We start from the raw sequence: 65,602 nt of genomic DNA, 5'->3' as shown, positions 1-65,602 counted from the left end.
TGGCCGGCAGGTGGCGCAGGGAAGAGGCCTGCCTGGCGCGCTGGGCACACTGGCTCTTCTCAGCTTCCACAGGTGACCTCGGAGTCGCTCGCTACGGCTCCAAATTAAAAGTGGCTCTCTTGGAAGCAACCTGGCCTCCCGGGAAAAACGCCAAGGGCGATGCCACTGAACGAAGCAAGGAAGCCACAGACGCTGGGCGACCTGAGAGCCACGTCCCACCTCCAGAACCAACCTTCCCTCTGTAGCTGCTCTCGGCCCACCCGACCTATCCACCTTCACAAAGCCCTTGTTCCCTCGAGGGCGGCCGAGGCAGGGGATGGAGGTGCTGCGAGGGGCAGGGATTCCTCTAGACTTCCGGGGCTGAGGAGCCTGCAAACCTCTTCTGAAACAAGGTCCCCTCAAACCCTCTCTTTGACAGCAGGCCCCAAACTGCTTCTAGAAAACCAGGCCTTGGTAGGCCTCGGGCTCCTCCCAGAGCTGGGAGGGGCTGCCAGTCTCTCAGCTACTGGTCCCCACAGCGACACGCTCAGACGCCAAGGACGCCTCTGGATGCAGTCACACGCGAGTGTGCAAACAACACTCACACGCACCCTCCCTCCATTACACACACACAGGACACTGGAAAGGGCCAGGCCAGGGCGGGCTTCCTGAATACTTGTTGATCGAGAACACTCTATGAATAAATTACTAATTCATGCTGGAAACAAAAACATGAGAACTGTCTTCTGGCCCCGCTGGGAGCAGGGTGGTCTTCCTGCATCAGTTATGTATCCTTGTAAGTAGTAAACTTCGTGTTTAAGTTGACATACACGTCTTTGGTTAAAGCTAGTAAGAGAACATAAAGGAAAGTGACTTATATAAACCCCACAGCTCTGGTCTAACTTGTCGTTCATCATCATCTTGTCTTTCATCCTCATAAAGATCTGGGTCATTACGGTCCCTTCCAGCTGGTCATGTCCATCCCTTTACGACAATTTCCCCAAACGCCCCCCACCCCTCCCTGCTCCGTGGAGCAGACACGTAGGACTTAGCAGACGGTCCTGGCTGACCTGGGCAGCCTGTGAGAATCACAGCCCTGTCACATGTCACCTGGTAAAACGCCAACTTCCTCCAGCCCCTGAGGAGTGAAGAGTTGTTATCCCCACACTGACCAGCCCTGGCTGCTCTGCTCGGGCTGTGTGGCGTGTCTGCCACGAGTCCTGTCTTCTCCCTCCCGGCCAGCTGTGTCCCCTGGCTCCCCTCTCACCCGGGAGGGACTGCCAGTCACCGAGGCAGCACCACAGGCAGCTGACGGCATCCGTCGCCAGGTCCCAGCGCGGAAAGGCAGCAACTCCCACCTCACCTCCCTCCCAAACCCTCACACTCGGCTCTGTCCAACTTCACGCCACAGGTGAGGCCACAGGACTACTCACTTGTGGGACATAAAAAGGTAGCCCCTTGAGACCACAGCTCAACAGAAATGAAGTTTATTCAGATGTAGCAAGAGTCCGAAAGACAAACCCTAGGCGTGTCAGCAGCCAGCCCAAGGCACCTCCTCTCACCCTTCTGAGTCGGTCTCCTGGTCTGCAAAGTGCGGGTGCTGGGCCTGCTGGGACCTATTTTCATCCTATTGGGTTGGCTAAAAAGTTTGCTCAGGCTTTTCCATAAGATGCTACGGAAAATCCCGACCGACCTTTTCGGCCAACGCGATATTTACTGGGTGACACTGTGATTGTGGACTGCCTGGCCCTGTGGAGAGCAGAGAGAACTAAAGGCCATAATCCATCCTTAAGGAAACATTCAATATAAAACCACCGTACAAACCAGGAGGAAACAGGGGACCCCCGGTCACTTGCGAGGGACTTACTCTAAGCACAAAAGGAAGGAGGAAGGGCCGGACGCGGCACCGGGAGGAGGTTCAGCGCCAGACACGGGCCCACTGCGGACGCTTCCTCACGGCTGAGCCTGATACAAGGGAGATGGAAACACCGGTCCCGCTGGAGACACAAAAACTTCCTTTAAAAGTGAAATTCAGATATTACTTCTGAGACAATTTCTTAAACCAAAAGGAAACAACACGGCCAAAAAATTAAGACGGTTTACAGCCTTGCCACTGATACCCTCTTGGGCCATAGGGGACGGTAGGAGGGGGCAGAGTTGGGGCAGGAGAGAGAAGAGTGGGGCACCACCTGCATTCTGCCCCTTCCTGCAGGCGGGGAGATGCTCGTCCTTAGAGGAGAGCCTGAGGAATTTAGGAGGAGAATGTGAGAAACCACGTTTCCTCGGCAGTAGCCAGTAGCGCGCAAGGGCGTGTGTGGGGAGCGGGGCGACTATCAGGAAAAATACTCCAGACATAAGTGTTCCGGCCCGAGGAAGGGCTGGATTAAGTCTTGAGGGGCAAGAGGGACTGGGGAGGGGTCCTGGGTCAGGGGCGGACATGGGGGTGCGCACCCTGCAGAGAGGGGAGGCGGACAGTTAGTTACCCACGCAGACCCCTCCTTCGTGGGCGCAGGTGCGGGGCCGTGGGCAGCCCGAAGCAGGGGGGCGGCTCGGGTTAGGGGAGAGGCTTGTTTTGATAGCGTTTCTAACGCCGGGGACCACGTTTGGGGCAGAAAAGCAAAAACCAAAAAGAAAAGAAAGCGGCCAGGTCTCAGGCCGGCTCCTTCCTGGCGAAGGGACCTCGGGGGCTGGTCCTTCCTCGGGGGGAAGCACCGGCCAGGCTCGGAGGGAGGCTGCGGAGAGACCAGCTCGGTTTCGGGGGCCCCGGGGAGGCTCCGCACCAGCAGCTCGGCCCCGAGCCCCAGCGGCCCGCCCGGCACCCCCGCAGGCCTGGACCCCACTCACCTGCAGACCCCGAGCCGCCACCGCCGGCCGGAAGCGCCCCGCCCCCCGCCGGTCCGCGCCGGTCCGCGCCTCTCCGCCTTCCCCCAGCCACTTCCGGGACGCTCTAGGCGGCCCGGGGGACTCGGCGTTTCTGTGGCTCCGCGGGTGGCGGCGGGCGCGCGGTGACCGTAGGCTCGGGTTCGGAGATGGGTGCATCTCTGGGCCGAAAAGGCGGGGGCTCTTGTCCTGGGCAAGGGTGGCAGCAGGGCAGGGTGGGCCTGGCTCCCCCGGCCGGGAGGCCTCGGGTGGGGACGTTCCTGATGGAGGAAGGCAGTGCTTGAGCCCCTCCCTTTGCGAAGTCCACCGGCAACGCTGTTTTCCTCCTCCCTGGCCTCATCCACCCCTAATTTAGATGATTTGGATGATGAGATTTGAAACTTCTGAGCTGGGGAGACTTGGATGAGATTCAGACTTGAGTTGATGCTGTAATGAGTTGAGATTTGGGGGACCTTCGGATGGGGTGAATGTATTTTGCATGAGGGGCAGAGGATGTCCAAGCTCGAATCCCCAGAACCTGTGACTGGGTCACCTCACATGGCATCAGGGACTTTGCAGATGCAATTGAGTTACGATTTTTGAGATGGGAGATTATCCCCATTATGAGGATGGGCCCGGTGTCATCACAGGGTCCTCATAAGAGGGAGGAAGGAGGCACGGAGCCGGAGAAGGATGTGAGGATGCAGGCAGAGGGAGAAAAGGAGATGTGACAGCAGACGCAGGATGGAGTGTGCGCCTAGAAGATGGAGGAAGGGGCCACCAGCCAAGGAATGCAGGGCCTGCAGGAGCCGGAAAAGAGCCTGCAGAAGGAACCAGCTCTGTGGACACCTTGATTTTTAGCTCCGTAAGGCTCGTGTCAGACTTCTGACCTCCAGAACTGTAAGATGATAAATGTGTGTTGTTTTAAGCCCAGTTTATGGTCATCTGTTGCAGCAGCAACAGGGAACTAGGATAGATTTTCATAGTTCTCTCCCTCTTTGTTCACCTTCTTCCCTTGGCTCCCAGGACACGACCACCCCTGGCCCTTCTTCCTCACCTTCCCCTAATGATTCCCAACGGGCCAGCTTCACCCCTCCGCTCTCTCCTCTCTGTCCACGCCCCCTCCTGGGATCTCCTCCAGTCTCGTGCTGTGCCTACCAGCAAAGGCAGGCAGCTCCCAAGTTTATGCCTCCTGCCAGGACCCTGCCCGCAAACTCTAGCCGCCTGTGCCCTACCCAGCGTCCCGACGTACGACGTACGTAGCCTTCTAACCCTCGAGCCGGCATTTCTACACCTGGGCTCGCACTCCTCCCCCGGCCGGGCTCCAGCTTCACACCACCCACCGCAGTGAGTTGCAGCTCCACGTCTCCATCGCTCCGGCCAAAAACACGGAGTCATCCCTGACTCTTTGTCCCCCCACCCCCACGCTCTGCCCTCCACATCCAGGCAGCGTCTGGCCTCTGCTCACTACCCCCAGGCCGCCCTAAACCCGCTGTTGCCTCCCCTGGCCCTGGCTTCTGCCCTTGCCCCCAGCGGACTGGAGGGCCCTTAGCCAGCGGGATCTCCGGGATTGGTGAGGTTGACCCCAGGGAGGCCGGCTTCATCCCCGCATGGCACTCTGCTGCCACCTTGTGGGCACCGGATCTCTTGCGCCCCCCCCAGAACCTGCTGGGGCCGATGCTCCCACCATCACGCTGGGAGCCTCGGGCCTCGTCTCCAGGACTGAGTCCACTCTGGCAGAGAGGAAGGGGTCGGAAGAAGGAAGACCATCCCCTGGTGTCACATAAAGCCTGGCATGGAGGGCCCCCTCCCCCAAGTATCCCCCCAGTGCACAGGGTCAGGCCCCCGACCAGGCCAGACTGTCCACAGCCCGAAGGCCTTGGAGAGGGTCTGGCTGAGCGGACGCCCCTCCCCGCCCCCTCCCGTGGCATCCCAGAAAGGTCCTCCTGGGCCACCAGGCCTGGCGAGGTCCTGCTCTCACTGTCTTCCAAGCCCACGGGGCTCCTGAGTGCTGTGGTCCCTCTGCCCATGGCCCGTGGCCTGGGCCACGCTGGGCACCCAGCCCAGGTTCCAGACCCTCGGGTGGAGAGATGTCCGGTCCCCCCAGAGCCAGGGCGAGGGTTTCTCACAGCAGAGGGGACTTTACTTGGGGGTTGGGGGTGTGGCCGGAGCTCCTGGCTCCCCGACTTCACTCGGGGAGGGAGGAGTGGACAGGAGAAGGGGGGCCGGCTAGGGGCTCAGTCCTGAGAGGCACCGAGGCCCTGAGGACTTGGGAACACACAGGAGGGGCACCTCTGCGATCAGGGCTCTCTGGGGACTGAGACCCCTGAGCCCAGGACGGACAGTGTGGGGCTGGTGCGCCGATCAGGTGGACGGGGTCTCAGTGCCCTGCACGCACACTCAGCTGTGGGACACGCATTTACACACGCCCTCCACATGCACTGTTCACCCAGGAACACACCCTCACACATGCATTCCACACGGTCGCTCCCACATGCAGTTTTCACACACACAGACAGCTCACAGAGTCGGAGCTTGCAAGACATGGCTTTAATTTTGAGAACCTATAATGGGGAGCCCGGCGCCATGGACGCTGTCCCCAGTCTGTCAGGGATCTGGCAGTGCACCAATTACCCTCCTGGTGATACATGCACTTTTCTAAAGGAAAATGTCTACAAATGTGGAAGAGAATTCAGTTGCGGTTTTGCAGTAATACCCCATCTCTATTTTTCTTAATTAATTCTGCATAAAATAATGAATTCATTCAAAACTGATGTCCATTAAAGTGTGGAGCCATGTGGCAGCCCTAGGAGGCGGCAGTGGTCTGTTGGCAAGGAACCCCTGTGAGGTGGGTCTGCCCCACACAGCCTGCCTCTCCCCCAGTGCCCAGCCCCACCACCAGTCCTAGCAGCCCCGGCTGCACACTGGCAAGATGAGGGAAGTCCCTGAGCTATGTGAACAGGCAGGATCTCCAGGGAACCCAACCGGTTTGGGCCCATGGGCGGGCAGGCGGAGGGCCAAGAGAACAGGAAAATCTGGAGTCCCAGGAGGTGGCTGCAGAGCGGAGGAGAGGAGGGGCTAAGGGCGAGTCACATGGAAGCCACCCCTCGACCCCATTCACTGTACAGAGGAACTGCAGGGAGCCACGCCCCTACAGGCCTTCCCGGGAAGGTGGATCCCACCAAAGGATCCAGGCTCAATTCAGGCTCCCTGCGTGCCCAGCGCACGAGTGACGGGATGGGGCTCAGCATGGGACCAGGGTCGGGGCTTAGACTTTGACCCCAGTGAGAGCTCAGTTTGGGGCCCAGGTCAGAGCTCAAACTGTGATTAGGAGTGGAGTTTAATAACTGTCCACAGGGCATGACAGCCGTGGTCTTCTATATTTGAGTCATGTCCATTAGGTCATCTATCTCGGTCAGCTTGGGCTGCCATAACAAAATACCAGAGTCTGGGTGACATAAACAAGAGAATTTGTTTCTCTCCCAGTTCTGGAGCCCGGCAGTCTGAGATCAGGGTTCCTGGGTGGGCAGGTTCTGGTGGGGACTCTCTTCCTGGTTTGCAGGTGGTTCCCTCGCACTGTATCCTCGCGTGGCAGAGAGAGAGCTGGTGCCACATCTTCTCAGGTCACCGAATCCCATCGTGAGGGCCCCAACCTCATGACCTCATCCGACCCTGAGGCCCCCTCTCTGAAAACCATCAGGTTGGGGGTTAGGGCTTCAACATATGAATTAGGGGAGGACACAGTTCAGCCTATAGCACTGCGCCCTTGGCCCTCAAAATTCATGTCCTTCTCACATGCACGGTGCATTCCCGTCATCCCAATAAGCCCAGGAGTCTTAACTCATTACAGGGTCCACACGAACCCCTAAAGCCCAAAGTGTCCTCCAGACCCTCTCTACATCAGACATGGCCGAGTCCAGGTATGATTCATCCTGGCAAATTCCCCTCTGGCTGTGAATCTGTGCAACCAGACAAATTACGTGCCTCCAAAATACAGCCGTGGGACAGGCCGAGGACAGAGATTCCCACCGCAAAGGGAAAAATCGGAAGGGAGAGTGGCGGGTCCCAACCCCAGCAAAGCAGCGCCATCGCCGGGGCTCCGGGCGGCCCTGCCTGACGGCAGCCGAGGACCCTGCGGTGCTGTGCTGTGCACGGCGGGGTGTGGAGTAGCATCCTCGGCCTGCACCCCTGGACGCCAGGAGCACCCCCATTAGGGCAACTGAAAATGGCTTCAGGCCCCGCCAAACGTCCCCTGGGCCACGGAGACGCCCCCATCTGAGAACCAATGCCTTACGGTAACCACTTCATATCAAATCACATCAACGAACACACGGGCAACTGTCAATATTTGAAGAATGAGTGCTCCAGGCTGGTGCTAGGTGCTGGGTGCCTTGAACACAAAACAGATAAGAAAGGCCCCGGCCCAGGGCACCGCAGCTCCCCGTGAACTGGGGTGGGGGCGGGGCGCAGACGGGCAGCCCCACAAGGGAACAGTGAAGGCACAAACATTTTACTTCCCACGTGAGGCAGCTGAGCTGAGGGGGCGGGGGGGCGGCGGGGGCGTGTTCAGAGAGAAAGTACCAGGCGGGCAGCGTGGGCAAGGAAGGTGCCGGTGCAGGGGCCACGCTCACCTCTGTGTGACCTTGAGCAAGTTCCTCCCTCTCTGGGCCCCAGGCTCCAAGGGACAGAGCCCGGCCTGGGGGGAGCCGGGGCGCTGGGGTCGGGGTAGACCCCAGGAGTGCCGTGAATCCCGGGAGGGCTGGGTCTCAGGGCACCCCTGCACCCAGGCGTCCCCCCACTGCGGGGCACTCACCTGCCGCCCGGCCTTCCCTACGGCCCAGGGAGCCCCTTCCCCTGGTGCCCCTGCTCCTGGCAACGTCCTTTCCACCCCTGACGTGCCCTGGGCCCTTTTCTGGGGGGTAAATCAAGGAGGGGAGTGAGATATGCTCCACGAGGCCATCCACAGGGCCAGGAAGATCTGAGGAAATGAAAGGCCCTCTCCCCCTGTGGGAGGAGCTCCTCGCCCCCAGACACACCCTGGGGCCAGCAGGCGGTGGGTGCAGCCTGTGCCTGCCACCACCTGGCCGACACTCCAAGGGGTCCCAGGGAAACTGGGCACAAAGGGAGGGTCAGGTTGAGAGGGCCACAGGGACCACTCATGGCCCCCAGAGCAACAGCAGCCGGGAGCCACTGGCCCTCCTGGTGCAGAGGAATGAGGGGAAGGGCCAGTCCCAGAGGCTGGCTGGAGCCGCTGTGATGGGAGAAGGCTGGTGACATGGATGCAGCTGCTGCCATGGTGGCCCAGGCGTCAGGTGTGGCAGAACAGGTGGCCTGGCTGCTGAACCTCTCACCCTCAGGTCTTGGCCAGTGGAAGCCTTTATAGGATCCTTACGGGACCCAGGACACAAACAGGGTGGAGAGGGGGCCTGGGTCTGGATGGAGAATGTCTGGCCCAGTGCCAAGCTCTTGTCACCTCCTCGTCCCGCAGAGGCCACTGACACGGCATTTCCCGGAATCCCCTGCAGCTAAAGTGCCACGGTGTTGGTGGGGTATTGAGTAAGGTCATGAGGGTGAGGCCCGCAGCTCCGGCCCGTACGCTGTGCGCCACACCCTCGCGCCCTGGCAGCCTCCCCAGGAGGTCCCCACCAGGCCCCCTCTCTGCAGCCCACGTTTCCTTCCTGCTGATCGTCTGTGCCGTCTGTGCCGTCTGATCGAGGCCTGTCAGCCCAGTGGGACTCAGCCACAGGGGTCAGCATGGCTCCTGCACAGAGCACAGTGGGGCCGAGGGAGGGGCCCTCAACCTGGGCTCAAAGACGGAAGGAGTGAGTGAATCTGGGGAATGCGGTCTCCTTTCTCTGGCCTCGCCGCCCCTCTGAGGTGGTGGAGAAGCGGTCTGGGGCCTCGTCCTGGGGTGGCTGAGACATGGCCCCTGCCCCGGGCAGCCTCTGCCTTCCCGAAGCAGAAAGAAGGCCAAAGGGAGCGGGAGGGTGCAGCCGGGCGGGGGCTGGAGATTGGGACCTGCCCCGCCCTGGAGCCCTGCGGCCAGGAAGCTAGTGGTGTTGACCGTGGGCGGCCACCCCCCTACCCCAGCCAGCAGAGCCATATAAAGCCGCCCAAGGTCTGCTCCCCGCTGCCCGCCCGCCACCATGAAGGCTGTCCTCCTTGCCCTGCTAGCCGCTGTCTTGGCCCTGCGGCCAGGTGAGACCACAGGGGGCCAAGGGGCAGGGGTGGGGGGAGTAGGGCCGGGGCGGGGGGCGGATGATCGAGGAAGGCCAGAGAGGCAGAGAGGAAGGAGGTGGTGGGGGCAGGCTGGGCGGAAGGACGGGAGGCAGAGGCGGGGAGAAGGGGCTTTGACCCCACCCAGGTCCCCCTGGGGCAGCTCTTGGTGCAGCCAGGATACCGGGTCATCTCCTAGCTGTCCCCCGAGGCGGGAGCAGGCGGGTCAGAGCAGGGGTCTCTCTTCTAGCGCCGTGGGGCCGGCCTGGCTGCTGGAGGGGTGACGGATGGAGGGATGCGCAGAGAGCCTGTGGGGTGGGCGGGGGGCACAGGTGCAAAGAGCCTCAAGTGAAGAAGGGCCACAGAGGGACGGAGGGAAGAGTGACCGGGCCCTTCTCCCCAGGCCCAGCCCCGGCTTCCGATGGGGGCAGCAGGGGTAGGCTGTGGGCCTGCACTGCTCCAGGACTCTCCTGGCCCAGGGTCCCCGGGTGATCAGTAAAGCTCTCAGAGCCTCAGCTCCCTCTCCTGGAAAGCAGGATCATGGTGGTGCCCGAGAACACACGGGTCGGCCGGCGTGTGCGGTGCCCGAGCACAGGCCACCCGCGGGGAACCTGTTGGCACTGAGGTGACATGGATGCCAGCTTCGTCATCGTTTTACCCAGAGGAGACCTAATCGTCACGACAGCTGGGGCCACTGCCCCCAGGGACAGGGCAGGGCCGGGCCAGGGGCGCACCTACGGGCTCACAGCTCCGGCTCGGGGGGGAGGGGGATGCTGAGAGGCAGTGTGAAGGGTCCTGTGCATCCTGCCCCCACCTGCCTAGCGTGCGTCCCTCTCAGGAGCGTGGGCATCGTAACAGGGCCTGGCAAGCAGGGGGTGGGCGTGGCGCCCTCCCTGTGAGGGGCCCCCGCTTTGTGGCTCTTGTGCACCAGACAATGCTCCCTACTCTGTGTGACCGCTGAGAAAACGAGGTTCCCCCCATCCCCCCGCAGCGTGGGAGGGCAGGCTGGGCAGCCTCTGAGCTCCACCCCACCCCCACCTTGCAGGCACCGCCCTGCAGTGTTACTCCTGCAAGGCCAACGTCAGCAACGAGGACTGCCAGCACGTGCAGAACTGCAGCCGCTCTGAGACCCAATGCCGGACCGAGTTCATCCGTAAGTGGCCCTGCTGTCCCCGCAGGCCTCCCTGCGCCCCTGCCCTGCCCCCTGCACCATCCCCTAGAAGCCCTGCACCTTCCCTCCACTGGCAGGGATTCAAAGGGCCTGGGATTAGGCGTCTGCGCTGAACTGTCCATCCTTCTGTCCACCTGTCCCCCTGCCCACTTGTTCTCCTGTCCACACATAAATATTGATGCTCAGCTTCCCATCTGTATTTGGCGGGTGAGTATCCAGGGCCCGGCCCTCGCCCAGTGGTCCCCGTGCCTCCCCCAGGTGCTGTTGATCTCCTGACCCTCATCAGCAAGGGCTGCAGCTCGCACTGCGTGGAGGACTCAGAGGACTACTACCTGGGCAAGAAAAACGTCACATGCTGCTCTACTGACCTGTGCAACGCCAGCGGGGCCCACGCCCTGCAGCCGGCCACTGTCACCCTGACGTCGCTCACCGTTCTTGGCGTGCTGCTGTTCTGGGGCCCCGGGCAGCTGTAGGATCCAGGAGAACCCTGTTGTGTCCCATGCTGGGCAGCGGTGCCCAGGGGCCCGGGGGGCACTCCTCACACACACCTGGTCCAGTCACAGCCCTTTCTGAACCCTAACTCAGGTCGGGCGATGCCCCTCTGCCCTTTCCAGCCCTCCCTGGCTCCCTCCAGGACTCCTGCCCAGCTCCCACCGCCCGGCAGGCTGCGCTCTGTGATGTGGAACAGCGTGCAGATGGCCCAGCAGACCCCTTCCCAATATTCCGACCCACCCCTTAACCTTCACTCAGGCACCTCTTCCTCCAGGAAGCCTTCCCTGCCTGCCCCCTCCACGAGCTGAGCCAGGTCCTGCCTGTGGTGTCCCCCGCACCCAGCATGAAGCAGGCTCTCAGGAGGGCCCCGAAAAGGCTGAGAGGAAACATTCCGAGTAGAATTAGGGTCAGGGGTGTGAGGTCCTGGGAGCCCCAAGAGACGAAGCTTGGAGGGGGGACTAGCTCCCCATGTTCATGGGGGTCCTGGGGCAGCAACCCCAGCACACAGTAGGCCCTTAATAAAGGTCCATGGGCTTGGTTGCAGTGAGTCTGTCCTTGCATGCCCGCAGGCTGAGGTCAAGGTTGGGGTCCAGGGCTGTGAAGCGTTGCCACCTGGGGCCACGTCTGTGGCTGTGGCCGTGCCCTTGGCTCCAGCCAGGGCAGGAGCAAATGTCTGACTCCTGGAAGGGAGGACATCGCTGCAAGGCCGCGTCCCTGGGGCCTCCCGGCTCTTGCTGTGTGGCCTCACACATGTTGCTCAACCTCTCTGAGCCTCAGATGCTCACTGGGACCCATCTCTGCTGTGAGGACTGACCCAGAGACTTCAAGGCATGGAGACATTTCTGGGTGGCAGGGGCTGCTGCTGCATGAGGCCGCCAGACCCCTGCCCTGTCCTCCCCCTTCAGCTTGAGGACAGCACCTCTGTCTGTTTCTTCAATTTCTTATTTTGTTTGTTGTAAGGGCTTCACACCCAGAGCAAAAAATTCAAACTGTACAAGAGGGTCTCCAGTGCTGAGCCAGTTCCCCAACCCCGAGCGCGGGACCCTCCCCTCTCTAGGATGCTCCCATCGCATGCTTGGGGCTCCTTCCGGGGTAACTAACTGTGAGGCCTGGGGGAGCCACAGGGGACACGGCCCCTGCCTGGCCTCTTTCATACGTGGGAAAGTCCTTCTGAAAACCCAGCTGGCCCCTGCCCTTGGGCGCCAGGGCTCAGGAGGGCCGGGGCCTGGGTGAGACCTGCCTGCACAGGACGGTACTTCCAGCCCACACCAGGCGCTGGGCGGTGGATGAGGCAGGATTAGAACCCGGGTCCTGGAGGGACCCTCCAGGTTGGCACAGCAGCAGGTGGGGTGGGGTCACGCTCACCAGAGTCCAGGCCAGGGCACAGGGAGCCCCAGGCAGCCCAGTGTTCCGGGTGGTGACGTCGGGAGGGCAGAGGAGACCAGAGGTCTCCACACTCAGAGCCCATGGCAACCCACACCTTAGCGCCTCCCTGTGGAGGGGTGCGCTGCCCTGGGGCCAAGGCTCATGGAGGTGAGGTGCCCTGGGCCCCAGTGGTTTGAATTCTTTGGGTCAACATGAAAGGAGAGAGACGGCAGGTGGGAGGCCTGACCGCGCTCCCCAGGCCCTGTAACCCGGGGCCTCCCCTCGCCTCCTGAGCCATCCCTGAGGTCACGCAGCCTTGAGCCTCCAGAACAGGGACAGGCCCCGGGCGGCCCAGGAGCCTGCTCTGCTCCCAACCCAGCACCTCGGGGCAGAGGTCTCCCCCTCCTGCAGGACGGAGGGCTGACGGGGGCTCTGCCTCTCCAAGGGTGAGGACAGCACGGGGGCCACCTGCAGGGGCAGACCAGGGTCCCTCAGCCGGCCCAACGCAGGGTCTGGACTGGGATCCCCACCGCTCCACCCCACACCATTTCATCGTCAGAAACTATGCGAAAGCAAGAAAGAGCAAGTGCAGAACCCTCTCCCCGAGCCCTAGGATGGTATCCGGCCCCATTTTCACCCTCATGCTGATGCTTCCTGTGCAAGAATAAGGAGCATCCTGTGAGTTTACACACCTGGTCACACTCTCTTCAGGAAGCGGCTTTTTTTTTTCTAAACCTCTATCTCTCCTTGGTAAGGACTAGACACCCCGTGGTGGTTGAGATGATCCTCCGGACAGACCGACGTGTCTTTGTTTTTAAGATGCCACTTGCTGAGCATCTTCCGTGGGAGAGATACTGTCCTGGTCTGTCTGCATCTATAGTAATCGGTGATGACAAGAGCAGACATGGCGTAGCGCTCACCACGGGCCGGGCACTCCTCTGCCGCCTCCCATGCAGTCATTCATTCATTCCTCCCCCCTTGGGGGCAGGGCTGTGCAGAGGAGGAACCCGAGGCAGAGAGAGGTGAAGCAACTTGCCCAAGATCACACAGTTAGTTAGAACTGGTGAGGCTGCATTCCAACCCCGGTTGAAAGAGGCTCAGAGAGGTGAAGGAGCTGACCTGGGGTCACACAGAAGGCTCCTGCCCACCCCAAATCAGGCCCCTGAGTGGTTATCTCCCGCCCTGGCCCCAGCTCCCAGCCACACCCAGCCCTGGGCTTTCCTCCCCTGAGGACTCTGGCTCGGCCGGACCATCTCTCCGGCCCCTCGGGGGCTGAGGTTGATGACTGGTCCGGCTCCCTGGGGATGTCCCCACCCTCCCCACTGGACTCCAGCTGCAGCAGAGAGTCAAGCTAGATGAGAAGGAGAGTGGGTCTCCGGTGGGTGCTGTGCAGTCCTGGAGTACCCCAGGGGGCCCTTCCTGAGTCAGGAGAGATGCAGAGCTCTTGCCCAAGCGCCCACAGCTGCAGGGCGCAGAGCTGGGACCCCATCCATCCACCCCACAAAAGCTGTGGGGTGTTGGGGCAGCCCTCGGGTGAGCAGCTCGCCTGTGCCCGGTGCTTGGACCACCACCGTGGCCCGCTGCCTGAACGTCAACACGCGCCCTGGGGGCCCAGGCCTGCCTCACCAGGGACGCTGGCTCAGGACTCGCCCTGGGCAGACAGCACCCAGAAAAGAACCCCAGCACAGGAGTAACGAGTCGGTCTCCCCAAGGCCTGCGATAGAGCTACCCTCTGTTAGGGAGACCGCCCCCTTTTTACGGAACTGAGTTTCAGGTGGCCGGCCCCCTAGCTCGCACTGCGGACAAACAGGTCTGCTCCCTCGCGACCCTGGTTCTGTCCCGCCCGCAGGCTACCCCTTCGTGGCACTGTGGTGGTGACCAAGGTGTGCGCGGACCCATGCGAGCCCTCGAACGCGGACGGGCTGGGCCAAAAAGGCTCGCAGAGCTGCTGCCGCCAGGATCCGTGCCCCGCGCGGGGCGCTTCTGGGGTCCGGGCCGGGCCCGGCCCGGGGGCGGCTCTGGGGGCGGGGCGGGGCGGAGCTTGGGCGGGGCCGGGGCGGGGCCGAGGTTGGGTCCCGGTCCAGGGAGGGGCTGCCCGCCGCGTTTCCGCCACTCGCACTGCTGCTCCTTGTTTGCCGGGCGGCATCCTGAGCCCCTGCTCCTCTTGGTTCTGGAGCCTCGAATCCAAGCAGGCAGCCGCTAGAACTTAGGCTGCGGGCCTGCCTCTGGCGGTGACGCCCGGTGCTACCCAGACACGAGAGTCCTTGAGGAACCAAGGGGACCCAGAAGTACCCCTCCGCTGCTCCTCCACCCTGCTTGATACTCCAAGCCAGGGCCGAGGGAAGGGATCGAGGTTCCGCGCCCAGGACTCCTTCCAGACTCCCAATAAACTGCCAGTGACCCATCACAACATGCCTGCGTCCATTGTGTGGGACTGAAGCGGCCCGATGGTGGGAGGAGAGGGGGCGGAGAAGGCGCTGGTCCTCACAGCATTCACGTTTTGAGCGCCCTCGGTGCACCGGGCATCCCGCTGGCCCTGGGATTTAGCAATCAACGAGACAGACCAGGCCCTGGCCTCCTGGCCTCAAGGTCTAGCAGGGCGAGAGCCCCCCGTGCCTACGGATCATATCTGTGAGTAAAAGTGGAGTGAGACCAGGGCTCTGGGGATCTAGCCCAGTCCGGGATTCAGGAAAGGGGCAGATGGGGCAGGGAGGGTCCCCTGGCAGAGACAACAGCATGTGCAGTGTGTGTGTGTGTGTGTGTGTGTGTGTGTGTGTGTGTGTGTGTGTGGGGTGTTGGGTGGCCTCCTGGATAGCAGAAGCTCAGAAGGAAGCCAGGTGGGCGGGGCGGTGGGGGGAGCACAGGCTGTGAGGAAGTTGGGGGCAGGGATCTCATAAGCTCCCGGCTGGATTCTCATTCACCAAACTTCACTGACATCTCCAGAACCAGGTCTCTAGCTTCGGGGCCCTCCCCAGGGGGGACGGGACAAGGTGGGTGACAAGGAGGCTGTGTTCTCAGAGGAGCAGCCAAGGGGGGCTCCAAAGACATGTCAAGAAGAAGCTAGCTCACCCCCGACAGACAGCTCAGAGAAGCTAGCTCACCCCCGACAGACAGCTCAGAGCCAAGCCAGGGCAGGGAGAGCATTACCCGGACACGCGTGAGCAATGTGCGGGAAGGGCCTTCTTACCGCCAGGGCTTCCTAGGGCAGCTGGGCCTGCCCTGATAGGAAACGAGTTCCCTGTCCCTGGGAGTATCCAAGCAGATCCAGGGACTCAGGAAAACCCAGACCCCACTCTGCCCAGCTGCTGGCCCCAGAAGCAAAGCCAGAAAAGCAAAAAACTCAGCCTCTGCCCTGACAGTGAATGTGGCATGGGAGGCCACCCAGCCCCAGCGTGGACTGTGGAACAGGGCTACCCCAGGATCTCCTTCAAGGGCTTTCAAGAACCCCTCAACCCGAGCCCAGGCTGGGTGTGGACTGGATGAAAGCCCAGTTGCCTCAGTCCAGCTGCTGCCAGATGCGTTCTCAGAGCCTCGGGACCTCAGCAATCACTCCTTAAACCCACCCATCCCGGGACTCCAGTACTGACCTAAGGAGGCGGCCTCCGGGGTCACTGGCAAACGCCGTCGTTGGAGAGGCCTGGAGGCCGGCCGGGCCTTCTCTGGGCCTTCCCTCCCGGCCTCGCAGAAAAGAGGGACAGGACACCTACTGTGCGTGGCAGTCCGCCAGGCCAGGCGTCCCAAGTGCCTAAGGCAAGGCCTTTGAATCGGTTGCTGAGTCATTTACATTTACTGACTCCTCCCTCTCCATCCGGGACGTTATTTGCTCCCGCTTCAAAAAGTGCAAAGGGTGGGAATGCTTGGAAATGAGGTTGCGGTTATCAGGACCTTTGGGGAGGAAGTGGTGAATGTGGGGGCAGGGTTAATGAGGTTACAGGCTGAGACTGAAAAGGTGTATTGGAGCCAGACTGAGATACTCCCTGAACCCGCCGCATATGGGGCTGTCGCCCTGCGAAAGTGGGGAGCCAGCCCCTGGTGGTTCTGGAGTAGAGGAGGGTCGGTTTCCGGCAGCCTCCAAGCAGCGCCGCTAGGGACCGGCCTATGTCCATGTGTCCTGCCAAATTCCACAGCCTAGGCCGGGGAAGTGCTGGAGACTTTGACCCTCCCAGATCAGAGGCGGAATCTCCGGGGTCACTCCAAGTCTTCAAGAGCCAGGGAAAGGCGCGAGGGGCTCCCGCTCCCAGAGGGCGGGCAACGCTGGGGAAGACCCGGAACGCTCCCGCGCCTGCAGCGCGGGGCGTGACCGCCAGATGCCGCTGTGGTGCTCGGCGCGCCGCCCTATACCCCGCCCACTCCGGGGAAAGCAAAAGCGGCGCGGGCGGCGGGGGTAGGACGGACCACTGAGAGCGGGGAGGGGGGCCCGGGGCGGGGGGCGGGGCTCCGCGCAGGCCTCCGGCGCGTCTCCCCCCTCAGCCAGCCTCGCGAGATGGTTCGCTCCGGCCGCGCTGCGCTCAACGGTTCCCAGGCTGGCCGGTAGAGCTGGGGTATCAGGGCTGCACCGCCGCGCGCACTGTCGGTACCAGCGCCGAGGGCTCCGCAGCACCCCTGCGCCCGCCGCTGCCGCCGCCGCCGCGATGCTGGGGCTGCTCATGGCGGTGCTGGCCCTGGCGCTCGCCTACTTCGCGCTGCTGGACGGCTGGTACCTGGTGCGCGTGCCGTGCGCCGTACTGCGCGCGCGCCTGCTGCAGCCCCGCGTCCGTGACCTGCTGGCTGAGCAGAGCTACGCGGGCCGCGTGCTGCCCTCGGACTTGGACCTGCTGCTGCACATGAACAACGCGCGCTACCTGCGCGAGGCCGACGTGGCGCGCGCCGCGCACCTGGCCCGCTGCGGCGTGCTCGGGGCTCTGCGCGCGCTCGGGGCGCGCGCCGTGCTGGCAGCTTCGTGCGCGCGCTACCGCCGCTCTCTGCGTCTGCTCGAGCCGTTCGAGGTGCGCACCCGCCTGCTGGGCTGGGACGACCGCGCCTTCTACCTGGAGGCGCGCTTCATCAGCCTGCGCGACGGCTTCGTGTGCGCGCTGCTGCGCTCCCGCCAGCACGTGCTGGGCACCTCGCCGGAGCGCGTCGTGCAGCACCTGTGCAAGCGCAGGGTAAGCGTCCCCCGCCCCGAGCGCACTCCTCCCGCTGGACCCTGCGGACTCCTGGTCCCTGCCCCCCCGCCCCTGGTGAAGGCCTGCCGCCTACCCCTTTTGGGGTGCCCCTGTCCGGCCGAGTACCGCTCCAGCCCTTTTCTTTGGACCCAGGGCCTTCTTCACTGATGCCATTTTTCTTGGGACCTCTCAGGGTCCCCTCATCAACTCTCTGTAGTCGGACTCAGCATGCTCCCCTCCTGCCATCCCTTATTAATCCCTCAAGGCTCCCTGCCCCACGATACGCCTTTTCCAGAACGGGGAAGGCCAGACCAGGCGTCTCCCAAAGAGTCTAAGTGTGGCTTGGAGTGCGGAGCCGGCCTCACTGGTCCTTGGTTCTGAATGTAGCATGGAAGCCAGGTGGGGGTGGGGTGGGGAGATGGGGGCTGGGGCGTTAGTGAGAGGAGGTTGCTGGGAGTTCTCAAGGACCTGAGACCCCCTTCACCCAGCTTAGACCTGAGGGGCTGGGTCACCATCACCTGGGTTAGGGGTGAGCCCTGAGCCCTATAGAGCTGCAAGCCCTTCTGCCTTTTCCAGTTGGAGAAAAGAAGGCTGCAGCACCTGCCTGGGGCTCAAGGCCCCTCCCCAGGGCCTGCTCCTCCCAGCACGGCCTGCTGCTGCAGCGTGGCACCTGGGCCCTGGGGACGCTGCTGCGGTGCTGGTTGCCAGGGCAGGCTCCTGCTGCAGGCACGTTCCTAAAAACATGCTTGGAGCCTCCATGCCAAAGCCAGGGCCCGCTGGGCCCCAGGGTGCCCTCAGGCAGGGTGCTGCCCTCTCTGGCCCTTGACAGGAGCAGAGGAGGGACACAGCCACACGTTAATCACGAGAGGCTAGCCTTTCCTTTATCTCGGAGGTGGGGAAACTGAGGCTCAGAGGGGCAATGCGAACTGCTTAAGGCTGCACAGTGGGCCACAGGCCCAGTCCCCTGGTTTTCTGTCTCTTTGAGTCAGGGACGCCCCCAAAGGGCCTGGAGCCCTCCCACCCCACACCCACAGAGGTGCTCTGTATGTCCCTTCATGCGTCAGGAGGCTGGGAGGGGATGGCCATGGAGGCTTTAAATCGATGGGCTGAGAGCTGCGAGCAAAAGGCGGAGGAGAGGGAGCCAGGGCCACCTTCCTGCAGGGGAGGGTGGTCAGGCGTGGGTTGATGGATGAGATCCACATGAGAGGCGAGGGGGCCCATACCATGGCATGGCGAGGACACTCGGCCACAGATGGCCAGGAGTCAGCCGGCCTGAGCCCCTGGGCCGGGAGGGTCCCGGGCACAGTCTTGGGTTTAGTGTGGGGCAGGCTGAGCCCAGTGCCCAGAGATCTGCATGCTGAAAGGCTGGTGTGGGGCAGAACGGCCTTGCAGGGAGAGCTGGGCTACAGCCAAGCCTGGATCTGGTGATTCCAGCTGGGCTGGGAGGAGGACGCTTCCGAGAGCCAGGCCCAGCTCTGCCCAGACTTACCCTGTGACCCGGCTCTGAGCTCCTCTGCCCAGCCTCCCTGATGCCCTGAGGTGGGTGCGCATCTCCCCTCATCCCTGCGAGTCCCGCAAGTCCTCGGAGCCCTCCAGCCTGGCCCAGCCCCTTGCCCCATCACAGAATGGTGGCCGAGTTTGCAGGGAGGCGGCTGGCGTGGCTGGGCAGGGGGGCGCAGGAACGCGCTGCGGAGGCCCCGAGCTGAGCTGGGAGGCGGCGTCTGGCTCCTGCTGGCGCGCTGAGAGAGAGGGCCTCAGGCAGGGCCCTGTCCTGGGCTCTCCCGGCAGAGCCGCTCCGACGCCGCTTCTGCCCCTGCATCCCCTGCCCTGCCTCTGGCCGCTCTGGGTCTCCCGTCTCCTGTCACCCCCTCCAGCCAGCTGGCCTCAGAGGTTCTTGCCCCTCAGTCGTGACCCAGTGGGGGAGACAGGGCTGATTAAGGGGCGTGGTGTCCTGAGAGCTGGGATGGGGAGGAGCCAGCACTGCGGGGCCTGGGAGGGTGTCAGGGAGGGGGCTGGGGCTGGGGAACGGTGTGAGCCGAGGTCCAGAGGTGTGAAGACCGCAAGCTGGCTGTGCCCCCCGCCCCGGCCCTGCTGGTCCCCACGGCAGCGGGTGGCCCGTGGGAGTCTCACCCTCGTCTTCCCCCGCAGGTGGAGCCCCCTGAGCTGCCAGCCGACCTGCAGCACTGGATCGCCTACAACGAGGCCAGCAGCCAGCTGCTCCGGGCCGAGAGCGGCCTCGGCCATGTTGTAAAGGGCCAGTGAGCCCCGCAGCCTACCCGCCCTGCCCACCAGCCTTGACCTGGGGGCAGTTGCCCACCCTTCCCCGCCTGCCAGGAGGCAGAGAGCGCAGAATGGGCCGGCCGGGCTGGGCTCTCTCTGAGCTGGAGTGGCCTTGCGACCGGCCCAGCCCCCTTCACACGCTCCAGGCCCTCCCCCACCCCCATGATCGATGCCCCTCTACGCCCCATCCCACGCGGAGCACGGGATGCGGGTGACACAGGCACCCAGACCAGCTGTGCGCTCAGGATGATGACGATGGGCAAACTGGGAGGCCCAGGGCCCTTGGCTTGCAGGCAGCGGGGTTTGGGGGTGGCCCACCCAGCAGGTGCAGCCCCGTGTCCATGTGTCGCGTTGGGGGAGAGTGCCTGGAGCAGGGGTCTGGCTAGAGTTGCCCTGAGCACCGGAGCTTGGAGTCCGAGCTGCCGTGGGGGTGAGGCCCAAGCAGTCCTGGAGGCGGGGCTGGGCCTGGCCGGGGCCGGGGCCTGGGGGCCTGATTCGGGCGCAGCAAGGAGCTGGGAAGGGTCAGAGCAGCATTTCAAGGCAGATCCCTCTGGCTGCGAGTGAGGGAAGGGGAGGCCCGGGGCAGAGTCTGGCAGACTAGGGGTCAGGCAGACTGACCCAAGGGCACTCAGGAGGGAGGCCTGGCCACCGGGCTCCCGGGATGGGGGCAGGTCCTGCAGCAGAGGCTTGTGGCCCTGGAGAGTGTGCTGGGGCCAGTGCAGGTCAGATGGCACAGGGGCTCCAGTGGAGGTGGTGAACTGTCGTAGCTGAGGGTGTCCTAGTTGGGGCCTGCTGCTGAGGAGGGATTGGGGAGTGGGATTCTGCCTGGGTGCCCTCACCCATCTGCACCCATCAGTGCCCATAGGACTGTGCTGTGTGACGCTGGGGGGGGGGGGTCCTGCCCTCTCTGGGCCTACAGCACCTCAGTTGTCTGCCCTCCTGCTGGGGCTGTCCTTGCCTGACATTCTGCCCCGCTGTTGACTTTTTTCCTTCCTGCGCAGAGAGCTGCTTCCCTCAGTGGGCTGAGGCTAGAGAGGGTCTTCTTGGTTTTGCTTGAGTGGCTCTGTCCTGGCAGCTGCTCTTGGGGCTCCCTGATGGCGTCACCGGCCGAGGGCTCCCACTCCTGCCCAGTCTCCTGCCTTGCAGCTGGGGAAAGGGAGGCCTGGAGAGAAGCAGGCACTGGCCCGGAGCCTCCAGGAGCGCTGAGGGCAAAGCAGGTGGGCCTTGTCCCTGGCTGGCTGGGGACAGAGGTCAGGGCTCTGGGTGTGGGATTGGTGCTTTCCTGTGTGGGGGCTGCCCAGGGCAGGGTGCCCACTCACCTGTGCCCCTGCAGCTGCCCCCTCCGGCCCACGGGGCAGGCCAGAGCAGCTGGGGCCCAGGACTGCCCCCTTGCCACCCAGCCCACGACCCCGCTGCCAGCTGGAGCCAGGAGCACAGCCGCACCCCTCATGCCTCCCCTGTCCCCACAGTGTCATCTGCCTCAGCCACCGTGGGAACACTGCAGTATTTCTGTTTATTTAAAGAAAGCCCAAGAGTAAAGGGTCTCAAACGTGAGCTTGCTGGGGAGTCCTCATTTCCGAAGCCCTGGTCCCCCAGGGGTGTTTTCTGGTGTGCGGGGCTGTCGGGCTTGTTGGCTGAGCTTGGGGAGCACGCTGGCAGGCTGGAATGCTGTCCCCATTCCACAGAACATGGGGTCGAGGCCAGAAAGGAGCTGCCCCAAGCCCCTCCAGCCCTGGTCCTCTTCTCATCTGCAGCTTTCCACAGGGACTTGGGAGGTCATGCCCCAGACTCTGGGTCTGGGCCCCCAGGCTCCTGGGGTCACTGGGCAGGGTGTGGGTGCCAGGGGGGTCAGAGGTCAGTGGGCCTTGATGCGTGGGGGGCCAGGGGGAGCATAGGGGCTGTTCCGCAGGCTGCTCCAAGAGGGCAGGGAGTGGGACCCCTGGGATGTAAGGCAGGTGAGTGATGGAGGGGTGGGTGGTGTCTGTGCTCTGACCACCTGCCCAGGAGGGCCAGCAGTGGGACCTGGGACAGAAGAGCAGTTGGAAGCAGCTGGGTTTGCAAGAGGCATTCAGCGATGGGACAGTGGGGCTGGAGAGGTGGGGAGCAGGTCAGCGGTTTGCTGCCAGGGTGGTCGGCTGAGGCCTCGGCCCTTTCCACCTTTCCGGGCAGCCTGAGGGCCTTGGGGACTGATGGGCCGTGCCTCATGCCTGTCCTGAGCCAGTGGCCACGTGGGGGGCAGATGGGCACCCGCACAGAATGTCTGTTTCTCTTCGTGTAAGAGGTGTTTGCACAGGTCCTGAGGGGTTGGGGGCAGGGGAGGTTGGGGGATCGTGTTAGGTGTCTGAGCTGAGCATTGCCAGACAGGACAAGTTCCCGGGTGGGACCACAGATAGGAAATGGTGCACGCAGATGGTCTGGGCCTGGGCAGGTCCAGCCAGTGGTCCTAAGTGGCTGGCTGGGGCCCTGGAGCAGGGCGGGGGGCTGCGGAGGCAGGATGGGGGTGTCTGGGCGTGGTCTGACACACTTGGCACTGTGTGTGTGTGTGAGTGTGGTGGGGGGGGAGAGAGAGAGAAAGGGTGTTCAGGATGGTCAAGGGCATCTGGGTTGCATGTGGCTGCCCCAGGGGCATGGGGACTTCTGTGTCCACTTCAGGGAGATGCACCCCAGCTGGGCAGGGGGAGGGGAGGCTCTCGGTCCACATTTGGAGGACAGGCCAACAGCAGAGGGGAGGAGGGTCCTTGTTGACTAGGGGCCCTGGGGCCAGGGCTGGGGCTTTGGAAGTGTATCTGCAGCCTGGCTCTTCTGGCGAGTCCCACTCTGATCCCATGGACTGGCCGCTTTTGTTGAGAAATTCAGGTGACTGTTTCAGCCCGCACGCGGGCCGGGCACTGGTTCTCCCCTGGGCCACGCTCCCCACCTCCCACAGGCCGACGGCTACAGAGATGTCCGCGCCAGCACCCCACAACCCTGTGTTGTCTGTGGGGTATCTGACTCCCAGGTGACTCCCCCGCCTGACACCTGCCTGCGGGACACGGGGGTGGGGAGGGGAGGGGCGCCGGAGCTCCTGGTGGGGCAGTGGTGGCGTTCCACACCCTCATCTCATCTCTCCTTTTCTCGATTTTAACTTAATGGAAGAGGGACCCTTGCTCCTTTCCCTTGCCAGTGGGCAGGGGTGGGGGGATTGAGCAGCCCTTGGTAACCCTTGGTGGGCATCTCCCCTCCCTTTGCAGTTCTCTGTGACCCACAGCTTCCCCATGACTGGAGGCGGGGCGTGGGCGCAGTCTGGCACCAGCTCCTTGCCTCTAAGGCCCCACGTGCCCGCAGATGGTGTGAGCAGCTGCCGGCCACCCTCTGGCCACTCCTGAGGCCCCTCCACCGCGGCCTCCCCAGCTCCCGTGGTGGGTGCGGGCCGGTGGGCGTTTCCAGGTCCGCGGGCTGGGCAGGGACTTGGTGGGCCCCCTTGGGCTCAGACCACCTCGCTGAGCTCCCGGTGGAGGTGTCGGCAGGGCAGACGCATGACCTGGGTGCCCAGGGGAGGGGTCCGAGGGGCGCGTGCCCTCTGCTGGCCATGTCGGCGCAGGGCAGAGGCCCCGCAGGTGCCTGCTGCCACCCGCCCGCTCACCTGCTCTGCACCCCTAAAGAGCCCAGAGGTACCCTCAGTGTTGCTCCTCTGCTGAGGCTGAGGTGGGAGTGACTCAGTCTCCCACTCCTTGGGGTGAGGGTCCCCAAGGTGAGGCGGTGGCCCTGGCCCTGGCCTCCAAGTGCAGGGTCCATTAGGTGCTGTCTAGAAGTCTGGCCGCAATGCAGAGCGTGGAAAGTACCCAGCCCAGAGGCCCGATGGCACGGTGGGCAGAGACACCCTGGGCTCACTCTGGCTCCCGCCTCTGCCTCCCTGGAGTGGGGCTGGAGCAGGTGACCGCCAGGGACAGCTGGGAGCCACGTGGGAGGGGCAGGAGCCTGAGACAGGGCCTCCTGGGACCTAAGGACCCTGGGCTCCTGGGGGGTGGTCAGCCTCCGAGGACACTGCTGCCCATCCTTGGGCAGACAGGCCAGGCCACTGGGAGTGCTGCGGGCGCAGCACGGCCTGGACCCCCGAGCTGGCCCTGGGGGCCTGGGCTGAGCTGGCATGGCCTTCGTGTTCCGTGCACACAGCCTCCTCTAATCTCCGCTGTCCCCAGGGCCCAGGGTGTAGTAGGCCCGTTGTCACAGGAGGTGACTGAGCCCCGTGGAGGTGTATGGGTGCCAGCAGGCCCAGGGGCACCCCACTCCTACACACTCGGGAAGACCCAGCCTGGGTAGGCAGGCTGTCTGAGCTCCACATGCCCTCTTCCCCAGCCTCCGCTTGCTGCTGCGGCAGCCCTGGGCCGGACAGGCATACTCGCCCGCGGAGAAAACTGGATTGCAACCCCAGTTTCCTCCCCATCCTGGGGGTGTGGGGCGGGGGTGATGCCTACAGGGTCTCAGGGAATATTCTGGGAGCGGGGTCAGATTTTCCTTGGGCTGAGGAATGGGTCCTGCCTGGTCCGACATGCAGGAAGGCTGGCCTAGGATGCATTTCTCCCCCTAAGCCTCTGTTTTCCCATCTGTGAAATGGGTCAAAATGGCCCTGGGTGAGAACGAGGCTCAGGGGCCAGAACACGCCTGGTTCCGCCCAGCTGCCTGAAGGCGGTCTGTGGGCTCTCAGCGTCCAGAAGAAAAGAGGTCGTCTCCAGCCTCACCTTATTTATTTTTGACAAATTTGGTGGAGGAGGACAGAGAGTGCCCTGAAACGGTTCTCTCCCCTAGGGTCCCACGAGTAACCTGAGGCCCAGTGAGCTTGGGCCATGGGGGCGTGCCAGCAGCGCTGACCGCCAGCAGTGCCAGGCTCTTCAGGAAAGGAGGTGGCCCAGGATTATGGCCCCCTAGGGACTAGGGCCCCAGCACTGAGCCTGGCAACCCCCATAGAATTACAGAGGTCATGGAAACAGCAGTAGCTGGGGTGGGCAGCCCCGATGGTGTCTGGGTCAGCGGCCTCGCAGGAGCCGGAGCAGGAACTGGTCACCACGGGGCTGTGGTTGAAGGGGAACTCTGCCGGGGAGGGCAGCCATCAGAGACTGGTCCCCACCGCCCAGCGCCTTCTTCAGCCGCCCCGGCCTCCATGCACTTGACCGTGCCCTTCCTGCCTCTTCCCATGCTACCCTGAGACCCCTAAACTAACTGCCGCCCTGGGAAGTTACCCTGTTGGGGTCTGCGATGTGGCCCTGAGATGGGAGCTGGGAGCCCGAGGCTGATGCAGCCCCACAGAGCCAACCTGCGGGCCCCCAGCCTCACCTGACTCCACCGTCAGCTGCGAGGTCTTGCACGCTGTGTCCTCCGGCTTGCAGTTAGTAATGGTCTTGCTCAAAAGAAGGGCCCTGGGCTGCTCACAGGTGACGCATCTTAAGGCCTCACCTGGGAGAGGGATAGGGACAGACCCTCATCATCTGGCCTTGAGACCCATCCTGGACACAGGAGGAAGGGCTGGAGAAGAGGCCAGGGATGGTCCAGCCCCTGGGCCGTTCCCCACGGATCCACCTGGAGCATCTTCTCCTGTCCCTCCCTGGGAGAGTGGCTCGCCCTACTGAGCCCCTTCAGGCCCAGGCCACCGAGCGCAGGCTTGAACACTGCGACCCTCTACCCGAGCCTTGGTTCGCCTTCCTGGAGAGCGGGCTGTGACCCTTGTCCTGGGTGAAGCCAGGCTCAGGACCGGGCGGCTCATTCAGGGTGAGGGAAGGTGAGCCCAGTGGGGGACCTAACGAAGCCTTCCCCTCAAAGCCCCCCAGTGGCCCCCTCCCCACTGAGGAGGTGGGCCAAGCGAGGACCAGAGACAGGGCCCCTTGCCAGCCGGCCGCACTCACCCAAGCTCACGGTCAAGGCCGAGGTGAGATGCAGCGGCAGCAGGGCCCTGGGAAAGGCCGTTCCCTGTGCTCCTGAGCCGGGAGGGCGGCCGCCTGTGCCGGCCTCCGGTGGGGATTTATAGCCAGCCCTTGGGCCCCCATCTGGGTGGCACAGGGCAGAACTGGGAGGCGGCTGGCAGGAGGGTGCGTGGCCGCCAGCGCACGCACAGGCCCTGAGGGAGCGGCACCCCGCGGCGCTGGAGGCTGCCCTGGCCCCTCCCTGCAGCCCGGCCTGTTCTTGCCACACAGGAACTGCAGGCCTGTTTGTCAGGCTCCGGCCTGGACTGATGTCCATCTCAAACCCAACCAGGCCAAGGTCCATCTCCTCCACTCCGAGACGTCCTCTACCTGGTGCATACCTGACCCAGGGACCCACCAGAGCAGAGGCCCGGAGGTGGGGTGTCAGGTCAGGTGCAGAGGAGGTGAGTGCCTGGTGAGGGGGTGGGTGTGGGCCCACCAGGCCCCCTTTTGGGCTGATGAGGGTGGTGCCCGGACCAGCCACCTCATCACTGCCAACCCCTTCCCCACAAATGGCCTTTAGACCAAGCCTGAGCCTCCTGGTTCTAGACCCCAGACAAGAGGGCTCTGCCCACGCCCCCCCAGGCTCCTGGATCTTCTTCACTGCCCACCTCCACTGCACACTCCCATTTCCACGCCTTTGCCTGTGCTCTGCTTCTCACTGAGCAGCCTCTCTGGTCTCCCGTCGTAGCCTCCAATCTCCCCAGTCCAGGTGCTTCTCACCCAGAGTCCTTTCTGGTTTCTCTGTCCTCTGAGGGCTCAGTGAGTGGTTGTGTGGATGGATGGGTGGGTGGGTGGGTGAGTGGATGGATAGATGGAAGGATGCACGGATGGATGGTTGAAAAGACAGGTGGGTGGATAGACGATGTTTGAGAGAGTGGGTGCGTGGAGGGAGGAATGAGTGGATAGACGCTGCATGGGGGGGGCTGGCTGGTGGGAAAGGGGGGTGGATGAAAGAACAAGTGGATGGGTAGGTGGTGGATGAAATGGTGTATGCCGTGTGGACGGTGGAGGGGGGCCGGCTGCAGGGTAGGGAGTTACCCCCAGTCTCGGGGCAGGATGGCATGCTGGGAGGAGCTCGGGGCTGGCACCCGGGAGGCCTGGGTCTGGGCTTTGCTGCCGTCTCCACGTGTGGCCTTGGGGTGACTCTCATCCCTCTGGACTGGATTTCTGTTTGTATGATGGGACTAGGGACCCTGGGCAGTTGTGAGGGCAGAAGTGACCTGGCCACATGGACTGAGAGATGGTTGCAAGGAAACAGGGCGGGGGCGTTGTTTGCAAAGGGAGAGACTGTGGCTAATGCAAGTCGGACCATCAAGTCGCGCACGGCAGGTGCGGCACAGACAGCAGCAGGACGGCCCTCCCCTGGGGCTTGGTCCGCGAGCGCACTAAGGACTTGGTGAGAGGACCCGGGGAGCGTCTGGTCTGGAGCCTCGGGGACTGAGTGGGTCCCTGCTCCCCCGACCTCCCGTGCGACCAGGTCTGCTCATGAGCCACCCTGACCCCCTTCCTTTATGTGTAGACCAGGCAGAGGATCGTCGACCCAGAGGGCAGCTGTGAAAACTCGCCCGTGAAGGTCACAGTGGAGGTGGACGTGGAACAGCGGTGGGGTGGGCGTGCCGAGAAGCAGGCTGGTCTGGGCTCCAGGTCGGGAGACCCCGTGTGCTGTCGGGGGAGGCTGCCTGGAAAGGGCCTGCGCCCCGGCTCTGAAGGAGCCGGAAGACCTCGGAGGTGGAGGCTGGCAGGGAGGGTGCTGCCGGGGCGGCAGCGGGGTAGTGGCCAGGAAGGGCACGCAGCCTACCCGTGTTTGCCTGTAGGGCTGTGTGTGTGTGTGTGTGTGTGTGTGTGTGTGTGTGTGTGTTTACTGAGTCTCAGTCCAGGCTTTAAGGCCAAGTGACCCTCCGCTGTCCTCATTTTTGTGAGAGGCACGAGAAGAGCCAGGTGAGAGGTGTGATGCGTGACTGGGGGCAGTGTCTCCCCCTTGACAAGCTCAGCGCTCAGAGTCACAGCCCCCGATGTGGCATCCAAGACAGCGTGTGAACGTTCCTGGCCTCCCAGCCCAAGGGTCCGCCCAAGGCAGGTGGTCTGCGGGGGTCCTGCCGGCTTGGAGCTGGCTCGGATGGCAAGTCTTACCCACAGGAAGCAGAGGTGTGGAGTTGCCAGGGTCCGAGGAACAGGAGGCCTTCTAGGCCACCACCGGTCTCTTCTCCCACAGGCCTGGGGTGCCCTCGGTGGCACCCGACCATGAGTCCTGGCTGCTGCCTTCCTCCCTCCAGGAGCAGGAGGCCCTTAAAGGGGGTGATGGCTGACAGTGGGGCTCTCTGGACCCAGGGTTGCAGGCTGGGGGACACCATGTGGTGCAGAAGGAAGGCTACACAGCCCCATCTCAACTTGGCAGGAGACGCTGGGTGCTGGGCGCCCCTCCCAGATCCCAGGGGCCCACTCACCCAGGGGCCTAGGAGAAGCTTCTGGAGCAGGGCAGGGCAGGGTGGTGGGGCAGAGAGGAGGGGGCGTCCCAGGGTACCTAGGGCCTGTCTCCTGCCTTCCCCTGGGTGCATCCTTCCTCAAGTGCCCGGGCCTGTGCTGAGTGCTTATAGGACCGTGTATACGTGTGTGTGTGTGTGTGTGTGTGTGTGTGTGTGTGTGTGTGTGTGTGGTCGGGGAGTGGTTTGAGAGGCCTGTCGGATGGGTGGCTCTCTGGGGAGATGGTCTGGAGCTTTGGAGCTGGCCCAAGGCCAAGGTGAAACAGAGCTCCCTCCTGCACTGGAGCTTGGGCTGCCCTGGGCAGCAGGGAGTGGGGCTTGGTGAGGCGGGGCCAGGGGAGCTTTCCGGGGTGGGCCCGGAGAAGGCTTGCAGCCTGCCCCCCAGCCTGCGCCTCTCAGCGCCCTCCACCGCACGACGCAGGGGACCATGTCACCACAGGCCTGACCACGGGGTAAAGCCCTGTTCAGGGGCAGGCCAGTGAGCCTTGGGACGCTTCATGGAGTCATCCCAGATCCTGGGCCGCTCTCGGCCCCCCTAGACCTACCTTCCACCTGGCCTGGCCTGCCCTCCTCTACCAGCCAATGTCTCTGTCATTCAAGGGCAGCCCTAATGCCCCCTCCTCCAAGAAGCCCCCCAGATCCAGTCCTGGTGGATGTGGTGCTCCCCCTGCCCGTGGGGCCCCCAGAGCCCCCGAGGCCAGGAGGGCAGAGACCTGCCTGGTTGGTGGGGGTGTCCCAGGGCTAGTGACCGTCCTTGTCCCCACGTCACAGGGAGATGGAGGGCGCACGGACAGACGGGGCAGCAGTGTGGGCGAAGAGAGAGCTCCCAAGAGAGCCTGGGCGGCTGGGCCGGGCAGAGGTGGACGGAGAGATGCATGGAAGGGCTGGAAGGGCTGAGGGGGACACGGCCTAGGTGACGGAGCCTGAGACACAGCGGGCGGCCCTCCCCATGCCAGCGGGCAGGTCCGCTCCCAGAAAAGAGATTCAGGAGGCCTGGTGCGGCCGTGGGCCACGATTGCTCAAAGGCCCAGGGCAGGCGCCCCGTCCACGTAGCACAGGTCAGTGTTGCAGCAGGACACGGGCCGGGTCCAGCCGATGCCGTCCACGTCCGCGGGCACGCACTTGCTGGCACAGGACTTGGTCACCGCGGAGCCCCCCCGGAAAGGGGACGCTGGGGGTACGGGGGCACCGGCGTCAGGCTGGCCTATGACCCCGCCCTCCACGGCCTCCAAGCCCCAGCCCAGCTGTCTCCTGCAGCATCCACTCTGGGGTCACCACCCCCGTCTCAGTCCCTCCGTGACCCAGCCCCTCCTCCTGTCCACCACCATTGCGCAGCACTCGTGGTGATCCGCTCCAGATGCCCTGCGGGATGAGGCCACTCCTCCCCCAGCGACTCCCCAGCCAGGCTGAAGATTGTTGCCATCGCAGGAAGGACAGGGAGGAACGAGGGAGGGAGGGAGGCCCGGCTGCTTGGACCCAAAGCCCTTTCTGGAACTGACGAAGGTGGCGACTGCTCTCTGCCCACGGGGTGCCTGGCCTGGAGGCAGCTCTGACCCTGGGACCCCAGCCCCGCCCTACCCGGCCCCACTGCCCCATCTCCAGGGAGCAGAGCGTGGTCTTGCACATGGTTCTGTGGGCATTGCAGGTCGTGGTGGTGACTCAGCTGGACACGCTGGTGGGCTCAGGACTGTTGTAGCATTGCAAGGCCACCACTGGGGAAGGAGTGGAGAGGGACGGGTCAGGCAGGCCCCGGCCCTCCCAAGCCCTCTGACCAGAAGGCCCAGGTTTGAGGGGGACAGCTCCACCCAGGGTCCAGTCGCCCACCGACCAAAACTCAGGGAAGATTCAAGAGCTTCAAGCTGGGGTCCCCGAGTCCTGAGGCCGACTATGCCCCTGGAGGGGCCAAGGCCAGGCAGGGATGAAGCAGCTTTGGGAGCACTGGGGAGGCACGGGGAGACAGAGGCACTGGGGCCCCTTCAGTAAAGGGCCTGGCAGGGGCAGGCGGGTCACCCCTGGCATCCTCATCAGCAAAATGCAGGACCCGAAGGGCTGCAGAGGGGATCAGGGATCAGGCAAGGAGGTATGTGGCATGCAGGGTGGGCCGGGCTGGGCCCGGTGTGCCCGCTGGTGGAAGCTTAACAAGGGAGGGGAGAAGAGCCACGGTCCAGTGGGACCCAGGCCGGTCAGGGCGCAGGGTGGTGGGGTGGTGGGGGGCTTAGGGCACACAGGCTGCTCCTCTTCCCTCCAGCCCCAGTGCCCCACCCCTACCAGGGCAGCCCAAGACGCCCATGTGCACAGTGAGGCCCCTCCACCCCCGCTGACTGTTGCTGTGTCTCTCCGGATGACCTCAGTTTTCCCCTCTGGGAAATGGGCAGAACCATCTGGCTGGGGACCACCCAACCCAGCTCCTTTTCTGGTTGGGGGTGGGCCCCCCCAAGGGCCTGGGATGTCTCTCAGACCCCCAGTCTCCCAGTATGTCTGGTTTGCTTCCCTCTTCTCCACCTCCTGCTCCCCCCACCCCTGGTGCCTCCCTGGTGTCCGCAAGGCCCCTCCTGAGACCTGCCCCCGCACCATGGCCCGGGAGCCGGGGAGCATGATTCTGACCCTGCCCGCCCGCCCCAGCAGAAAGCCCTTCCCTGGAGCCCCATGCTGACGAAGGGCTGTTCTCCAGTGGGCACCCAGGACCTTGGCCACCAATCCCCCTGCCAGTCGCAGCCCTGGGGAGAGGCCCCTCCCCGCCACACCCCTCCTCACCCTGGCCCAGGTCGCAGGCGCCCCGTCTGCCACAGAGCCCCACCGTGCCTGGCCCACCCCACTGCCACCTCTCCCTTCTCACACCACATCTCCTCTGCCGCCCTGCTTTCTTCCTCTCCCTCCATCCCCCCATCGCCCCAGGCACTGCCTCCTCTGGCGGCCCCGCACCCCTCACCGAGCTCACAGCCGGCGGCCAGCACCAGCGCCAGCAGCGCCAGCCCCCAGAGTCTGGTCCCTGCAGCGCGCGGTCCTGGGCCTGCCCCGCAGGGATGGCGAACACCCGCTGCAGCCACCCGACCGGTCAGCCGAGCAGATCAGGGGGACTGTGGGTGGCAGAGGCACGGAGACCCGCCCCCGCCCACTGGGCCCCACCCGCCTCCACCTGGACACCCGCTCCTCTGTGGTCCCCCCCCGCCCCTCCCTGCCCCTTCCCCATTCCTCCACCTCCCGCGCAGTCTGGGCCCCTCCCCGCACCCTCGTGACCCCCCTCTTAGGATTGGGGGTTCCTCTCCCGCCTCTGTAACTCCCTCGGTGGGGCTCTCTACCTTCTCCCCCCACCCCAACCTGAGACATCCCTGCACTTGAGGAAGACCCCCAGGCCACCTGGAAGGGAGCAGCAGAGGGTGAGGGCTCTCCTGCACCCTGACCCCTGCCTCTGTCAGGCACCTGTCCGGCCTGGGGTCCCCACAGCGTTCTCCAGCGTGGATTGCTGGTCTAGTGGTTCTGCGTTCGAATCCTCCCAGGGCGCCCCAGGTCCCAGCACCCAGCTTCTTTGAGGTGGTCATGTGGGATGTAGTGATGGGGAGATGGCCGCCAGGACAACCAGCCAAAATGTGCTCACAGGCTTAAGGGGACAAAGACAGGAAAAGTGCTGGGTCAACAGGAAGGTCCTGGATGGGGGGAGGGGGAAGGGGCAGGGTCGCCTTGGGATGCTAATCCTGGCGTCCCCTGGGGGGGCAGGCACTCCTGGATCAGGGCCCAGGGGGCTGCCCCTCAGGCAGGGCTCCCCTGCCCCAACTGCAGGTCACGAAGTTGACAGGCAGGCCCCGGACCGGGCTCAGATGGGGGAGATGTGGATTTGGGCCCTAGATTCAAGCGGCTCCAGGCACCGCGCCCCCCCAGGGCGGCCTGCACCTCAGCCTCGCCAGGTGTGCCCCACCTGTGACCCTGTCACCCCCTCCTCCAGGCCCCATGCTGCCGGAGCACACGCTGGGAGGGTAGGGGCGGGTTGTTGGCAGGGCTGTGCTCAGAGGCACTCGGGGCTCTGCTGTAGCCTCGCTCCACCCTCCATCTTCTACCAAAGGCTCCAGACCTCACTCCCCTCCAGACTCCGCTCCCGCTCTTCCTGCACCGGGGATGCCCTTCCCACCCCTGCCTCTCGTGGTTGAAATTCTGTCTTGGGACCGCCCGCCCCAACCCGCCACCACCCGACGGCCTTTAGCCTCTGGGCATCAGCTCCATTTGGGGTCTGGTCTTTGACCCCGAGACTGGGAGGGCCTATGTCTCCCTGGGCGCTGGGTCGGGGGACACCTAGCCTTCCTTAACACCCAGAATGTGTCAGACACTCCGCCTGCTGAATCTTATTTTTCTCACTACAGCCAACGATGGTACCCAGTGCTGATGCCTGGATTTTGGATGCAGGATGGGAGGCTCTAGCAGCGAGCTGACAGGCCGGTCATCCAGGGAGGGCTGGGCAAAAGCCAAGACAGCAGCCGGGCCTGTCTGATTCTGCTCTTCGCCAGGCTGCCAAGCTTGATGCTGGGTGCAGCTAATCCTGGTGGTGCAGACACCACCACGCACAGCCGAGGTTCTTCCTTGGGTTGAGCCCAATTCCTTTGCTGTGGCTGGCCCAGCCCACCGCCGTCCTGCCCTCAGACCCAGGGCCCCCACCTGTTCTTTCCCTCCGGAACATACCTGGCCCTTGGGCATTAACTCCTCCTAGAGTTTCTGCGTGACCCCTGCTGGGGAGACACAGGCTGAACCTTTCTGCAAAGTTGCTACCTACTTAGGGTGAGGAGGAATGTGCCCCAGCCAGCGTCTGGGCTGCTCTGCTTAGGGTGCCTCCCTGCTAAGAGGTCTACATCCTTCTCTCTGTTTCTCCAGGAGCCTCTGGATCAGAGATCAGCGTGCGACCAGGCTCAGGGGTCAGAGTGTGACCAGGCTCAGGGGTCAGAGTGTGACCAGGGTCAGGGCTCAGCATGTCACCAAGGTCAGGGCTCAGATTGTGACCAGTGTCAGGTCTCAGAGTGTGACCAGCATCAGGGCTCAGCGTGTGACCAGGCTCAGGGCTCAGAGTTGACCAGGGTCAGGGCTCAGCGTGTGACCAGGGTCAGGGCTCAGCTTGTCACCAGGGTCGGGGCTCAGCGTGGGACCAGGGTCAGGGCTCCGCTGCTCCAGCTGCCTGGCATGGCCTCCTACCCAGCCTGCCTGTGGGGTTGTCTCCTCAGAGCAGTGTCTATGGATCCCTAAGTAGGCCAAGGGGTTTCCCTACCTGGGTTTCCACTTACCTATGCCCCTCTTGTGTCTGGCAGAGCAGACTAAACCCATGTTTCTAAGATGTGAAGAAACTGCGCAGACAGTGTGAAGGGCTCCTGGGGCCGTGGCTGTACCTGTTTCTTCTCTCCGCAGCGCCCAGTGGGATGCCCTGACGGATTACTCCCTGTCCTAGCGGGCATTCAGGCTGCTCAGTCTGTGCTCAAAACACCGCTGTGAGGTCCTCCACTGCAGAGTCTTCACGGCCTTTAGCCACGGGCAATGGGACACACACACGGGGGCCAGATCAGTCCCTCGAGTACCGTGCTGTCTCCCTCCCGGGCAGGGCCCTCCTGGTCCAGTGGTCAGGGCTTCTTACCCCACGTCCCTCTCGTCCCAGGTGTTTGGGTGACTTCTCGGCAGCCTGCACTCAACAACACTCCAGGGACATCTTACAGCTTCACAGGCGGCACCTCCTTGCGCGATTCCCGCAAGGGCACACAGCGGGCGGTGTCCCTGCCCCCTTGGCATCACTGTCCTGCCATTTTTTTGCTCAAAGATTTAAAATGCTACTTCCTTCATTTTGCTCCTCTCTGATTGGAAGTGTGGTTGAATGTCTTTTCCTTTGAACGTGCTACTCACATCCTTGCCCCTTCCTTGTGGATTTGTAATTTTCTTTATATAGGAATGGAATCCACCTCTTTTTCGCATATAGCAAATGTTTCCTACCTTGTCTTCTTTTAGATTTGTTTATGGCATTTTTCACGCATTTCTTTTTAGATTTGTATGTCATCATGAATCTTTCTCAATCTGAATTTTGAGTCTTGTTTTTCTTAAAATGTTTTTTCTTTTTTTTCTTTTTAACAGCTTTATTGGGTATACTTCACATACCATGCAATTCACCCATGTGAAGTGTTTTTGGCATATTTAGAGATACGTGCAACCATCAGAGTCAGTTTTAGAATACTTTCATTGTCTCAAAAAGAAACCCCTACCCTTTGGCCGTCACCTCCAAACCCCCTGATGGGGGCCCCTGGGGGCGGAGGGTCAGCCCCCCACCTGGGTGGACCTGGTCCCCTCTCTCAGGCCCTCTTCTGGGCTGAGGCCAGTGGGTTCTCTCCCTGCCCTGCTCCTGACTTGCTGGACGCCTGGGTCAGGCTATGCCCCTCTGAGCCTGGCGCCCCCCACCTGGGCCAGGAGGGTGTGGCCAGCCCGCTCCGCACCCCCTACTCATGGGTGGCGATAGTGATACAGCGGCTGGAGCCTGCTGGGCCTCTGGACTTGTGGGAGCATCCTCCAAAGCCCTTGCACTGGTGACACTGCAAGGCTTGGACTGCAGCCACAGGCATAGGGACAGACAGACGGACACACAGACAGGGACAGAGCTGAGGGCAACTCCTGCATAATGGCACCCTCTCTTTCCACTCAGCGACGTCTCAGTGGACACTCAGCACCCGGCGGGGCTCCCATGATCCCCTGGCCATAGGCTGAGCCGGGGGAGGGAGAGGAGGCCGCCCAACCCCCGTGACCCAGCCCTGGCGGTGACAAGGGCTTTCTCTGCATTGAGCTCAGATCCCCCAGTCTTCCTGTCCTCATCCATCCACCCTGATGACCCAGGGGCAGTTCTCGGGGGTCATTGGTGAGGCCTGGGCCCCGAGCCTCACAGACTTTTCCCACAGGGCAGAGACCCCCCTTCCCCAGGGTCCCTGCAAGGGGAGACAGTGGGCAGATCCCAGAAACAGTTGGGAGGGGGAGCGCCGGGCCTGGGCCGGGGCTGTCCAGATGCTTCCTCTGTCCATCTCGTTTAGGGCCATGGGGCTGGTGAGGCGGGTGCTGACCCAGGTGGGAAAACGGCTGGGGGCTGGGGGAGTGGGCTGGTTGGGATTGGATTGGGGGGGCCCAGCTGGTTTTGTTCAGGCATCTGGGTGGGTGGAGATGCCACCCCAACTCGGGGGTCGGTGGGGAGACGACGAGGCCAGGTGTGGGCAACCCCATTTTGGGACATGTCCCCGAGGACCCCTTGAGCAGGCCCCAGGGGCAGACGCAGCCAGTGACAGTGGCTGTGGGCGGAGCCAGAGAAGACTGCAGCGGTGGGAGTGGGAAAACTGCCTCCAGAATAAGGCCGGACCGGAAAGGGGAGGGGCCTGGATCCTCCCTGGGGGAGAGGACGGAGGGAGGCACGAGAGGGTGGACCCAGGAGCAGGCCAAGACATCAAATTCAGGCGGGTGGGGTCACTGCTGGACTGGGAAGGCCTGTGGGGTGGGGGAAGGAGGGGCCAAGCCAGGGGCAGGGCGCTGAGCGGTCCGCACCTCTTGCAGGGACGAGGACAGGGTGAGGGCTCAGCTGATGGGCCCGCAGGTCCGGGGGCGGTTGGGCAGAGGGTAGGAGCTGGTGGACGGGAGGGCCCGTGCCTCAGGAAAGGGGGCGCGGGGGCAGGAAGTGGGCTCCCCCTAGGTGGGAGTCACAGCTCAGTGGCGGCCGAGATCGGAGGGACAGGCTCAGAGCCGGCGGGGAGGGCTGGAGAGGAGGCGGCCCTGAGCCTGGACTCACCCAGCTCCAGGTTCAAGGCAGCGGCCAGCAGGAGCCCAGGGAGCAGCCCCGTGTCCTCCTGGGGAGAGGCCTGGCTCCCAGGGCGCCCGGGCTGCTGTCTTACACCAGCTGCTGCTCTGCCCCGCCCCAGAGGCCAGCTCAGCCGCGGAACTGGACTGGGGCCTGGTCCCCAGGCTCGATAGCTGTGTGGCCTCCGGAGAGCCTCATTTAATTCCATAAGCCTCCTTCCTGGTCCTCAAACGATACGACTGTGGATCGCGTAAGATGGCGTGGCACACGATGAACCCTCAGCGCACAGCCTCTGGCCTCCCGGGTGAACAGGAATGAGGGTCTGGCTCCGGCCTGGGGGCCTAGCCCCCGGCCCTAAACATGCAAACAAAGCTTAGGGCCCGCCAAAGCCAGAAGCTTCACCAGCACGGCCCCCTGCGGTGAGTTAGCGGAGCAGCTGCCCTCCGAAGAGCCACAAAGCACGGTCCTCAGCTTTCCTGTCTGTCAAATGGGCCTCCCTCCAGAAGTGGTGGTTCTGCACTGTCTACCCCCTGGGAGTGATGAGGGACCCTGGTCATGATCGTGACTGTACTGCAGGGCCCAGGACCTGTGGGTGTTCCTCCAGTGCTGGGGGGCGGGGAGCAGAAAGGCCCTTGGTATTAAGAGAGGCCCCATGATGGGTGAGAGCCCAGAAGGACCCTCCTGAGAGCAGGAGCCAGACTTTGTGGGAGCGATGCGCCAGCCAAGCCATTCTGCCAAAATGGGAGGTGCACCGTTGGGGCAGTGTGGGTGGCTGTCTGAAGGGGGCCAGCCCTGCCGGCCCAGAGGCCCTTGTCTGCCCTGGCAGCCCGAGTGGCTTTTGTCCATCCCTCTATCTGGTGGGCTCCTGTGGGCAGTCGGTCTCAGACCCCGCTCCCAGGCAGAGAGGAAGAGCCGGGTGGTGGTGGTGGGGGGGTTCCTGGGGTCCCACCTCCCCCACCAGCCCCGTCAGCCTTCCCCCAGGGGGCCGCTGGGTGAGGTGGTGGGCCTGCCTCGCTCCCAGGGAACCAGAACTGGGGCCGCTCCTGTGAACCCTGGGAGTCCTCCTGCCTCTCCTGTCTGGCTCCCCTCCCGTGGGTCATCCCCTGCCCTGGGCCAGGGCTGGTTCGAGGTCAAGACTGGGTGACCCAGGGTGGGCGGGAGTCTAGGACAGACAGAGCCAGCAGGACCGGCAAACCAGACCACTGGGTGGAGGTGAGCGCAGGAGGGGTGGCTGGTGGGACAGAAAGTCGACACATGTATTCAACCATTTATTCACTAGCTCGAGGAGGTGCAAACGAGACCTCTCTGGGAGGCCGTGTGAGGGAGGGGGGCCATGGCCTGAAGTCGATGCCCATGCTGGGTAGGGTCAGGAAGTGGACAGAAAGGGCACCATCCGTCTGTCTGTCCATCCGTTCATCCATCTGTCCACCCGGTGCCTTCTGTGTGCCAGGCCCCAGACTGGGCAGTTACGCCCCAGCCTGGTGGGCGCTATTGTCCCCATTTTATCAGCAAGACAACAGAGGCTCAGAGATGTGAACGACAAGCTCCAGATCAGCCTGAGGGACAGGATCCAACAAAATTTGGGGGAGGGGGAGAGATGAAAAAGAAAGGGACCTCTCACTTTCTTTTTACCTTTCTCAGAGGTTTAGAATCATGAAAAAAATACACGTTCATCACCACAAATCAGATGTTACAAAGGGAGGTGAGAAGCAGCTGTCCAGCCTCCCCTGTGCACGTCCGCCTGCACCGGGGCCGCAGCTGTGTTCCAGGCAGATGGACGGCACAGGAGTCCATGGAGGTGCCACCACACAGTCAAGCAGCCGCTCCTGAGACAGGCAGGCTGCTTCCAGATCTGAAACGTCGTCACGAAGAGCTGCGAGAAAGAGCCTGGGCCTCTCCGCCTGCTGAGCGGGCTCTCGTTTCCGTTGGGGCCCCACGATCCTGACACAGGTGGGGAAGGGGTCTGGGCCAGGTGAGCTCGGAGTGCCTGGCACCCCTCTGCCCTCCTCTGTGCTATTCCACCCCTGGCCCAGCACCCAGACACAGGGCTGGACGCCCTGACTCTGTCCTTCATGGCTTCTCAAACCTCCTGGTGCTGATTTTCTCTCTTTCCTGACCCTAAGCTGTTATAATGATTTCACATGCTAAAATCCTCTTAAATTTATAAAGCCACCTTCTCAGCTTCCCCTTCCTCTCCCAGCCGATGGGAGAAGCGACTGCAGGGTGGGGCAGGGGTGCAGTGGGGGCGGGGGACAAGAAGTCCCACCTGGCTTGGGCAACTACTTCACCTCTCTGTGCCTCAGTTTCCTCATCTGTGAAAGGGGCATGATAACGGCTCCTACCTTGCAGGGTTGTCTTGCAGTGCTTAGAGCCACGACTGCAGGGAAACGGGCAGATGTTAGTTACTAACCTCATGGACAGTCAGTTGGGACAAGTTGACTTGTTTGATTTCCAAGGGCCCTACTGGTGCGTTCCCCTGATTTTGCAGTGCCACGCACTCCCCACTAGGGGGCCCGGCCAGGGCGTGAGCACAACACCTTAGGCGTGTCTGTGCCGAGTTTCGACCACAGCCGGGCCAGGCAGAACCCAGTCTGTGGAGGTGGGACGCGCAGCATGGTCCCCGGTACTGGGGGCGGTGCCATGGGTATTGGGATGGGACCAGGTCAGGGTGCAGGAGGGTTGGACAGATGGACGCGAGAGGCAGGTGTGAGAAGCTCCCCCAACACCAAGCACACCCAGCTGCTGGATCCCTGATCTCAGTGACCCCAGAGCCCACAGGGGGCCAGGCAGGGCTCTACTCCATCCCCGCCAGGACAGGAGGGAGGGAGGGAGGACCCGATCTAGCCGAGGAGCCACCGGACCCAGGACAAAGTGCTTGCACAAGCAGGGCAGTGACAGTGCTTCCCAGGCCTCTCCTGCTGAGTCAGGAGGGCAGTCTGCCCACGGCTGCCCTCCCTCCCAGGAAGCATCTGGAGCTGCAGTGGCCCTGCAGCCAATTCTGCGGGGAGTGTGGTCACTTCCCTGAGGTGGACCACTCCTGGGAGTCTTTGGGTGGAGGAGCTGGGGGTGGGGTCTGGCTTCCCCCCAGCCTCCTCCAGGGAGGGGCTCACACCACACTGGGCATCAGGGGGAGGGGCCACCTGGCCGGCTGTCTGGGGTTCGGTCCTTCTGCTTCTTGGCCCTCTGGGAAGCCTGACCCAGGCCTGCCTAAGGACCTCCTACCCGGGCTCCCCCAGGGCGACCTGATCCCCTGAGGTCTGGCGGTCCCAGAGGGAAGCTCTCAAGAGGGAATTTCCAGCACAGGTCCCCCTGACAGGGGCCATGCTTAGGGGCCAAGGGCTTCGGAGTTCCAGGGACAACCCCCCACGTGGGCACCTGCCACCATCTTGCACACTTGGGCCGTGCCAACCTGAAGGGGCTCCTTGGCCCCTCCCCGGACACTGGAGCTGGGGGCACTGGTCAGCTGAGGAGGCCTCAGGCGCTGTGTGACCCCCGGCACAACGCTGCGCCTCCTGACTGGCCTCACTGGAAGGAGGGCCCGGCTCCCCGGGCCACCCGGGTCCAGAACAGCAGACGCTGGGCAGACCCGGGCTTCCCCAAGCTGGCCAAGGGTGGGGCTCACCTAGGGTGGGTGCCTTTTAAATGATGCCCTTTCCTGGGTCTCTGGGGGTCCCAAGGCCCAGCTTGACTCGGGGCACCTCAGAGCCACTCCCTGAGCTGAGGCTGGAGCTCTCCAGCCAGAGCGGAGCTCCCGCCCTCCCCGTGGGCAGAGTCAGAGGTCGAGGGGTCCGCGAAACCCTTTGGCACCAAGGCCAGCGCACCCGGCACTCGTTCAGTCGGGATCCTGCTGCCGACGGGATGGCAGTCAAGCCGCTGCGAGGGGCGAGGGGATCCCGGCTGCGCGGGGAGGGAGCGTGGCCCTTTGCACTCTCCTTTCCCGACCCGTCCTCCCCTCCTCCCCCGGACCTCCCCTCTCCCTCTCCCCTCCCCTCTTTTCCTGACCCCAGTCCCCCTCCCTTCCCCGACTCCTCCTCCCCTCCTTCCCCGGACCCTGCCTCCCCCTCCCCTCCGGCGGACCGAGCCCACCCCTGCCCGGCGCGGCCCCGAGCGTCCACCAGAGGGCGCCCCGCTCCGGTTCAAGGATGCACCGCCCCCGCCCCCGCCCCGGCGAATTCTCGGCGCCCCCCCCCCCCCCCCCCCGTAAAGAGGCGCACTCCGCCAGGGCCTGCTTAGGGCTGAAGGCCAGGCTTCGGGTGGCCACCGCTCTGCTCCCTTCCCTCCTGGCCCAAAATAGTCCTGGGATCAGCTCTCAAGCTCGACCAAATATAGCCTGGCCTCTCCAGGCTCAGGCCTTGCGCAGGGGCCCAGCGCCGGGTCTGGAGGGGCCTCAGGGGCCTCTTTAGCCTGAGCCACTTCCTCCCCTGCCAAGGGCTGCCTAGACACGAGGGGACGGCCGACGGGGGGTGGGCACAGGGCTTCCCCAATCGGCCAGCCATGCCACACCTGCCCTGGGCAGCCCTCCTGGGGCCGTGGAGAGCCTACTTCCTAGGACTGTTCCCCACCCCCTGGGTCCCTAATCTCCCCTCCCCCTCCAGCACACTTACACACCTTCACATCAGTGTTCACCGGCCAACTGAAGATCCCCCATAAACAGCACACCGTGCCCACACCCCATCCTTGGATAGAGGAGGGGGCTGAGCTGCCCCATCAAAGCCAGATGCCTTGGGAGGTGTGGTCCCACATCGGCCTTCTGAAAACAACAGGTCATGACCTGGAAGCAGACCCCAGGGTGGCTGGGGGAGGTCAAGAGTCCTCTTGCAGACACTCCTGGATGCGGCTGGGTGGGTCTGGGGAGGGCGGGGGGGGGGGGGGGCAGGGGGAGAGGGTGGGGCCGTGCGGCTGAGCACTTTGCCCTTGAGCCTGTGGAGGGCGGAACGGGGCTTTAGAGCAGACCCCAGAGGGTGGCCAGGAGTACAAGGGCCAGGGTTGCAGGGGCCGCGAGGCCAGCGCCGTTACAGAGGTCGTACTGGCAGCACGAAGTGGTGGACGCGTGCTTGGAGTAGCCATCGTACACGGTCTCAAAGCAGCTGGGGACACATGACTTGCTCACCTTCATCCTGGTCGGGCTGTAGTCTGCAGAGGGATGGGGAGGTGGGCCAGGACCCTGAGGGGGCCAAGCCCCAGCATGCAGGGCCCTTAGGCCAGGTTCCCCTAAGCCAGGAGCTGCCAAAAAGGATCCTGGGGCAGGCGGGAGCCTCCCTCCTCAGCCTCCCTCACACTCCCCCTCCCGCCGCCGTGCTCCCCAGGCAGGGCTGTGAGGGCCATCCCCGCAACTCACAAGTGCGCGTGGTCATGCAGTAGGTGACCATGGCCGGGCAGCGCACGGGGTTGAAGCAGTTCTCGCCATTGTAGGCACACACGTGGCAGTCCAGAGCCTGGGCTGGGGGCCGGGGGCCGGGGCCGGAGGGAGATGGGGGTCAGAGAACAGCGAGAGGCCCCCTCCTCCAGCCCATCAGCCCCCTGGTCCCGTCAGCTTCCCCAGGTCAGAACAGCTGGGAGGAGAGGCGGTCACTGGGATTTCTGCCCCCACCCCCTCCAGCCTGCCTGCCCCCAAAGGTGGGTCTGTCCATCCCTCTGTTCTCCATCCATCTTACCCACAGGTAGGCCCACCAAGGCCACCAGGAACAGGGCGAGCAGGGGCGCCATGGCTGGAGGTGAGAGGGCAGAGTGGGAGCAGGGAAGTGGAGAGCAGCTGGTCTTCAATTCAACTCAGGCCAGGGCTGGGGCAAGGCACAGAGGGGGTGGGACAACCCCCTGCCCTCTGGGAGCTCCTGGTCGACTGGAGGCGCTATAGCCCTGCACAGAGGGGAATGAGGACAGGTGGTCACAGCAGGGCCTGAGGGACCCACAGGCTTGGGCAGAGGAGCCCCCCAACTCAGCCTGGGAATCAGGGAAGACTTCCTGGAGGAGGAGACACGAATGAGATGAGAAGGAAGCAGGGGTGGGGGGCCAAGGGGAGGCCAGAAGGCTGGAGGGGCCTTGAATGCGAGGCCAAACCCACAGTCTACCAGGGATGGTTGATGCAGGGGCCCAGGAGCTTGGCACCCAGCCCTCTCCCACCCAGGGCCCTGGGGCCCCGGGGGTGGGTCTATCCTCACTGCTCCCCCTACCCTTTGCCCCTGGCGTGTCCCCACGTGGGCCCCCCCACTTTCTGACACTTTCAGGGCCCAGCTAGGGGCCCCTCTCCCGGAAGACCTCCAGAGCCCTGCCTGGGGTTTTGAGTCAGTACTGCAGAGCTACCGGCAGCGGAAGGCTTCGGGGCTCTGTCCAGCCTGCGGGGAAATGCGCTTTGAATGCACTCCAGGAGGGCACTTGGGCAAGACAAGAACTTCCCAGTCTGGATCTGCTGTTTGGAGCGGAGATGCCCACTCTCTCGGAGAGGGTCTGGGGGGTGTCTGGAGTACGACTCCCCTCCCCGCGCGGATAGTCCAGCCCCGGGTCCCCGCCTCGGGGAACTAAATTAGACCCTCCCCTTCCCGAGAACAACAAATCCATCTTCCATGACCCATTTTCCGGGCGTGCACCTTGGGATGTTCAAGGTCTGAGCAAGGCCGGGCCTGAGGCTCCAGCTCTTCCCGCCCCCTCCCGGAGAGCCCCGGCCCCAAGACTGCGGTCCCAAGTTCGGAGGGCTGTCGGGGTGACCTCAACCATGACCTTCACCACAACGAGCCCCCGTTGCGCCTACGACTCACCCCTCGCCGGCCCTGCGAGCCCGGGTCTGACAATGCGTCTATCCGTGAGCCCCGCCCTGACCACGCCGCGCCGCCGCCCCGCGGCAGAGCCGCCCACCGCGCGTGACCTCACCGCAGGCCCCGCCCCGCCCCGCCCCGCCCCGCCCCGCCCCGCGGCAGAGCCGCCCACCGCGCGTGACCTCACCGCAGGCCCCGCCCCGCCCCGCCCCGCCCCGCCCCGCCCCGCGGCAGAGCCGCCCATCGCGCGTGACCTCACTGCAGGCCCCGCCCCACCCCGCCCCGCCCCGCCCGCGGGTTCGTCCTTCCCGCGGGGGCTGGGACCCAGCGCCCACCGCGGAGAGCCAACCGCGCCCAGACCTAGGCCCCCCGCTGGGACACCCGCGCTACCCTCAGACGCATGCGCACCTCGGGGTGGGGCACGGGCCATCTCCACGGGGACGGAGTCTTCTGCCCCTCCCTCCCTCTCCCTGCTTCCGCCCGCCGCCCTTCACCCACTCACCCCCGTGTTGCTAGTCAGCCCCGCACCCCAGCAGCAGCCCGCGCCCCTTCTTCCTTTAGCCCAGTTGTACAGGGATGTTAGCGGAGCTGCAGCGGGTGCCGGGGTGGGGGTGGGGGGGCGCTGACTTCTGGATCCGGCTTCTGGGTCCCCACGTGGCCCCGCTTTACCTGCTGTGTGACCTTGGCAAGTTACCTAGCATCTCTGGGCCTCGGTCCCCACACCAGGTCCCTCCTAACAAAGCGTAAAAGCAAGCCTTGAAAGGAGCCCATTGTTTCATGGACCCCCTTCCACGGTAATAATAATGTTTAAGGCAAAATTTAAGATTTTCATGGGCCCTAAATTTTTTTTTTTTTTTCTAATGTGAGGGAAAAAATGCAACATTTTCTTTGACCCTCAATTTTATTTTTCTTTAAAAGAGTTGAACCACTTTGGGGACCCTAGGCCCTGAGCCTCCAACGCGAAGTTGGCACTCTCCCTGGACGCACTGGGATGGTTGGTAACCCTATTTGCCAAATAGTCCCTGAGATGCCACAGGGTGCCAGGAGTTGGGGATAAAACGGGCAAACGTTCCCAAATAGTCTCACAGTCATGAAGCTCACACTCTAATGGGGCATAAAATAAACACGTGGGTCAAAACCCAAGTATGCTGTGGGCTTCAGCATCAGATCATGATGAATTAACAGCAACTGGATTTTACGCTTGCCTTTAAACAACTGAAAAATGGGACAAAATAAATGAAGCCATGGTTCTCGGAGGTCGCACAGCAGGCAGCAGGGGCCATGACCCTGGAGGTGGGGGCGACAAAAGAGCTGCAGGCCACAGCGCAGGGAGGGGAAACCCAGACAGAGCCCAGGATTCTCTGACTGAGGAGAGGAGAGTTCAGGGAAGCCAAAGCAGCTGGATCTCACAGGGCAGAGAGGAGAGAGCTGTCCCTTCTCCAACCCACAGGGCTGGGGAGGTCAGCAGAGGGTGCCTGCGTCTTAAGCTGAGGGCCCATCAGTGCACACATTTGAGGAACCAACCCCAAGATGTGGAAGAAGCAGGCACAAGAGTTCCCAGAGCTCACAGAGGGCTGGAGGAGAAACCTTGTATCAACTGAAAAAAATACAAACCCACACAAGCTAAAAGTCTTGAGTTAATATTTTATTTGGGGACCCTACTGAGGACTATAGCCCAGGAGACAGCCTCTCAGCTCTGAGGAACTGGTCCAAAGAGGTAAGGGAGGAGCCAGGACATACAGGAGTTCTTGCTGGGAAAAAACAAACAAACAAATGTACTCAAACATCAAAAGATCACTGCTAGTCACAAAAAGCAGACATCGTAAGTTAATGATTTTAGTGCTTTTCTCTGTTCGGGAAGATGCAAGAGTCTGGGCTCATTGAAATTATTCCTTTGATGTGCATCTTAGCTATCTAGGGCGAGTATCCTGTTTTCCTCTATCCTGAATTCCCCTCAGGGAAACTATAAACTCATGGAACCCAGAAATTCAATGAACCTCAAGCACAAGAAATTGAAGAAAACTATACCAAAGCACATCGTGATCAATTGCTTAAAACCAGTGATAAAGAGAAACCACTAAAAGCAGACATTGTGTGATGCACAAGAAGAGAAGGATGCCAGCAGATTTCTTGTCAGAAACAGTACAAGCCAACACAGTGAAGCAATATTTGAAATACCAAAACACAAAAACAAAACAAACAACTTGGAATTATATGCCCCCCAAAAACATCTCTGAAAAGCGAAGGGGAAATAAAGATGCTTTCAGACATGCAAAGGCAAAAAGAATTCTTTAATAGAACTAAAAACTAAAAAAAAAAAAAAAAAGAGCAAGAAAAGAAAAATCAAAGAGCTCTACTTAATAAAGTAACAAAGGAGATAAAATGGAATCACAGAGAGTAATCTGGTCATTGACAAGAAGGCAGAAAAAGAGGGGAAAGGAAAAAGAACAGGTGGGACAGAGGGAAGACGGAAGGCAGGATGAGACAGTTAAAACCATGACACCTCTAATCACACTGAATGGTCCAAACACCCCAACTAGGAAGCAGAGTTTGTCAGATTAAATAAAAAGAGAAAGAGTCATGTCTCTGCTGCCCTCAAGAAGTCCACTGTACATGTAAGATCACATGTAGGTTAAAAGGCAAAGCACGGAGGAAGAGACACCAGGCTCACAGTAATTAAAAGAAAGCAGGAGTGACCACACTCATATCAGACAAAGTGGATTTTAGAGCAAAAGATATAGCCAGGAATAAAGAAGGACGTTACATAATGATAAAAGGGTCGGTTCATTAAGGGGACATAGCAGTCCTAAATGTTTATGCACCTAACAACTGAGTTTCAAAACACACAAAGCCATAAAACCTGATAGAACAAAAAGGAGAAAAAGAAAATTCATAATTCCAACCAGAGATTTCAACACTCCTTTCTTAGAGAATTTTTTTTTTTTTGGCTGCATTGGGTCTTCGTTGCTGCACGTGGGCTTTCTCTAGTTGTGGTGAGCCGGGGGCTACTCTTCATTGCAGTGCGCGGGCTTCTCATTGCAGTGGCTTCTCTTGTTGTGGAGCACGGGCTCTAGGCACGCAGGCTCAGTAGTTGCGGCGCATGGGCTTAGTTGCTCCGTGGCATGTGGGATCTTCCCGGACCAGGGCTCAAACCCATGTCCCCTGCATTGGCAGGTGGATTCTTAACCACTGTGCCACCAGGGAAGCCCAACACTCCTTTCTTAAGAGCTCATAGAAGTCAACAGAAAATGAATAACGATAAAGGAGACTTGAACAACACTACCAGCCCATGTGACCTACTTGATAAGTACAGAAGGAGAGCCCGTTCTTTTCAAGGACACACAGAATATTGATCAAGATAGACCTATTGTGGGCCATAAAATAAATCTCAACAAATTTACAGGGATTGAAATCCTACAAATTATTTTATTGGGCTACAGTGGAATTAAATTAAGAAATCAAGAACAGAAAAATAAGATCACCAAATGTTTAGAAACTGGGCAACACATTTCTAAATAACCGGTGGGCTAAAGGAAAAATTTTAAAGGAGATTAGAAAGTATTTCCAACTGAATGAAAATGAAAACACAATATATCAAAGTTAGTGGATGCAGCTAAAGCAGTGTTTAGAAGGAAAGTTTTGGCACTAACGCTTGTATGAGAAAAAATAAAGTTCTCGACACAATGGCCTATGATCCCACCTTCAGAAACTAGAACAAGAGTAAATCAAACCCCAAGTAAGCAAAATGAAGGAAATGATAAAAATAAGAGCAAAAAAATCAAGGAAATAGAAGAAGAAAATCAATAAGAGAAAATCAATCAACCCAAAAGCTGATCTTTGAGAATATCAATACAATTTTTAACCCCCTAGCCAGACTGCTCAGAAGGAAAAGAGACAAGACAGATCACTAATATCAGGAATGACAAAGGGAGCCTTATGAAAGGCCATAGCAGCATTACAAAGATAATAAGGGAACATTATGAATGACATTGTTACCAAAAGTGGGGTCTGCCTGCTTGACGCTCAAAAGCCAATAAAGAGGCCAGGTTGGTGAAAAGGAAAGTTTGGTTTATTTCCGAGGCCAGCAACCAGGGCGAGGGGAACTCCTGTCCAAAGGCCGACTCCTCCCCACCCCAAAAAAAATCAGTGGGCTAGAGCTTTTATAGACAGAGGGGGCTCCATGCAGAAACAGCACAGGCAGCTCTGACAGTCATCTTGAAATTGGTCATCCGTGGTTTGATCAGCAGTCATCTTGATTGTTTTAAGTACAGTTAATCTTCATTTCCAGGGTTGGTTTATTCCCATTTCTTTGAGGCCAGTTCTCAGAATTGTGGCAGCTAATGTCATGGCTACAGCCTGGTCATCATGCAGTTAACTTCTTCCACCTGGTGGGGATTTCTAACCCGGGGCCCAGGTGGCCTCGGTTGTCCCTTTAGGGATGGCCGCTCTGCGGAGCCTTCCCTGACCCCGTGTGGCGGCCTCCTCCTCCTTCTGCCCCCGGAAGTTTGCTGACTGCACCCGTGGCTTCCAGGTGGGGGTGAGGGGTCTTCTCTGGAGTTTGGCACCAGGAGGCACTTTCCTCCCTGGCTCCAGCTGGCCACTCTCCGGAGGCGGATGTCCCTGCCCCCCACCTCTTGATTCCAATCCCAGCCGCACAGCCGGCCTGCTGTGGGATATCCCGAGGACTCGGGATGGTCCGCGCCCTGTGCGTCCCCGCCCCTCTGTCCGACCTCAGTGGCCGACCCGGCCTTCCCACTCCCTGCCCCGGGCGCCGGGTGCCGAGGGCACAGAGTGGGCTCTGAGGGAGGGGAGAGGCGTCCATCCCCCCTTGGCAGCTCCTCCCACGGCCCGGCTCTCCGGTGGCCACCGCGGGGGCCGCGCTGGTCCTCGGAATATTCCCGCCGCAGCAGGAGCTACGGTCGGATCGCAGCCCAAGGGAGCGCGGAGCGGGAGAGAACTGCCGCGAGCAGAGGGTGTTGCTCAAGGTCAACTGGTAGGACAAGGTGGGACCCGGGCGAGCCTGGGCAGGCGGGGCTTGGCCGTGAGGGGTGGGGGAAGGGCTGGCAGGGTGGGCGGGGCGGCCCTGCAGGGAGGGGCTCCACCGCGTGGTCTCAGGCAGGCTGGTGGCTGCCTGGTGAGGAGCTATGGCCTCGCCATCACTGCTCCACTGACACGCTTCTGCCGGCGCGCCCGCTCAGGCCTCCCCCAGGAGGGCCCTCCTTGTCTGGGGCTGCAGAGGAGGTGCCTGGGGAGGGTCGTGTCCCCTCCAGGGGTGAAGGGTGACGGTGGCCCTCCGGGCATCATGCACGCTGCCAAGACTGGCCCTGGGTGACAAACCCGGGGACTTGGGGGCCTGTGTGTGTGGATGGCTCCTCCCCACCCCCTCTACTCCCGGAACCAGCACAGACACGACCACACTGGTTTGCAACCATTTATTCCTGTGCAGGGCTTTGGTTAGAAAAATAAACGGAAACCAAACAGAATGAATATGAAGCCTGAAGGGAGCCGAATGCCTCCTGTCCCCCCTCCTCCCCCCGCTGCTCAGGGAGGGGCGTCCTCTTGTGCTGGGGGAGGCGCGGCTCCAAGCCAGCAGCTCTTCGTGCCGCACCGCCGCCCTGCCCTAGACCTTCCAGGGGAGCCCCCATCCAGGCCAGGGAGAGGAGGGGGTGGGGCCCCGGTCCCGAGGGTCACAGGCTGGGGGCCCAGGTGAGGGTGAGGAGGCCCAGGGCCAGCGCCAGGCCGAGGGGGGCGCTGGTGAGCAGGGCACGGGCGGGCGCAGCGCTCTCCAGATTCTCGTTGCACAGGTCGCTCAGGCAGCACAGGGTGGACGAGGACCCCCTGCTGACTTGGCCCTGCAGGTTGTGCGTGGGCGTGCACGACTCCGCGCAGTCCTTCACCACCAGGTTCCCAGATAGGGGCTCCACTGGGGACGGGTGGGCGAGGTCAGGCCAGGCAGCACCTCCGACCCCCAGGGCCTCCCAAGTACCAGTTCCCAGCTTCCATCGCCACCGTGACCGGACGGTCACCGAGATCACTCCCACCATCCTCCCCAGGGATGATCGTCCAAGCCCTGGGACACCGGGACAGAGCCCTGGAGTGTCCTGCAGGGGCCCCTTTCCCCTCCCCCAGATCGCTCACCCTTGGTCACGGTCCTGCAGAATTTTGAGTTGACTGAGCAGGTCTGAGGTTCCTTACAGTTGGTGGAGCTTGTGCATATGTGACAGCGGAGAGCCTGGGCTGGGGGCGAGGGTGTAGGGGTTTCAGCAGGCCCCAGGGAGACCTCCCAGGGAGACAGGGAGGCCTGGGTTTACTGCCGGAAAAGACTCCTCCTGGACAGAGCCCTCTGCCACCCCTGCCCTAGGCCAGTCCCCTCTGAGGCCCCTGGGCCCCGCCAGGGTTCAGATCTTGCACACAGCCTCAGGAGGCAGGAGGTGACAGTCCCTGTCTGCTGGGGCCCTGGCACCCCACCCGGAGGAGCTGTCCAGTGCCGGGCATCCCTACAGGACCAGTGAGGAGGTGGCCAGTATGTGGTGCACTGAAGACCCTTCCCCAGGGGCATCAGAGGCTCTGGAATTTGCTAACAGTGGCTCACAGGACCTGGCTGCAGTCCCCACCCTGGGGGCTGTCTCCTGGTGGGCAGCCCACGGTGAGGACCTGAGGCTGCGTTGGGGTCCCGGAGGCTGTCAGGTTGGCCATGCTGAGCCTGCGGGAGGGAGGGTGAAGGGTGACCCAGGAGGGCCCTGGGCCCTGGAGAGGGGGATCAGGGGCTGAACCCTGGGTATCTGTCTTTCCCCAGGAGAGGCATCTCAAGACAACTCCCAGCATCGCTCCTTCTCAGAATGTCTGCTTCTCGGGGTTGATTCTCTGATTCTGAAATATTAAGTCTGTGATCCCACAAAGTTAAGATGCGGGGTTCACTTTGTTCTAGGGTTCACAACGCCGAGGTTCTCTGTGCCTAGAGGTGAGCAACTCCAGGCTTCCAGGGTCCGGCTCCCCACTGCCCCCAGCCCCCAGCCAGCCCCTCACCTGGCCCAGAAGCCACAGCCAGGGCAACAAGGAACAGCAGGGCTGTCTTCATCTCGGGCGTTCCCAGGAACAGTGGGAGCCCCTCCTCTCCAGAGGCCTTATAGCTGGGACAGGTGCTGGTGGGAGGGAGGAGCGGGAAGCGGCCCCTCCCTGCCTGGCCCACGCCCTCCAGCGAGGCACACCTCTGCCCTGCCAGCTGGAGGGATCCCTGCCCCCGCTCCACCCCCACCCCACCCCACCCCACCCCACCCCGCCACCTGCCCCTCTCTGGGCCGTGGACAAAGGCCTCAGCTGGCTCTGCAGCTCACCTCCTCTCTCTGCCCTCTGCCCAGCTCTGGTCACTTTGTCTCTGACTTCCACCCTCAGATAGGGTCACAGAGTCCCAAGCCTGTGTGGGTGCCGTGGGGGTGCCCAGCGCTGTGCTGGGGCCAAGGGGCGTGGTGCAGGAGGGAGGCTCAGGCCCTGCATTCTTGGGCTCCCGGGGGATCTGGGTTGCTAGGTTGACCCCCAGGGATCCTGGGGAAAAGACCCTGGGGAAGTGAAGTGTTCACTAAGATGTCTGGACCTGGGGGAGAAGGGGAAAGAGAAGCCCTCGGGCGGGGCAGGGACGTGGATGCCAGATGTGCCTGCGGAGAGGTGAGCGCCGACTGGGTGAGGGCTGTGAAGTCCAGCGGGACCTGGGGCTTTGGAGGAGGGGCAGGGGCTGGACTGCTGGGGAGGGGGTGGTGTGGAGGCAAAGACGCAACCCCCCATCGTCTCCACCACCCCTGCCTCCCATCTTTCCAGGCCCCAGGACCCCTCCTCACCAGGTGCTCCCCCCGCCATGCTCCAGCCCGGCCCTCCTCCAGCAGCTGCCGGCATCCTGCTCTGTGACAATTGCTCTCTGTGTCTGCTTTGGTCCTGAAAGGCAGTGTGCTCTTCCAGGCCAGGCCTAGGGTCCCGCCTGGTGCGGGGTTCGGCTGGGGGGTGCCGGGCAGATCCCGCCCCACCTTCCCCCTCTGGCAGTGCTCACAGGAGGGACTCGGGCCTCTGCGCATAGGCTCCCCCTTCCCTTGCCCCTCTCCCCGCAGGTTTCCCTGTCTGCTTGCTGGCCCTGGGACCCCACTACTTCTCCGATGTGCCCGGCAAACCCTGCTGGGAGGTGCGGGTGGGACCCACAGAGGCAGGCTGTGATGACGCCGAGTGGGGCCGGGGCACCGACGGAGGTCAGCCCTGGGCCGCCTCCAGCAGCCGAACCTGCCGGTGGACACGCCCCTGAGGGTCTGGTGGGGCAGCGCCTGCTGTGGGGGTCTGGGCCAGCCTAAGGCTCTTTGGAGCAGAGGCTCAGGCCGGTCAGGTCTGGGCTCCAGACCCCTGGCCTTTCCTCCTGGCAGGCCCCCGGGCAAGCTGGCTCGTGAGCTGGGCCTCACCTCCTCCCTGCCGAGTCAGGGGTGCATATCATGATGCTGGGGGTCCAAAGAGGTGTGCCCACCCTGAAGCAGTCACTGGACCTGCAGGACCTGCACGATGGTGGAGGGCCGGTGTTGCGGTGCCTTCCAGGATCCTGGGGGGCACAGGGAGGGGGCAGGCAGGAGCCCCCCAGGCAGCCTCGCATCAGCCTCCTGAGCCCGCGAAGGCTGCCTGTCCCGCTGGCTGGTCCCTGGGGCTTGTTTAAGGCAGCTGGGGTGCGGGTTGACAAGGCAGGTGACGTGGGGGTCCCTGGGCCCTGATCCAGAGAGAGAAAGTCACCCTGAGCTCCGAGGTCTCCCCCGGAGCGGGAGGGAGGATGCCCAGGGGGCCCTGGGAAGCAGGGCACAGGGCTCAGCGACAGGGTGGCAACTGGCAAGGGGTGGCGGATGGCAGGTGGGGAGTGGCGACTACTTGGGACAACGGTCATGGAAGCTGCTGGAAAAACAGGTTTGGGGGATTAGGTTTCCTGTCGGGCCGGTGGCGCTGCGGGATCCAGGGATGTCGGGCCGACTGGGAGTGGAGGTCTGGGCGTGAGGGCGCTGGGCAGCGGGCTCCCCGCATGTGGGGCTGGAGGGGGCCCTGTACCCCCGATCCACCTCCATGAGGCACCTCAGGCTTTTATGTGACTGTGTGCCCTGGTGGCAGGGCTAGACACTGGAGCAGAGGCGGCAGCTGGTCCTGTTCTGTGGGAAGGAGGCCTTTGCCCCGGCAGGGCTGCCCACAAGGATACGAGCTGCCTCCCCTGGGGCGTCGTAGCAGAAACATCAACCCCAGATACACTTTACTTGTGGGACAAAGTGGGTGATTCCAATGACAGGAGCTCTCAGAGAACTGGGAGTTATCAGGACGGTGCAGTCGGGGAGGGCTTCCTGCAGGCAGTGCTCTGGCCACCACGGTCTTAGAGGCCGGGTTCAGGGGACAGAGGAGCCCTGAAACTCGTCCCCTACCAACCCCTTTCACTGGTGAGGAAATAAGGGCCAGAGAGGACCGGGCTGGCACCAGGTCATCCGGGAGTGGGGCAGAAACTGGCACTTGTTTCTGTCACCACTGACCCCTCCTTCCCTCCCCCATCACATGCTGGAGAGAGCAGCTGCTTTCCAGAACCCGAGCCCTCCTATCAGCCTGGGTCCCTAGACCTGACTGTACCAGCAGGCGTGACGCCCAGGAGAGGCCTTGGAGGGCATACTACCCACTACACCCACCCGCTAGCCCTGCCTGCTCCCTGAACTCAGCTGGCCAGGAAGCCAGACGCCAAGACAAGCCCAGGCCTCTGCCTGCAGCTGAGGTTCTCCTGCCCGGGCCCTCTCCCTGCACCTTGCCTTCCTGCCCTCTCCCGCTGGTCTCAGCCTGGGCATGGGCGAGGGGCCAGGGCCACTGGGCTTACGCAGAGCAGGAGTGTGGCCCAGAGAGGGAAGCGCCCCGCTCAGCGCGGCACAGCAGCCGCCCCAGGCCTGCCCCGGGCTGAGGGCGGGCGCCTCCAAACCTCAGGCCAGGACAGGCTTCTTCAGCTCAGGTCACCATAAGGGCAGCCCCGGCCCTGGCTGCAGCCCCGGCCCTGGCTACACCCCCAAACTTCCCTCCACCTCAAGGCGCCCCATTCACCCCCTCCTTCATTCCTTCAACAGAGTTTTAGAAGGACTCAGCTCGTGCCAGGCACAGAGGGTGTAACAGAGACTGAGCGAGGAGAGACAGGGCCCAGGCTTCAGGGCCCCCCGTCTAGCTGGGGAGATGTCGAGGGGGTGGACATGTGATGCTGTGTGTGTACCCGACGTGAGCATGCTGATCAGGGAGGCCGAGGGACCCAGGGGCGCTCTCCCCGGGGTGGAGTGGGGAAGGGCATCCGGGCGAGGGAGCCAGGGTCTGGCTCAGGGGCCGTGCGTGGCCTTGGGGGTCATGCTCCCTTTCTGTCTCTCTCGTCTTCCCCAGCTGGAGTGAGGTGACTTCCCCTGAGTCAGGCAGCGGAGCGATGCAGGGTCTCCCTTGGGCCTGCTCTGTTCCTGTAAGTCACACACATGCATGCATACAGGGCCTCAGCTGACATACAGAGGGTAGGGCCTTGCCCAGGGTCACCCAGTCAGTGAGTGGGAGCCAGAGCGGGGCCTGGCCCCCCAGCCTGGGGCTCTAACCCTCACCCAGGCCTCTCCACTCCTCCCTCCTGGTGCAGGAGAGTTGCCTTTACACCCAGGGCCGCAGGCCTAGATGTGGGTCTCTCTCACCAACTGCCCAGGGCCTGACGTGGCCCCATCCATCCTAGATCATGGGACCCTGGCCACCAGCTGCCCTTCTCCAGAGACACCTTCTCCCCATCGCTGGGTGAGGCTTCTGGATGCAGTTAATATCCTTGGGCTGGGCTGGGGGCTGGGGTCCAAGGCCGGCTCTGCCCCTCTGCGCTGGCCTCTCATACACGCGGGGCCCTTCTTTCCTGCTCTGCCAGGCCGAAAATCCAGGGAGTAGCCACGTGGGCAGCGCTTCCCTGCCTCGAAGCACAGCCTGTCGCCAGGAGTGGCTGGGCAGGAGCCCTAGGGCCAAGAGAGACCAACCCCCCCTGAGAGAGGCCTCACAGGACCCCTGCTCACAGCAGCTCCGAGGACCAGCACAGGGCACCTCTCCACGGAGCCCCACGTGGGCCCTGACTGTCAGCTCCTCTGGCTGTGTCCCTGAGAGGACACTGGGACTTGGGGATCTGGGTGATGAGGGCGAAGCCCTCAGGTGTGGGCTGCGTCCTTCCGTGAAGGCATGGGTATAGGTTCTGGGGTAGTGACCTCGGGGCCCTTCTCACTTTCCACCCTCACTTCTCTGCCCTCACTTGCTCCCGACACCTACCCACCCATCCACCCATCTATCCATCATGCATACATGCATCCGTCCACCTATCCGTCCACCCATCCATTATCCATCCATCCATTATCCATCCATCCATCCATTATCCATCCATCCATCCTCCCCATCCGTCTAGCCACTCATCTACCTATCCATCCATGTATCCACCCATCCTATTATCCATGCATTCATCCATCTTCCATCCGTCTATCAATCTATCCATCTGTCCATCCATCCATTCATCCATCCACCATCTACCCATCTACTCATTCCACTTACACGTCCTCTAGGAAATAATTACAATGATGTTTCTCTATCTCCTCTCTCCTCTTCCCTTTCTCATTTACACACACACCTACCCCTGACAGGAGAAAACAGTAATTCTCAAAGACCACGGAGTGAAACCTGGTGGGGCTCGGAGAGCCTTAGGTCTGCAGGTGGTTGGCAGGCAGCTCTGGAACTTGCAACACCTGACATGCAGACACTCCGTTTTTATTTAAGATTATGTTAACTGGGGAGGAGAAGGGGGCTTTGGGAGGACATCACTGATCCTAACCCTTAAGAGGGGAATAAATATCTAACATAAATCATGCGCTCCGTGTCTGTCCGTCTTTGGCACTAGTACCTCTTACACAGGGCAGTGTAAATTCCTTTCCTTGGCAAACCTCCACCCCTGTCACTTTGTCCCCTGCCGCTTGGGAACAGGAAATGACCCCTTTTTGGGTGCTGCCACTCTTTAAGCCCCACTAAAACATGGCCAGGACAACCTAGAATTTAAAAAAAAAGGTTTTTTGGAAACAGCTGATGAAACTGTGGAATTGGGACTATGTGTTGGGGAAGTCTTCAGTCTGCAGTGAGACCCCGATTTCAGACGTGGACAGCCTCTCTGCAGACCCTGCATTTTGCAGACACGGTTCCCGGGCACAGGGCAATGGGAGCCAGCAGGGTGGCATCTGCAGCAGCCACGTGGCCTGGGAGCTAGTGGCACTCTGTCCTCACGGGGCCGGTGTCTGCTCCTCCAGGCCTCAGGTGGCTGCTGAGCTTGGGGTCTGGAACAGCCCAGCTCCAACGCTCTCTGCTCAGCTTGGTGGCCTCAGGGACCCGGCTCTGGCACCAGTCCCGGTCCAGGGGTTTGCATATTGTTGCAGCCCACTCTGGGTGTGGGGACAGCCCCCAGGCAGGGAGGTGGGTCCCAATCTGGGCCTGTCAGGAGCTCATGACTACAATCCCAGGGGCTCAGGGGATCAGAGGGTTTGTGCCGTCATAACTTGGGGACGTTATGTAAGAAGGGAGCAGGGACAGCCCCCCTGGCTGGAGGGAAGGTGACTCACAGAGGCCCAGGAGCCCCGGGGATGGGCCCAGAGCAGAGGAAGCAGCTTGACTGCGAAGCCCGGGGCACACGGAGGGCCTGGTGCTCCAGGACCCCTGCTGGCTGGCGGTCTGGGCTTCTAACCCAGAAGACTGCAGAGCCACCCCTGCTGCCAAGCCCTCTGAGCTCCAGCTGTCTCCCTGCCCTCCGACCCCACCCCCTGTTATTCAGGGATTAATAAATCCCTGTTATTCAGGGATTTCAGAAATAACAGGTCGCAGCCTGAGCCTTCCACGGACGGCCCCACCCCCGCGCCCCCCGAGTGCTCCTCCCTAAATCAGCAGCAGCAGCAGGGGCTCCAGGGTCAGAGCCAGCCTCCCTGCCCCGCTGCCCCCGAGCCCTGCTCTGCTGGCGCATCAGGTGCCCACCCTCAGGCTTCCTGCCAGGGGTCCTCTTGAAGTCCCTCCAGCCCTTCCCTACCTCCGGGCCTTTGCACCTGCCGTCCGGCTGCCTGCCCGTGGTCAGGATCATAGCCACAACCTCGCCCTCTGAGAGGCCGGTGAGCCCTGCAGCACCCGACCTCCTCCTGAGCCCCCGTCACAACTTGCGGGCCCACCTTTGCTTGTCGGTTTGCGGGCTACGGCCCCCAGGTCTGCTGTGTCACCATGGTGTCTCAGTGCCCACATGATCTCTGAGTGTCTGTTGATTTAATGACTGGGGGGCACCTGTAGGTGGGCGTGGAGAGAACTCAGGCTTGGGTGCAGACCACCACTCCGCCACCAGGAGCCGGGGGGCCAGGCAAGGGTCCAGGAAGGCTCTTCGTGCCTCAGTTTGCTAATCTGTAGTGAGGGAGAGTGAGCGTCTTCATCTGGAAACAGCCCCCTTGCCCCACCCCTACTTCTGAACACAGAAGCCCTTGGAGGAGGTGGCCATGAGTCTTCATGTGGCGTCCAACGTGGTTCTCCGTTGGGACTTGTAGGGGTGGGGCCTGCCCCAGAGGGAAGGTTGGTCAGACAAGAGAGGCAAGAAAGGAAATTTCCACTTTCCTTAAGAGAAGAAAGCCCAGGCTTCTAAGGCTGGGTGGGGTGGTCCAACCCTGGGCTCCACCTTTGCTGCTGGGACGGCTGCCCCATACGTGCCCCATAACCACCTCTTCCTGGGCCTCTAGGCCTGGCTGTGCTGGGGGCTGGGAGGGCCCCCGAGGGAATCCTGACACCCTTATTTCAAGGCAGGCCACCCTCAGCCTATCTTGTCCCCCAAACAGCCCAAGGTGCAGACAGCGGGCCGAAGTCCCACAAGAGGGCAGGCCCCTCCCCCTGGCTTGAAACCTCCGCTGCCCAGTACTTCTCGGGACCGCTGTGCTCCCCGACGGAACGGCCACCACCGCCCTGTCACAGGAGCAGGGGACCAACAGTGGCCAGGCACACAGGCCCTGGGGCCAGAGAGGTGGCTGGCGGGAACAGGAAGGGCCTTCCTCCCTCTGGGGCAGGTAGACGGGCTCCTGAGGAAGGGCCCTGGGCAGACGTGTGGAGGAGCAAAACTGGAGAGCTGGGGGCCTTGGGCCCTGGGAGGAGACTCAGAGCTCCGGGCGCCTGGCGTGCCCCGATCGGGGATGTAGGACGGGCAGGGGTGGGCACAGAGCTGACCACCCATGCTGGGGGACACTGAGACTCCGAGGGGCTCCCCGGGGGGCGCCGTGTCAGCCCCCAACTTGGGATTTGCTGAAAGCATGTTTCTGCCTCTCTGGCCAAGGGGCTTCGGGACAGAAGTTGGCTTCTTAGAGAAGAGGACATTGCTGCATCCCCACCTGAGCATGTGCCTTGTTGAGGACGCCCCCCATAAAGTGCCACCTGCCCCTCCAAGTGCCACCTGCCCTTGGTCCTTGGGTCCAAGCCCCAAGACTGAGGACTAGAAAACTCACCAGACCCCACGTCTCAGACTGAGCTTAGAGCAGTCCTGCAGCTTTAATCCTTCTCTCTCAACATCCTGGGGGGTCGCCTCTGGGGGAGGTAGGGCCACCTCCCAGTCCCTATGCCCCCCGCAGTGGGCAGCCAGGGTACCATGGGAAAGGTCTGCCTTCACCTGGCAGGGGCTGGCAGGGGAGCCAGTGGCCTTCCAGAGGCTCCGTCCCTCCCCGATTTCAGCACCCTGAGCCCCGGAGGCAGGCAGGAAGGAGGCCCCCTGGGTCTGTGATGCATGAACGCTCTAGCTGACCAGTGGACGGGAAGGTGGGAGAGCGAGGGGAAGAGGGGCCAATGGTGGACGAACGAGCATCCGTGTGGGCACGGGAGTGGCCGGTGGGGCGCATGGAAAGCCCAACCCTCAGATCTGCCTCTGCCTGCACGGGAGGCGGCTGGAGGGACCTGATGGCCACGGAGCACAGGGGTCCTGGGAGGCAGGACCTCTCGGAGCCCCAGGGGAAGCCCCTGAAGTGGGATGGAGGGTGCTGGGGAGAATCGAGGTGCCCATCCCACTCCGGGATGGTCAGGGGGCCCCAGGAGCCCTGGAGAGGGCTGAGGGTGTTCCCGCATCGCTGGCTCCCTGAGGGAGGGGGCTGGTGTGGCCTGGGGGGAGCAGGGAGGAGTGACAGGGAGACAAGGGCTCTTCCCGCCAGCGCTGGGGTTTGTGGGGGGATGCGTGGGCTGCAGATGGACCCCGTGCAGCCTGAGTCCAGGCTGAGAGGGGTCAGGCGAGAGCCAGGGCCGGCCCATGGCGGGTGGGCTCACCGGGCTGCCTGGAGCAGTGCCCACAGCAGGCTGGCCGAGGCGCTGAGCCCCAGGGTCCCATGGCCGCCCATCAGACCCACGGCCGCGCTGCTGTTGCGCTGGCTGCCCTGACAGCAGGAGACGGAGGGGGCCAGGCCGTCCGAGGACACGGTGCTGCTGGGGCACGTCGGGGCGCAGGACCTCATGACCAGGATGCCTCTGGGGCTGGCTGTGGAGAGAAGGCCAGGGCCCATGGGTGCCTGCTCCGTGCGCACCCACCCAGCCAGCCAGCCCGTGGGGAAGTCCTGCCGCCTGGGGCCGTGGGCACTGCAGGCACAGCCCCTCTCTGGGCTCCGGGATCTCACATGTGAGTGTCCCAAAGAGCCTTCCGCTGTGTGCGCAGGTGAGTCTGGGGAGACCGGGCGCCCACGTGACACCTGGGGTCAGGGAATGACACGGTGACTCTCCACGCCCAGGCTGTCTTCCCCTCCCTCTGGCACATGTGGGGGCACTTCTCTGCTCTGGGTTTCAGGCTCCAGAGGGAATGCCAGGCCCTGTCCTCACCCCGTCCCCTTCTGGGACTGCAAAGCCCTAGGAAATGGTGGGTATGGGATTAGAAGGACACCGGGCAGGCTGCACAGTTGCCTTTAGAGCTTCACAACCCTACGGGGAAGGGAAAGTGCTAGCAGGGAGGCAGGGGCCCCTGGGGAGTGAGTAGGGCGCTCGGGTAAGACGCCTTCCCCCGTGGGCACTGGCTCGGCCTCCATACCTGCACGACAGGGCCGCTAAACAGGGTTCCTGAGATGCCGCTGTCGGCAGCTCAGAGCCCAGTGGTGCTGGGTCAGCGTGAGTTGCTTCCCCCAACCTGTCCTGTGCAGAGCGCGCTGGAGCCTGTGAGCCTGACCGAAGGGGACTCCTGTTCGCAGCCGGCCCAGAACCCAGAGGACTAGAGGGTCTATCTCAAGGCACCTCAATGTCCTTGTCTGGAGAAGGTGGGTAATAAGAGGGCCAACTTCTGTGGTTGTTTGGGGTTAAACGGATTCATTCATGAGTGGTGTTGACAGCAGGCTGAATAAACGTCACTTTTGGGTTGGCGTAGTTAGGAGCAATGTTTAGGGTGGTGCCATCAGAGCCACCAGTGCAGGAAGGACATTGCCCTCTAAGGCCTTGGCCAAGCAGAGGGACAGAGCTGCCAGCTCCTGGTGGATCGAAGCTGTGCCCTGACCAGGAGTGTCACAGGCCAATGTGACCATTTGAGGGGCCTCGAGCAAAGGTCAACTTGCCCAGGTGGGCAGCAGTCCCCTACCAGGAGGCCACATTTGTGGACATATCCGCTGGGGCAGTGTCAGGTCAGACACCGGATGGGGGCATTTCTTTACCTCTTACCCCAGCAGTGGATTCTTCAATTAACGTGATGATTAGTCACTGCTCTGCTCAGTTATTTAAATAGGGAGCTGTGTTTTTGTGGATAGAACATAATAGGGCATTCTTGGAGAAACCCAGCAGGACCTTGGGGGGCCCTCCCGGGTACAATCCCCTTCATGTCCTCGCTTCTTGTTGGCCTTCCTAGAGTTCCAAAGAGTAGACTCAAGCAGGTAATGATTAGGACGACAGAGTCACAGGACTCCTTGTTCCTCTGGAAGGGACACAGATGACAATCTGATGCGTATCTCTGAGCTGTTCTATGGAAACTAAGGCCCCCACCCAGTGGAGGATGGTGGCTACATGCTGGCCACAAGCACTAGACCCCAGATGAGCTGGAACCAGAAAGTCAAGGTTCCAGAAAATCCCCCAGTTACGTACTTCACCACCAACCAATGGAGAAATGTCCACGAGCTGATCACCCCCCCTGCAACCCTCATCCCTAATGTTGCCTTTAAAATCCCTTCCCTGAAAGCCTTTGGGGAGTTCAGGGCTTTTGAGCACGAGCTGCCCACTCTCTTTGCTTGGCACCCTGCAAATATATGCTGTACTTTCCTTCATCACAACCCAGTGTGAGTAGACTGGCTTTGCTGCGCGTCAGGTGAGCAGACCTGAGTTCTGTTTGGTAACAGTGGTAGCAGTGACTAACCCGTTTCTGAGTTACTACTGAGAAGACACAGCAGGTGCTGGTGACACCGCCCAGTGTGGGCACGTCTTCCCTGGAAGGCTCTGAGCTCCAGCTTCCTGGCCTGAGAAATGGGATATTAGGCCAGGGCTGTTGGAGGATTGACTGAGAAGATGGACTCATACCTTGGGCCTGGCGCCCAGCAGGGACTGGCTCTTTGCTGTGAGGACCTCCGAGGGGCTGTGGTCCCAGATCCCTCCTCACCAGATCCACAGAAGCCAAGGTTCAAAGATCACCCCGTCCCCCAGGACTGTCCAGCTACCATCCCCATGGTCAGATGAGAAAACTGAGGCTTGGGGAGGCACCATGACCTACTGGAGGCACTTTGGGGGGGATGGGGGGGGCGCAGAGGAGTGACCGCCCCACCACTGCCCAGGCTGAGTCGGCCAGAGGGCTCTTGTCCCTCCACTCGCTGTCCCAGGCCCCCCAGTGCCCCCCATCTGCCCGGGTCTGCCAGCACCCTCCTTCTCAGTGGGGCCTCACTGCTCCCTCCCCACTTGTCAGCCCGGGGGACCCCCTGACCACATGGTCAGGCTGGGTCTGACTGCTGCCCCTGGAGGGGACACTCAGGGAGTGCCGCTGGGTCAGACAGGTGGATGGACAGACAGATGGGCAGTGAGGGGCAAGTGGGAGGTGGGGTGAAGGCGGAGACAGCAGGCCTGGGCAAGGCCCCGCCCCAGGGAGGGAACTGCAGCCCTCAGGGTGTCTGGTCCTGTCCAGGGTGAAAGAGCTGAGGCCCTGGGTGTGAAGGGAGACCTGGTGGGGGTGGTCCTGGGCGTGCTGGGGATCGCTGGGGAGAAGCAGTGCCCCCTTGGTCCCTCTCACTTTGAGACTTACTGTTTCCTAGCCACTTCCCCCCAGTAAGCCCCTAGAGGACAGGGACCTTGTGGTCCCTGCCTTGTACCAGGACCAAAGTCAGGGGCGCACAGTAGGTGCTCAGGGGCCATCTGCCAGGTGGCTGAGGGAGGAGCAGCTCCTGGCTGTGGCCCCTGCAGCTGGGGCTCTGCCAGAAGGGGGGCTTGTCCCCTAGCCCCTGAGAAAGTGACATGCTAGTGTCTCTGGGCAGGGTCTTTCTCTGCCTGACAGACAGGGGAGGGTCCAGGAGGCACCAGAGGGGCTCTCTGCTCCCGCACGGTGTCCCTGGGCTGAAAGGAGGCCGATGGCCAGCTGGGTGGTGGGGAGACCCCCGCATGGGTCCCAGCCCTGCCGTGCACTCGTGGGGGCTCTGGCCATCCACTGTGCCCCCCCTGTAATGAGTCCCGGCTGCTAGGGCCTCTGTCACCATCGGGATTGACAAGGGGCTGTGGCCCAGAGGGTGGGCCCCTGGTGAGGCTGCTGGACTGCCCTGTGCGTGGCAGAGCCCCTGCTTCCTGTGGGGAGCCTGGGGGACACGGCTGGGGCCTCTGCAGATGTGACCCCAACGGTGGCAGCACCCTGCAAGGGGAGAGGGCTCCTCGTTCCCTCGCAGAAACAGACAAAGCTGCCCGGCCAGCCTCTCCTGGACCTCACGCAGCGCCCATAACTGACCGTCACCACATCATGCCTCTTCTCTCTGAGGGGCAGCAGCTTCTGGGGCCCCCTTCATTTCAGGTCCCCACCCTATCCCTGCCACCCCTTCCAGGCCAACCATTCCTGCTGCACAGACGCCCACCAGGTAACCTCCCGGGGCCCACCGGCACCCCGGCCCTGCCTGTCACTGTCACCAGCAGGCCCTACTCGAGAGCTTGGGCCCGGGTTCAGCCCGCGGCTGCTCAGACCCGAAGAGGGGATCCCGGGAGGTTGGAGGAAGGAGGGGCCTGCCCTGGGGGTGTGGGGGGAGCCTGGAGAAGGCAGGGTCCGGGTGTGGTTGGGCAGGGCAGGCCGGGGCCCCAGCACAGTGCGAGGTGCCCAGGTCAGGGGTCCTGCCACCCATGATGTGAGGTAGGGAGCCCGGGAGAGCCACCCCGGCCAGGCTGCCGACCGAGGCCCGGCGTCCCAGGCATCACTCTCCTTCCATGCCCACGTCTTGCAGAATCCGTGGACCACCTGCTCCCTCCCTCCCAAGTATCTTACATGGACTCACTCAAACTGGGAAGCCCATGCTGGGGCCTTGCTGTGACAATGTTGTTGGGTTGCTGAAGGAGTGTCTCTTAACCGACCCTTGTATGGACACGTGAGTAACACAAGCAAGGACGGGTAGTCCCTGCCCCCTACAGCCCCGGGGTGGGCCCCACTGCGGGGTTCCTGCTGGAGGGCATGGTGTCCCCAAGGGTCTGGGTGGGCCGAGGAGAGGCTGGCGGGCGTGCGGGGGCCACGGGGCGGTGTGGGACTCATCGGTGTGCATAATCACATGGTACCTGTCGGGAGGGGCGCACTCCGCCAGCGGCTCGCAGGGCTCGCGGCCACAGTCACTGGGGTGGGCGGCCTGGGGGTCTGGGCCTGGGGCTACACTGAGCGCCTCCTCTTCCTCCCCCCTGCCCCTGGAGGTGCTCCTGGTCCCCTGGGACAGGCCGAGGGGCTCAGGATCTGGTGGCAGGGACTGATGCGCTCTGCTGGCCCCGTGTGTGTGAGTGCCCGTCCGGCAGCAGGAGTGAGGGTATAGGCGGTGGGTGGAGGTCCGCAGGCTCCCCCGGGACAGAGGCGATCTGGGCCCTCCTTCTCACTGCCCCTGTCCCTCTCTGGGCCGCAGTGTCCTTACCTACAAGATGGGGCTCCAGGCTCAGGACTGCTGCCTGCACACAGTAGGTGCTAAGGGTTGTTTACTAACAGGAAGGAAAGGCCTTGCCCCTCAGTGCCTGGGGCCTGCTGGTGCACCCCACCCCAGGCCGATCGATGACGAGTCTGCAGCAAAAGGTCCGGTCCTGGCTCGCCCCTGAACGCTGAGCAGGCGGCCCTAGGTCCCACGACAGGGAGACCGTCCAAGGGTGGCCGCCCGAGGTACAGCGTGTAACCCCGAGTGTGCTGGAGCGGAGTGTGCAACGGACACTCTGTGGGCACTTGGCCGAGAGGCACCGCGGTCTTAACAGAGGGTGGGGGCCGTCTGGGAAGGCTCCCTGGAGTGGGTGGCCCTGGAGCTGGGCCTGGACAGATGAATGGATTTTTACTTGTCATCTGGGGAAAGAACCCTCGGGCAGAAGGTGCAGCCTGGCGGAGGCCAGGCCTGCGGGGACCCAGGAGCTGCGACAGGGCAAGCGGGCAGGTGGGAAAGCTAGGAGCCCCTTACACGGGGTATGGGGTTGTGCTCTAGGAAAGGGCGCCTCTCTGCCAGGGCTCGGGAGAGGGGGCTGTGGGGGCCCCGGGCGGGGTGCCCCGTGGGGTGTCCTTGCCCACATGGGTCAACTGATGTCAAAGCTATTTCCCCCTATGGGGAGGGTTGGGGCGCTTGTGGCTGGACCATGGGCAAGCAGGAGGTCAAGCTCAGACCTCCAGAGCCCCCACCCTGGGCTCGGAGGCCGTACTTCCCAGGTCAGGCTTCTGGAACTCACCAAGAAGAATAGGCCTCTGTGTCTGAGGGTGACCCTTGGCCACCCTAGTCCTCTGTGTGCAACTAAGTCCTGGGTGCTGGTGGGGTGGGGAGACACTCCTAGGTTCCCTTGACCAAGAACCTTATTGTGCCTCAGTTTCCCCCACAGGGGTCCAGATAGGCCCTACGTCCTCGGGCCGTGCTGAGCATTAATGGGTTAATGCTCCATAGGTCCCTGTGCTGTCCCAGTGTCAGCCTCCCAGGAGCGCTAAGCCCTGGAGGACAGAGGCGTCCCAAGCCCGCTCGCCCCCTCCCCTGCTCCCACAGCTGGACCCGGGGCACAGGCGGTGGGGCGCCTGCCCAGCGCCGGCTCTCTCTTCCCGCTCCTCACCTCTGCACCAGGCTCTCTTTTGAGAAGCGACCCTGCCCACTGCCCGGTCCACGGAACCAGCCTCACACCCTTGCCCGAAAGTCCCCTCCATCTATCTTTCCGGCCCCCCCAATCTGGGACTGATCCCCAAGGTGCCTCGTTCCCCTCTGCCCTCTACCCCGCGGGGCCTTCCCCGGACAGCTGACTGCTCCCCGTCAACCCTCGCCCCCCAGCCACGCTCAGGGAAGCCACAGATGGGCTAATTATCCCCGGATGATAATCATTCAGCTGATAATCACGGGCTGTACCACCCACTCCTCAGGCCCCATTTCCGGTGACCTTAAAAGCAGCAGGCGCTGATGTTCAAGGTCATAAAGCCAGGTCATCAGGCAGGGCCAGAACTGGGACTGAAGGGGGGTGACCGATTCCTTCCCCCGGTTTTAGCACCGCAGTCCCACCTCCCAGAAATCCCAGGAAGACAGGACAATTGGTTACCTTGGCTGGAGCCCAGGTCCCCCTGCCTAGCCCAGAGCTCTGCCGCCTCGGACCGCTCACCAGCGCCCTTCACCCCACAGGAGGCGGATATGCCAGAAACTGTGCCCAAAGGGACACCAAGGTCTCCGTGCCTGGCTGGTCAGGGCCTCTCCCCCCAGTCCCTGCAGCCCCCCATCCAGGCTAAGGCCGCAGACCCTCAGACCGCAGCCAGCCCTACCCGGCACCTCCCACCCTGGTCAGCGTCCCTTACTCAGGTCAGTGCACGGCGCAGCCGGAAGCAGAAACACCAGGAGTGGCCTCATCGTGGGGCGTCTGCCAGCTGGGACTGGGGACAAAGGACACCGCCTGTGGCCCCCACAGCCGACACCGGGGGCCTTCATACGGCTGGCTTCCTGGCCAGGCAGACCTAGTAATTTAGCCGGAGATGAGCTTGGGCCGGCCAGGCCAGCCTGACTCGTGACTCCTGGGCCTCCCCTCGCCCTGGCCCCCAGGGGCCCCAGGGGCTCTCAGAAGGTCTCCTAATCCTCTCTGCCTGTCCCTCTGTGCTGAGCCATTGGCCTCTCTGTCTCTGCAGTTATCACGAGGCCCCAGGTTGAGCTGCGAAGAAGGAAGGCGGCACGGGCATGGTGTCTGTGGGTGACAACCCGCTCTGGGAGTCTTAGGGACAGGGCCCTGCCCTGGGGTCTGGTCTGGGGGTCACAGCTCTGCCCTGGGGTCTGGGGGGACACGGCCCCCCCAGAGCTCTTCTGAGTAGGCATAGCCATCTCCCCTGGGCCTCTCTCTTGGGCCAGGGCCGGCAGGGAGGCATTTTAATGGGGCAACTGAGGCACCACAGGCTGAAAGCTGGCTTTGGACCGAGCATGCGCGCAGACCACCTGGGCCCAGCAAAACGCTGCTTCTGACTCGGAGCCCCGGGCGGGACCTGAGCCTGCATTTCCAGCGAGCTCCTAGCGTGCGGGTGCTGCTGGTCTGTGGGCCCAACTGACCAGGGACAAGCGGAGCCAGGGGCGTCCCCCAGCATCCCACTGGGAGCTGCTCTGCGACCCATCAGGCCTCCAGGCCAGGCTTGAGGGACCGTGGGTGACAAGGGTGCCCTGGGGGGGTGCAGCAAATGGCCTACTCACACGGGGCTGTCCCCACTTAGTGTCTTGGGGTGGGAGCTCACATCTCCCGGGGTCTCTCCTCCATCCCCTCCCGGGGCTGCTGCCGGCCTCTCTCTCCTGGCGGTTACCGTCCCCTCCCCAGCGACTACAGCCGCCCTTCCGGAGGCAACTCTGGCTGGGCCACCGTCTGCTGAGAGCCCTCGGCCCCCGCTCTCTGAGTGACTCTGCCCTCACATCCGCCTCCAGGGTGGACCCACACATACCTCCGGCGCTCCCTCGCCCAGGCCTGGCCGGTGCCCACGGCCCTCTCCCCACCTTC

The 65,602-nt window shown here is 62.6% G+C and overlaps 6 protein-coding genes and 1 long non-coding RNA gene across 18 annotated transcripts; 3 read left to right on the top strand and 4 right to left on the bottom strand.

The window, feature by feature from the left end:
• The first annotated feature begins 8,626 nt into the window (after positions 1-8,626).
• Positions 8,627-11,257, top strand: PSCA (prostate stem cell antigen). Its single transcript, XM_036830581.1, has 3 exons — positions 8,627-9,036; positions 10,100-10,207; positions 10,484-11,257. The coding sequence occupies exons 1-3, from the start codon at positions 8,985-8,987 to the stop codon at positions 10,696-10,698; spliced, it is 375 nt and encodes a 124-aa protein (XP_036686476.1). The 5' UTR covers positions 8,627-8,984; the 3' UTR covers positions 10,699-11,257.
• A 5,236-nt stretch (positions 11,258-16,493) lies between these two features.
• THEM6 (thioesterase superfamily member 6) lies at positions 16,494-21,229 on the top strand. The gene is made up of 2 exons (XM_036829888.1): positions 16,494-17,226; positions 19,375-21,229. Exons 1-2 carry the CDS (start codon positions 16,714-16,716, stop codon positions 19,486-19,488), a joined length of 627 nt encoding a protein of 208 aa, XP_036685783.1. The 5' UTR covers positions 16,494-16,713; the 3' UTR covers positions 19,489-21,229.
• Positions 21,230-24,397: 3,168 nt separating this feature from the next.
• SLURP1 (secreted LY6/PLAUR domain containing 1) lies at positions 24,398-26,069 on the bottom strand. The gene is made up of 4 exons (XM_036830926.1): positions 26,051-26,069; positions 25,383-25,523; positions 24,817-24,936; positions 24,398-24,573 (listed from the first exon to the last, which is right to left on the bottom strand). Exons 1-4 carry the CDS (start codon positions 26,067-26,069, stop codon positions 24,398-24,400), a joined length of 456 nt encoding a protein of 151 aa, XP_036686821.1.
• Positions 26,070-28,941: 2,872 nt separating this feature from the next.
• LYPD2 (LY6/PLAUR domain containing 2) lies at positions 28,942-30,990 on the bottom strand (the record flags this gene model as incomplete). Its single annotated transcript, XM_036830925.1, is given in 3 exon segments — positions 28,942-29,095; positions 29,517-29,634; positions 30,852-30,990. Coding segments are annotated over 3 exon segments (411 nt in total), but the record flags the coding sequence as incomplete, so codon positions are not given.
• Positions 30,991-36,964: 5,974 nt separating this feature from the next.
• On the bottom strand, positions 36,965-42,582 carry LOC118883637 (ly-6/neurotoxin-like protein 1). Of its 11 annotated transcripts, none has more exons than XR_005017064.1 (6): positions 42,461-42,582; positions 41,363-41,564; positions 41,047-41,148; positions 40,317-40,841; positions 38,051-38,085; positions 36,965-37,649 (listed from the first exon to the last, which is right to left on the bottom strand). XR_005017064.1 is itself a non-coding variant. In XM_036830666.1 (6 exons), exons 2-6 carry the CDS (start codon positions 41,412-41,414, stop codon positions 37,572-37,574), a joined length of 321 nt encoding a protein of 106 aa, XP_036686561.1. In that variant the 5' UTR covers positions 41,415-41,564; positions 42,461-42,582; the 3' UTR covers positions 36,965-37,571. The 11 variants fall into 11 exon arrangements, 7 of the variants coding, with proteins under 7 accessions (XP_036686561.1, XP_036686559.1, XP_036686562.1 ...); XM_036830666.1 differs by having other exon boundaries at positions 40,819-40,872; XM_036830664.1 differs by lacking the exon at positions 38,051-38,085 and having other exon boundaries at positions 36,965-37,264; positions 37,386-37,649; positions 40,819-40,872.
• Positions 42,583-47,873: 5,291 nt separating this feature from the next.
• On the bottom strand, positions 47,874-49,586 carry LY6D (lymphocyte antigen 6 family member D). The gene is made up of 3 exons (XM_036830879.1): positions 49,484-49,586; positions 48,596-48,694; positions 47,874-48,380 (listed from the first exon to the last, which is right to left on the bottom strand). The coding sequence occupies exons 1-3, from the start codon at positions 49,533-49,535 to the stop codon at positions 48,145-48,147; spliced, it is 387 nt and encodes a 128-aa protein (XP_036686774.1). The 5' UTR covers positions 49,536-49,586; the 3' UTR covers positions 47,874-48,144.
• On the top strand, positions 48,744-54,287 carry LOC118883737. Of its 2 annotated transcripts, none has more exons than XR_005017087.1 (4): positions 48,744-49,418; positions 52,558-52,689; positions 52,859-52,931; positions 53,367-54,287. It is a non-coding gene; the product is annotated as an uncharacterized LOC118883737 (long non-coding RNA). The 2 variants fall into 2 exon arrangements; XR_005017086.1 differs by having other exon boundaries at positions 52,558-52,702.
• The last annotated feature ends 11,315 nt before the right edge of the window (positions 54,288-65,602 follow it).

This window comes from Balaenoptera musculus, chromosome 17, assembly GCF_009873245.2.
Source record: "Balaenoptera musculus isolate JJ_BM4_2016_0621 chromosome 17, mBalMus1.pri.v3, whole genome shotgun sequence".
In the NCBI taxonomy this organism is placed as follows: Eukaryota; Metazoa; Chordata; class Mammalia; order Artiodactyla; family Balaenopteridae; genus Balaenoptera; species Balaenoptera musculus.
This window is presented reverse-complemented; position numbering and strand designations above follow the sequence as displayed.

Coding starts and splice junctions, on each gene's coding strand:
- LY6D (XM_036830879.1), bottom strand. CDS start 49,535: ATGAAGACAGCCCTGCTGTTCCTTGTTGCCCTGGCTGTGGCTTCTGGG. Junction 48,695..49,483: donor GGCTGTGGCTTCTGGGCCAG/GTGAGGGGCTGG, acceptor CCTCGCCCCCAG/CCCAGGCTCTCCGCTGTCAC. Junction 48,381..48,595: donor CTGCAGGACCGTGACCAAGG/GTGAGCGATCTG, acceptor ACCCGTCCCCAG/TGGAGCCCCTATCTGGGAAC.
- PSCA (XM_036830581.1), top strand. CDS start 8,985: ATGAAGGCTGTCCTCCTTGCCCTGCTAGCCGCTGTCTTGGCCCTGCGG. Junction 9,037..10,099: donor TGTCTTGGCCCTGCGGCCAG/GTGAGACCACAG, acceptor CCCACCTTGCAG/GCACCGCCCTGCAGTGTTAC. Junction 10,208..10,483: donor ATGCCGGACCGAGTTCATCC/GTAAGTGGCCCT, acceptor TGCCTCCCCCAG/GTGCTGTTGATCTCCTGACC.
- THEM6 (XM_036829888.1), top strand. CDS start 16,714: ATGCTGGGGCTGCTCATGGCGGTGCTGGCCCTGGCGCTCGCCTACTTC. Junction 17,227..19,374: donor AGCACCTGTGCAAGCGCAGG/GTAAGCGTCCCC, acceptor CTTCCCCCGCAG/GTGGAGCCCCCTGAGCTGCC.
- SLURP1 (XM_036830926.1), bottom strand. Junction 24,937..25,382: donor GGCCTTGACCGTGAGCTTGG/GTGAGTGCGGCC, acceptor TCCCTCTCCCAG/GTGAGGCCTTAAGATGCGTC. Junction 24,574..24,816: donor GCAGCTGACGGTGGAGTCAG/GTGAGGCTGGGG, acceptor CCTCCCCGGCAG/AGTTCCCCTTCAACCACAGC.
- LOC118883637 (XM_036830663.1), bottom strand. CDS start 41,414: ATGGCGCCCCTGCTCGCCCTGTTCCTGGTGGCCTTGGTGGGCCTACCT. Junction 41,149..41,362: donor CTTGGTGGGCCTACCTGTGG/GTAAGATGGATG, acceptor CCCGGCCCCCAG/CCCAGGCTCTGGACTGCCAC. Junction 37,650..40,818: donor ACAGCCCGACCAGGATGAAG/GTGAGCAAGTCA, acceptor CACCTGTGTCAG/GATCGTGGGGCCCCAACGGA.